This window comes from Spea bombifrons, chromosome 1 (assembly GCF_027358695.1).
Source record: "Spea bombifrons isolate aSpeBom1 chromosome 1, aSpeBom1.2.pri, whole genome shotgun sequence".
Lineage (NCBI taxonomy): Eukaryota > Metazoa > Chordata > Amphibia > Anura > Pelobatidae > Spea > Spea bombifrons.
The window spans coordinates 83504222-83576310 of NC_071087.1; the positions used below are offsets into that span (position 1 = coordinate 83504222).

At 41.2% G+C, this 72089-nt stretch overlaps 2 protein-coding genes across 6 annotated transcripts; both read left to right on the forward strand.

Annotated features, from left to right (window-relative positions):
• Positions 1 to 2121: 2121 nt before the first annotated feature.
• On the forward strand, positions 2122 to 16547 carry MAU2 (MAU2 sister chromatid cohesion factor). The gene is made up of 19 exons (XM_053465746.1): positions 2122 to 2407; positions 3775 to 3792; positions 4480 to 4545; positions 4919 to 5014; positions 5230 to 5324; positions 6681 to 6708; positions 7495 to 7650; positions 7893 to 8039; positions 8757 to 8847; positions 8969 to 9072; positions 9154 to 9231; positions 9474 to 9539; positions 10304 to 10387; positions 12120 to 12169; positions 12674 to 12751; positions 12898 to 13009; positions 13752 to 13842; positions 14439 to 14566; positions 15443 to 16547. The coding sequence occupies exons 1-19, from the start codon at positions 2156 to 2158 to the stop codon at positions 15515 to 15517; spliced, it is 1815 nt and encodes a 604-aa protein (XP_053321721.1). The 5' UTR covers positions 2122 to 2155; the 3' UTR covers positions 15518 to 16547.
• A 10437-nt stretch (positions 16548 to 26984) lies between these two features.
• On the forward strand, positions 26985 to 54946 carry GATAD2A (GATA zinc finger domain containing 2A). 5 transcript variants are annotated; one of them, XM_053465743.1, is made up of 10 exons: positions 26985 to 27262; positions 46109 to 46374; positions 50498 to 50624; positions 50834 to 50974; positions 51068 to 51184; positions 52053 to 52241; positions 52545 to 52797; positions 53043 to 53332; positions 53577 to 53760; positions 54468 to 54946. In XM_053465743.1, exons 2-10 carry the CDS (start codon positions 46118 to 46120, stop codon positions 54593 to 54595), a joined length of 1686 nt encoding a protein of 561 aa, XP_053321718.1. In that variant the 5' UTR covers positions 26985 to 27262; positions 46109 to 46117; the 3' UTR covers positions 54596 to 54946. The 5 variants fall into 5 exon arrangements, with proteins under 5 accessions (XP_053321718.1, XP_053321716.1, XP_053321717.1 ...); XM_053465741.1 differs by lacking the exon at positions 26985 to 27262 and adding an exon at positions 31453 to 31665; XM_053465742.1 differs by lacking the exon at positions 26985 to 27262 and adding an exon at positions 31455 to 31665 and having other exon boundaries at positions 52077 to 52241.
• The last annotated feature ends 17143 nt before the right edge of the window (positions 54947 to 72089 follow it).

Genomic DNA, 72089 nt, shown 5'->3' on the forward strand with positions numbered 1-72089 from the left:
ATACAATGCAGAGAAGATGTTTACATGGAAACCTAAATAATAAAAAGGCAACGTAAAGTAAGTCTCATGATTTCATGTGAACATAATTAATACTTAAAATACTTTAAATCAGAATGGCTGTAAACTCGCTTGATACGCACTTAGGATCAGAATAGATTTATCGTGTAACGACTCCATTCCATTTATTGTGGCGGAATAAAATGCTCTCTCCCACTGTAGCACATACTCAGGATCTGTAGACAGTGATCACAATGATTTGGTAGCTTTATTGCAGATTAAACCATTTTGTGTTGATATAAATTGTCTACACATACATATAAAATGTTTACTGCCATCAAAAAGTTATAACGGGATAGATTCCCCCAAAAAAACAAAACCTAAAGACGAAATCCGACATCTTTGGGAGTCTCCTAACCAAGCAATGCATATAAAAAAAATACTTTTTGGGTATTTTCATATGTATTGTTCAAAGATTCAAAAATTCTGCAGCATCCCATCCTCTCTGCAGAATTGATTGAGATAAATGGAAATACATTCCGTGCATGCACAAGGGAGTCTCGTTAGATGTGTGATGATGTGTGTGCGGCTGAATACATCTGAACATAACATAGCCATTCATCCAGGCCCTCCTGGTCATCAAACATACCAGGCAAATGGGCCTCTGACAACAGTGCCCGATACTTACCCGATCTGCTGCTCCAGCGTGCTGCCACTGGCTTGATATGCCCAGCAGCACACTACGTGAGCATAAAAACATAATGTGCGCCCGGCACATCCAGCCAATGGCCAGTTCCAGGGCCGCCTAATATCGCCAATCCAGCCATGATTTCACCCATTTACTCTTTATTATCCAAAGAGCCATTGTCAAGGCCCCATATGTCTATGGAATGTTCCCGTTGATTACTCCACGTCAAGACTTCTAGAATCGCTGGTTATTAACCCGTCAAAACCTTCATAATGTTCAATGCGTCATTAAAAAAGTCCAAAAACCTACATGCTGGCATGAACCGTCAGGAAGAAAATAGTGGTGTGCGCTCCTGTGCAACCGCTACCCGACGGTTCCTGGTCCCTGATCAGCAACCACAGAAAATTAAAAAAATTAATAATAAAAGGGGAAAAAAATAAAAAAAAAGTTATCCAGGAGCAGACACTCTCCGACATTTCAAGTTTGGAAAAGGGTATGTTGTGCCCCGTAACTTCCAAAACAATCCTAAAAAAAACAAAACATGCAGAACCTGGTGAAAAAAGCAAAGGAAATTAAGTTATGGCTCCCTTTGCCAGGGATTGGCGACCAACTGTTTGAGGGGAACTCTACAGGTTTCTTCCGGAGAATTCGGGAGAATTCCTCGCCCATTTCCCCCTTTAATGGGGATGTGTCCCTCGATGTCCGCTGGTAGTCATGGCAACCCAAATACCCATACCTGGGAACTTCTCGGCTCCGGCTACCCAGAGCCTTCCCTTGCAGGACACAACCAGGACACCCCCATTTAAAGGAAAAAATGGGTGGGGAGCGGTCCGTGTCAAGACCCCGCTCCTGTGACCCGGAGGATTTGGGTCTTGACCCGGGGAACCGATGGAGCAGCGCTCGCCTGGCAATCTCTGGGTCAAACCCGGAGAGTTCCCAGGTATGCAAATAACCCGGCGCCAAAAAGTTCCCAGGTATGACAAAAAGTGTCCGAATGCCCCTAATCAAATACCCTGGCTTGCCTGCTCTCCAAAAATGAATACTTTTATGGGGGTATTTTGAGCTTGGGGCTGCTGAACAGTCCCAAATGTCCATTTTGTGCCTCGTAATTTTTTTTTTTTTTTAAACCCAAAACTAAAAACAAAAATATTTTGTGGTATTCTAATCAGATGAACTGATTTGGGGGCCATTTTCATAGTAAAATATTTAAAAATAATTGATTATTAAGGTATTATTCATACTAAATGTTGGACTATACATCTAAAATGGTATCAAAAGAATCTGTCCCTGAAAAAGTATCACCCTCAGTGAAAAAGGGGTTAAACGCGCATCACACCTGAGTGTATGTGCGTCAGTGTAATCCTGTGCTGGGTCACATCTGAGAACTACAACTCCCAGGCTCCCCTGCGCGGAGGTCTCGCAGGGTTTGTTGCGGGAGGAGGGCATGGGGCCTTGTTGTTGGTGTCAGTGATGGCGGCTGCGGCAGTGGTTGCTCCTCAGGCTGAGGCCTCGGAGTCGTGGTACTTAGCCTTGCTTGGATTCGCCGAGCATTTCCGTACCTCCAGCCCGCCTAAGATCAGGTTGTGTGTGCACTGCTTGCAGGCCGTCTTCCAGTTCAAACCGTCGCAGCGTATCGAGGCCCGCACTCACCTGCAGCTGGGCTCGGTGCTTTACCACCACACCAAGAACAGCGAGCTGGCCCGGCAGCACCTCGAGAAGGCGGTAAGGCCGTGGACAAGGGGGCTCTGTCGGGAGGGGAGAGTGCGAGTTGGCGCCATTGCTGCGAGCAAGTTTGAGGAGAGAAGCGAGGACTTAGGGGAGGAAGTGCACCAAGGAGGGATGGAGAGCAGATATCTGGAATGTTGGGGAGGGCGATAAAATGGTGAGGTGGCATCCAACCCACCACCTGAAATGGCAGAAAGCTGTTTCTGGTTATCTGTGCTAAATATAAGAGTAAGTGAGCTATTTCGGGGTTTGTATGTGGGTGGCAGATAGTGGCTAAATGTCACCCCCCCCCCATTCTGTGACATAGGAGCCATGGCAAAGATGTCCACTTAAGTGCATTGGACATGTAGAGATCATGCCTTGGGTTGGTTTCTGCCAGCTGTGCCCACATGTAAGGAAACTGGCCATTTTTTGTGTCTGAGAAGTGTTTTATGTAGTAGACACTTTCAGTTTCTCCGTAGGACAGGATCTCAGCATCATTTTGTTTTCTTTCTTCTGATCACGAAGCGAGAGTTTAATAAACGTCTTGGATTGAGAAATTTGTCAACCATCACCAGACTTCATAAAAAAAAAAACCCTGTTGTCTTTAGGGGTCTATTCACTAAATGGAGAGTTGTATTTTGGGTCCCTGGCTTCATAATACGTTGTGGAGGTCCTCTAGAGAGCTTCTGGCCCTGGCCCTGTACTAGGTGTATCAGTGAAAGTTCTTGCTCATTGAATTATGCATTATGCAGGGCCAGCTCAGTCCTTCTTGTTAATGATGGTCCCTCATAATCAAAAGTGAATGAGTGAGTTAAAACGTAACTATATGACGAACTTGCCTGACAACACTTCATTTAGTGAATATACCCCTTTCAGGTTAAATGCCTTAGAGAGCACAGGTGTCCAGTTCATATCATGGAGGTCACATACGTTATAGTTGTAAGGATTGTTATCATGAAGCGTTCTCTACACACACACACACACACACACAAAGTGTGTGTGCGTCAGTCAGTCAGTGTGTGTGTGTGTGTCAGTGACAGCTGTCTATACCGGTCACTAATGGACAGTGAAATGTCTATATAGTGTGAAAAAATCTCTTTGATCACACGAAGGTTGCATACCTTACAATGATTAATCCCAGCGTCTAAATGTAATGTCGTGTCAAATTCTGCTTTGTGGTAACACCGCAAACCTACTGAGGATTATTTAATGTGTGAACCCCGGGACATCCAGTCTTTTATATAGAATGTGTATTTTATCCTCTTTGAGACTGACACATTTTGCTCTCTGTTCGAAGTAAATGACGTTTTATTATAATGTAAATATTTCTAATGTTTAACGTAACTGTTTTGTCCTCCCTTTTTTTTTTTGTTTTCTTTCAGTGGATGATATCGCAGCAAGTATCCTTTTCAATGTCCAATGATAACCCCTCCATGACCAATGATGTACCTGGTACTTCATACAAAGATGCCCATAGAAGACCAATGACGTACCTGGCACGTCTTCTGTAAAAACCGGTCTCACATCACTGTGATCCTGCGGTTACCCTTGTAGTTGACCACTTTGTGTCAGCCTACAGCGGATCCCCTGCTCTTCCATGCATGTGATCACTGCTACAGCCAATCACAAGTGCACACATACAATTAAATAATGGCAGAACCTTTGTCTCTGTTCTGTCGCCTTCTTGCGGTGATCGTGAGCTGGAGTGACAGAACAGTGTTTCCAAAATGGAACCAAGTGCATTTAATTCTCTGCAGGATTAAGGCTCAGGTGCCATTTTTGTCCCCTTTTTATGCGTTCTACATTTTTCTTCTTCAGGCCACATCTTGTGGTTGATCTTCGTGTATGTTTTACCCTAGCAAAATCTGTCCCTGGGATTCTTGGTATTGCGTTCCTTAAAGATGCTAGTGTACCATCCTACCATATTATTGGTAGGACATTTTATACTATTCACTACGACTGCATTACGACGTTTTAGTAATGTAGTTGTAGTGAAATGTGGCAGGCTCTTCTTCTTACTCCATGCTCAGGAAGTCTTCTCATCGCGACACTTTGGAGAGTTTGCCTCTTAACACCTTTGTCTCCAGATACCGCAATTTGAGGATGTAAAGTTTGAAGCAGCAAGTCTTCTGTCAGAGTTGTATTGTCAAGAGGTACGTTAGCCGATGCGGTTCTAGATACCAATAATTAGGAAATTCTAACGTTTACATTAGTTGACTCGTATTTCTGAAAGGTGAAGTCCTACCATTTTCTAAAAATATTAGGAACAAGGAAATGTATTGGAACAATAATTATAACAATAATTATATATATATATATATATATATATATATTATTTTTTTGGAAGGAGGGAAAACCAATCATTAAATCTTAAAAGATGTATTATTTGGGTCTGGGGATTAGCGAAACAATTATGTAATTCATAAAAGTCCTAGGGTAGGCATGCCTTTAAGTCGATGACCTATTCTGATATTGTTGAATCATTTTACTTGTGTGTGACATCTTTGTCCCCTCGTTGTGTTGCAGAACTCCGTGGATGCTGCGAAGCCACTTCTCCGTAAAGCTATTCAGATCTCTCAGCAGACTCCGTACTGGCATTGCCGGCTGCTCTTCCAGCTTGCAGTAAGTGTCGTGATTGGGGTCTCCCCACACTGGCAACAGGATGCTTTGTGTCTCTATGTAGTTCTCAACTGTATTCCCATCCTCTGTTATTTAATGGGCCAAATTACATTTCTCTTTGGTGACCCATCATATTTTTATTCATTTTTAATTTGATTATTTTGTCATTTATAGCTCTATAATCCATCCCTGTGTATATACTGTTTTTTGTCTTGCAGCAATTGCACACCCTTGAGAAAGACTTGGTGTCAGCATGTGACCTGCTGGGAGTTGGGGCTGAATATGCAAGAGTGGTGGGCTCAGAATATACAAGGTATGAATGAGCTTTGGCGTTATGTGTAAACTGCCATTAATAATTCTCTTACCTGCTTTCTCGCTTTGGAAACGGAGACTTCTTACTTCACGGCTTCTCACCCTGTAATTTCCGATTGTCCTTTAGTTGTAACACTTCTGTTCCTTTGTAATAAATCTCCCCGCTGTACTATATTAAACCCCTTTGTATATTATGTATGTCTCTCTTCTCTCCTCCAAGCAAGTTGCTTTAGTCTTCCTTGATAAGTTCTATACTTTCTGCCCTGAAGACAGCTGTCCCACTTATGCCATGTGAATTATAGGTTGTATGTATTTGAGCTTCTGGGTTTTTCCATCCAGTTTAAATCAATTTAATCAAAATGTGTGGTCATCGTGTGCTTTTTTATTGCATTAATTGTCTTGTTTATCAGTAGTGAGTTTGTGACGAGCACAGGGTCTAAATACCTCTATGTAACATGTCAGAAGCTGGCCATATCTAGCTATGGGCATGATAGTTACAAGTGAAATGTCTTGTTCTGTAACTTCTGCCTGCTCTTTCATCAGATGTGTGTTCAAATTTCATGAGAATATGCACTTTTCCCAGGGGATCGTTTCCGCTGGAGGCTTTGTTACATAAGAAACTTAGCGTAACCTGCTGTTCATTGTTTGGGAATAACGGCAACTGCCATTCAATGCAATGGTAGAGCTATAAACAGGCAGGAGCACTGAGCTGCAATTCAGTTCAACTATTTCAAAGAAAAATCGTGCCCCCGGGTATGTGTGGAGGTCACCATGGTTCCGTAATTCAGTATATTCCCTGTGTTCGTTGTGCCACTGTTAGTGAAGGTGTCACTGAATGAAAGAAAAGGGGATGATTTTAAACAGTGCTGCTGTTACTACACATTTTAGATCCATTTTCACAGCACTGGAAATACTGTGTCATCGGTCATGCCTCCACGATGCAGTAATTAGATTCCAGTCTTCCACGTGGCTTTGGACTGCGCCTCTTTGAAATGGGGAAATATTTTTATAGCCTTTTAAATTATTAGTATCATATTAAAAAATATACTGCTTACGTATTTAAAACTCTGCTAGTCTTTGCGTAATATTTCACAGCTGCATGTATGTTTTAACTATAGCGCAAGGTTTTTTTTCATGTTTTCATAAAATCATCATCGCACAATGGTGTTTGAACAGGTATAGTCACCCAAACCATCACATGGCTGACAATAGCATCCTCCGGCTGGAATAAAATACAGTATATTTTATTCCACACTACTGTCTACACCACTGTATTTAATGCTCAAGGAGAGAATGTTTTTTTCCCTCTTTCATAGGACTTCAACTTTGAAAACATTTTCTGTTTTGTGTCTTTCAGAGCATTGTTCCTGCTCAGCAAAGGAATGGTAAGTGTGATGGCGGACTGTTTCATAGATTTTGTGTTTTAGTTTACATCCATTTTAATAAACGTGGTTGACTGTTCCTGTACGCCAGGCGTTGTGGGTCATATGTCGTTAAAGAGCTATATGTTGTAACATTATTTGTCTCTGGTTAAAGGTACACCCCAGCCATCATATGCAGGTTGATGCTTAAGATAATAGTGTCAACTTTATTCATATGTTATATTCATATTATGTTTTCTTGTGCACCCAAGTGTATTGATGGATTCATCAGGATTCTTTCTATACATTTGGTACAGATGTGTTTGGTTGGGCGCATCTCCTACTCAGCATCACGTAAGGTAGTGCTGTCCCGAAACATGTGCATGGGGCAGTAGACTATCTCTATATTACAAAGGTTAACTGTTCACGCCGTATGATCTGGTTATGGTTCTACAGTGAACCAGCCCCGTCCTTTTGGCCTGGTAGAAGTGGCAAGTGTTTTCCATGCCTTGAGCGGGGCAGATCTGTCTTAATGCAAAGCTGTTGGGTGACCTGCTACTGCATGATGACATAATCTGTCTCATTTTTAATGCTACAACAGAATTGCGTAATGTATCAAGATGGGACTTCTGTGGTCTCTCTAAGATGGGATAAACTGTAAAAAAGGGGGGGTGAGATCTTCAGCTGTCCCTATGTGTGTAGTGGTTACTTTTTTGTAAGACCGTACAAATAACTGGGCTCTTGATCTGACTTGTGTCTGTGTGTGTGTGTAACCTCAAACATTTCCATGTGAACCACTGTCTATTTTAGCTTTTGCTGATGGAGCGGAAGCTGCAAGAAGTGCATCCTTTACTTACGCTTTGCGGGCAGATTGTGGAGAACTGGCAAGGTAACCCTATTCAGAAGGAGTCCTTACGAGTGTTCTTTCTGGTTCTGCAAGTGACACATTACCTGGATGCTGGACAGGTATGTTGTATGTAACATACAGTGCTTTGTATCAAAATTTCACTGCAACCGTGTGTATGGTTTTAGAAGTTCTCCCGTGACTGCCCCTTTATATCTCTGCTACACAAATGTTTTTCTTTGAAATATAAGCTTTGAGCAAGGGAAATAACACCTAGATTTTTTTCTTTCTGTCAGATGTGTATTATTCCTCTACCCACAAACTTGATCTGTTAAATGTGAATGTCTTCTTGTACATGATGCAGGTGAAGAGTGTAAAGCCATGCCTCAAGCAGCTTCAGCAGTGCATCCAGACCATTTCAACTCTCCATGATGATGAGATTTTGCCGAGCAATCCAGCTGATCTGTTCCATTGGCTGCCCAAGGAACACATGTGTGTTCTCGTGTACCTGGTGAGAATGTGCATCTAACTGATGACATTTGCTTTTTCTCACTAGCAGGGGACTGACCGGCCATTCCTTTGTCAGCCTTGTTCCTTCACTGAAATGCAAAGCTATTACCTGTTTCTGTGTGGCTGCTACTATTATATTTCTCTCTGGCATAACTATGGTTTAGTCTGCTCATTGCTATAATGTCTATATCTGTTATGCAGTGTTTGCAAAAAATACTATATAAATATAGTCTTGCAATGGTTACCTCTGTGCCCACTGCCAAGTCCTTCTGAATGCAACTTTTAGAGCAAGTGATAGAACGCTCCACGGCTCTTGGACCTTTCTGCCTACTATCTGCAGACCCGGAGACTGCCATTATTGACAGTCACATGCGAATTCAGGTGACTGTCTTGCTGAAACGCCACACTGAGCTGTTGGTGCCAACGGAGCTTTTATAAGCCCTCTGGCTGATGAAGACAGCTATTCTGTTTACCACAAGACTGTACGATAAGGACTCGTGATTTTTGTCTAGAAGATTGGACCAAGATACAAGCTCTGCATTAAGTTATGTTGTCTGTCTCACAATAACAGTATTTAGATTTGTTTTTCTTATCCCAGTTTGCAGTATGTTAAATGCACCAAATCTAACCTATCCTTAACAGTACATTTTTCTCTTAATTGATATTCTCTAAATGAAATGCTTTAGCCACAAATATTTTTGTCCTCCCTCCCTGGCAGGTAACAGTCATGCACTCCATGCAGGCAGGGTATCTGGAGAAGGCCCAGAAATACACAGACAAAGCTCTCATGCAGCTGGAGAAGCTCAAGAGTGAGTACCTTACTACCTCGTGATTATTGGGACATAGGCCGCTTTAGTCATTTTATAGGCGACTGACCTGGTGGATGCAGAATCCCGTATGTTTCGTGTGTAATTTGTGTTTCTTGTTTAGTGCTGGACAGCAGCCCGATCCTGTCATCCTTCCAAGTCATCTTGCTGGAGCACATTATTATGTGCCGTCTGGTCACAGGGCACAAAGCCACAGCATTGCAAGAGGTTAGCTCTTTTATTTGTATGTACCCGAGCTGTACCGTGGCCACGAGAGCTTTTACCAGCATCGTTCCTTTACTTTTCTAGATATACCAAGTCTGCCAGCTGTGTCAGCAGTCCCCACGATTGTTTTCTAACCACGCTGCCCAGCTCCATACATTACTGGTAAGGCCTGAAAACGATGCCACCTTCATAAAGGCGGTCTATTAATAGCATGAATACAAAAAAAAACCTTAAGTCTTAAAGTAAATGCCAATAAATTAAGTTCCAGGCTCATTTTCTCTAGTAGTTAAAAGCGCTTTACGTTGAGAGAAGCTGTTTTTTTGTTACTATCTGAATGTTTGTATCCCAGTTAAAGCGGTGACAGCGTTTTTGTTTTTGTTTTTTTATTTTCTTTCTATCCAAAGGGTTTATACTGCATCTCTGTGAACTGCATGGATAATGCAGAGGCTCAGTTCACAACGGCTCTCAGGGTAAGTATCTTATTTGGCTGGTGTTAGAAATGTACCTGCTCCTACGTCTGGCTTTAACAATGCCCAGTGCTTTGGCAAGTGGATTTGGACGTGCACCTTGTTTTAATGTTAGACTGTACTTTAATTGTTTTCTTCTTCTTTATAATCTGCCTGTCTCCTTGTTACAATTGTTTCTTTTACTGGGTCTGAGGTCATGCTGCACTCCATGAGCCCTTGCAGAGTTTGAAGGCATGCGTCGTATTAAAATGATTTCTTTTGTGCAGAATAGAGAGCGCCCATGCACATTTTACAGTGCTCCATGTTTTACTATAAGGCTTGAGTCTTTCCATCTGGAATAGGTAGTATGGATGGACCCAGTTCTTCCCATCTGCTCTCAGATTCTAAGTTGTTATTGAGCTTACTTTATCAAAGTGACAACTGGCCACATATGTTGGTATTGTAGGTACAAATTATATCCTGCATCCAAAAATAACAGGCACACTGCAAAATGTGCTCAGAATGAACATACTATGTGTAATTTAAAGGTACAGCGGTGCCCACATCTTATCTTTCTCTAGTGGTTGCTTCCTGGCACATCATGTATAGGCTGGGAATGGGTAATAGTGTCTGAGAACAGGAAAAGTCACATCAAAAAAGGAGTCTATAGTTATTGGCGTTCTCTCAATCATCAGTAATGGAACAGGAGAGTTTGCACAATGCTAACAATCCACAGGAAACTACATTGTTTGGACATCCAAAAACAAACTATTTTCACCTCTTTCCAGCTAACCACACACCAAGAGCTATGGACGTTTATAGTGACAAATCTGGCAAGCGTTTACATTCGTGAAGGCAACAGACATCAGGAGGTAGGCATGACTTATTTTAGGTATATACAATAAGCTTTGGCCACAATCGTCATTTTCCTTGTTTAAAGCAGGGGTTGATTCGGTGGACGTGAGTTGCGGTGAGATAAACGTCATGCGTGTATGAACCTTTTCTACAGATGAACGACAGAGGCTCGCTGCCGTGTATAATAGATAACTGGATTCAAAATATCCTAGTTTCTAATCTTCCTAATTTACCCCTGATTATGACACTGTTTTCTCCTTGTGTGAAGCCTGTTCCTCCATATCCTTTCTTTAGCCAGAACGTCCAGCTGGGTGATAGAGCCCTTCTTTGATTTACCCTAAAGCTATGATAAGGGGTCAAGGTGTCTGTCTATTAGAGTGGGCTAAGATAACGGAGCTGGAGCACATGGAAATGGCTAATATGCAGCTGACTGAGAACATCAAATCCAAACTCCTTTAAAAAAAAAAAAAAAAAAAAAAAAAAAAAAAAAGTTATAGTGTTTTTAATCTGACTAATAATAAATACCAGTTTGTATTTTGTCCCCTTCAATCCCTGGGGTTTTTGGTACCTCAAGTCCCGGAGCAATTTTGCCATTTTTGCGTTATGTCGGTTTAGCGATGATTCTCTTTTCCTGTGAATAGTGTACCCATGTAAACTATATATTGTTTTTTCAAGGAGAGATAGAGCTTTCGTTTGATACCATAGTTGGATGATTAGCTGAAAATTTAGAATGAGAAATTTAGTAAAATCTAGAGAAAATTAGAACAAAAAAAAGATTTATTTTTTTTTTTACATTTTCCCTCTGAATCCTCACAAAATTAGGTAAAGTGATGGAAAATCCCCTCCAAGTTTATCAATTCAGGTGTCCTGATTTCAGAAATACCTAATTTATATAGATTTTCCATACTTTCCCAGCACCATATACTATAGTATACTATAAGGTGTACATTTTTTGTATAATTTTTATGCCTATGGCTTAACGGGTTTGGGGGTTGTGAACGGGGGCAGGAGGGTTATACTGGCTAGATGTTATGCTAGGGCAATGGGATGTAAGGTTTTATAATAATTTTATTTTTTTTATTGTATATTTTTACATTTTTTTTTATATTTATTTTTTTTTTAATTTTTTATACACAATAATGGTTAGAGGTCCTCTAAGGGACCTCCTGAACATGCCAGTGATGTCACAATGACATCACAGCTCACATTATAATTTTTTTTGTATTATTTATATTTTAATTATTTTTTTACTATTTTTAAATGAATTAACTTGGATTTTTTTTCTGCTGTCAGTGGGGAGTCCAGTCTGTCAAACGACAGCCTGGTCTCCCGTGCAGCGGCAGGGATGTGTCCCTGGAGCTGCAAGAAGGGCTGGACGTACCGGGACGTCCATAGGGGTTTCTTAATAGGTGTTTTTTGGACGTCCCAGTACGTCTATAGGGGATTGAAGGGGTTAAAAAAGAAAATGTTATAGTATTTTTAAAAACATGTTTTTAATCTGACTAATAATAATAAATACCAATTTGTATGTTGTCACTCTCAATAAAGCAACATCTACTGCAAATAAGCCAAGAATCTAATAGGGTGTGACACTTCTATGGTATAAAATCCAATCATAATGGGTTAGTTATATTGGTATGCTATATATATATATATATATTATATATATATTATATATTATATATATATTTATATTTATTTGTTTTTTCTCACTTTTAACTTGTTTTCTGGTTTGACTTTTTATTACAGCTTTATAGTTTACTGGAAAGAATAAACCCCGATCACAATTTCCCCGTCAGGTAAGAGCCATTTCAACTTATTAACCATAATAAGGAACATTACTAAACATATGTCCTGTTCAAGTGTTTGCGCATCTGTTGTCTTAAAGGAACACTGCAGTGTAACTTTAAATATTTTAATACACCTTTACTAAAGCTAAATAAAATACTTGGCTTTAGTGGAAGCCACTGCATGAAGCTGAGAGTGGCAGAAAATTTGTTGAAATCGGTGGGAACACCTTCTGCGCATGCTTGCGGGGGGCTACCATCGAATTCCATTATTGGGGGGTGGGTAACTAGCTGGCAGTAAGTATATCACATGCAGGTTCTGCACAGAAAACAGCTGGGTTGGGGTAGCAAATGCAAATGGGGGGATTCTACGCTTTTACGAGGAGGACTGCTTGGCTATAATGAATTACAATGCATTTGATGGCTGGAGTGACTAAAGTGACTGCATTAGCATGTCAAAACAAAAGGAAAACATTGCTTTAATGTCTTAATCATATATACCTTTTCTTCATACAGTTCTCACTGTCTACGTGCAGCTGCTTTCTATATCCGTGGACTCTTTTCCTTCTTCCAAGGCAGATATAACGAAGCAAAGTGAGTAATTAAAGAAGACTGCATTGAAACTATAAAGCAGATAAATAAAGCCATTTCCTGACTGCTTGGGAACGGTCACATACGATATGGTTATAACTAAGATCTTGCAACTGAAATAACTGATTTCACTGTTCTTTTTCCTGTAGGCGTTTTTTACGTGAAACTTTAAAAATGTCTAATGCAGAGGATTTGAACCGGTTGACGGCCTGCTCCTTGGTGCTTCTAGGCCATATTTTCTACGTTCTGGGAAATCACAGGGTATGAATAAACAAAGTGTGACACATGTATGCTATATAATATGTAAGATGATTTCAGCAGGGTCTTCCTGTAAGTCCATATACTTGTTGCAGTGCATTGTACTCCCGCCATGTAATTTTAGGCAGGCTCTGAGGTTGAGATCACGGCTCTGTGGGGCCATGCCATCACTTCCAGGACTCGTTCTTCGTGACGTTGGCTGTATTTTGGGTCTTGTTTACCCCTTCTGTGGATAAACTGCCTTCTCCTGCAGCCAGGTCACCTGTCTATTAAGTATTTTATATTTTCAATATTAACATATCTATAATTGAAAGCATTTCAGAATTTCCGCATAACAGCATCACCAGTTGCAATAACTGAGCAGCCAGCAGGGGGAGCAATGCGAGGCCTCTCCTGTCCTCATGTGAACTTCCAATGGGCATCAGCAGTGACACCTACCTGAAGGGCATTCCTTGAATAACAGTGTAGAGGTGCCTGCGGTGGGTGCCATTACACAACGATTAGTCTGCAGGAAGGCAGCAATGATGGCTTCTGCCGGCGGCGAGAGCCCAGGCTGCCTTTCGACCGCCTGATCTCCTGTGTAGCAGCAAAGGGAATGAAAGGGGCTTTCCAAGTTGTAGACCATGTGTACAGCTCTAAAAGGTTGCGAATAGTATTATTTAGACAATCACCCATTTGCGAAAGTTTTTTGCTTTATATTTTTAAGACACTAAGGTGGTGACAAATTTGTTTAATCTTTTATCAGGAGAGCAACAATATGGTCGTCCCAGCTATGCAGTTGGCCAGCAAGATTCCAGATATGTCTGTGCAGCTGTGGTCCTCTGCTCTTCTAAGAGGTAAAGCTAGTCCCGCTTATGCCGTCTCTGCATTTTTTTTCATTAGCAGATCTCCAGCTATCCGGTTTTCGTAGCTTTTGCATGTGCTGCCTATGTTGTCATTTTAAAGCACTGCCTTTTGTGAAGATACCGCGTTCATTTTCTGGGGTAGCTGATCTTTCCCCCTCATTGATGCATATATATTCATATGTTTTGTGTATCATCCTTTACACACTTGTGGTCAGTGTGTTGGTTCTGCAGCACCAAGGTATTTTACTTGTTTAAGTTGTCATTACACAAGATATCTGGCATTTTCATTTTAAGCGCTGAGTATCACTCTTTCCTTTTCACACAGCATATATATTCATATACACATTTTTTGGTGTTTCTGACATGGTGTAAGTTTCCCCTTGTGAAGCTTGCTGTCTGTCAGCCTGATGTTGTTGCAGCCAAGTAGTCAATGACCTATTTATGTGAAGGGAGTCGAATGGTAATGGCTACCAACTGAGCAATCGTATTCCCTTTATATTTTTTGTCGGCAAAGGTGTGATTGTGCTTTTTGTCTGCAATACTGTGTGTGTTTGGTTTTTAAACACCTGCTCCGTCTTTATGTGCAGATCTAAACAAGGCCTGTGGGAATACGATTGATGCCCATGAGGCAGCCCAGATGCATCAGAACTTCTCGCAGCAGTTGCTCCAGGATCACATCGAGGCATGCAGTCTTCCTGAACACAATCTAATAACGGTCCGTGTCTGACATTCTCCTCATACTTAACTACGTGTCCTTCCTTTTGATTCTTTGTTTAGTGTTCTATGTAGACACCCAAAATCTGAGCGTTGGTACTTTTCATTCATGAACACATGGACTGAGTTGATTTTGTCAAGTTTTTGCTAATTAGCTTAAATGCTACAAAATCTATTTGACACAACTCGGGTTTGTGATTTCATAGAATTGTATAAAGACCCTCTTGTGCTTCAGGCATAAGTCTAAGCTGTGCCCGGCCTCCATAAGCTCTAGAGTGTGTGGTCAGGGACTTCTCACAGGTCGTGAAATCGCAGCACAATAACAAACTGTTTTGGTAAATATAGCCGCTTGCGACATAAAGTTACAAGGTTGCTGACTTTGCGCTCACATGCTTTTGGAAGCGGTCTCTTAGTTCATTGTAATGATTCCAGAACCTGCTGCATCTATCCTGTTTGTAGAGCCATACAGTATTTCTGTAATTACCAGCTGGAGAGAATTTACCAGTTTTGAGAGAAAGAAAATGAGATCCTTTTTAAAATATAAGACTTTGTAGAGTGTAATACTGTCTAGATCGGTGGTTCTTACCGTCGGACAAAACCTGCAATCGATGGTTTGAAATGTTTCCAGATGCAGGGGAAAATAAAATGGGAAGTACAAAAGAAGAAGAATTTTGTCACAACAGCGGATGGGTACCGTGGGAAGATAAGGAAACGACTAATTGACCGCATCTAATTCTGTTTAATGAATGCATTTATTCAGTACAAAAACAGCATAGGCCTAGGAAGCGACAGGGTACATAGTTGGCAGATTTAGGTAAATAGTTGCTTAGTTTTTGGGTATATCGTGCAAAATATGTAATTTTGTTCTTTCTTGCAGTGGACGGACGGCTCCCCTCCTGTACAGTTTCAAGCTCAGAACGGACCCACTACAAGCTTGGCCAGCCTTTTGTGAAACCCTTGCTAATATCCTAATGGACAGATCCAGCCCTGAAATGTCTGCACCCCGTTAAGCATCCAGAAGTACAGGGAGAGCCTAAAACTGCTCCAGTCCTCTGTGTTTTCCACCATTGGTGTGATTGGGTTAATGCAAGCCTTGGAGGAAGGGATACTGTACTCGGGATAATGAGCTGCAGACTGCGTTCCGTACATGCGGCTAAGGAGGCATTTCTGCTCTAAACACTGACGTTGGGAACCGAGACGCGTAATTCCAGTACTCTCCCACCCAAACATGGCACCATGTCCCTCTTTAAGTTTGTGGTGCGTTTTCAAAAGCTTGCACCTCCGCATTAACACGGACAAGGATTTAAGGAAATTGGAAGGAGGAAATACCGGATTAGAACGTCGCGCCATATTTAATATCTGCCTTTAACATTCTGTCTCCCCTCCCCGATAGATTTGTGAGAAGGGCATTTTTTTAGATTTTATATCCATAAAATATAAATATATATATATAAAATACTTAAATTTTATCAACGTTTAGCCTTTTCTGTGCACACATGCGGTTTTTATAAAGGGCGGGGGGTTGAAATTGTCCTGGCCCCCCCTGCTCTCTTCTCTGGTGTGGATTCAAATGGAATATTCGCAGGGGGTAGAAACTTTTTTGCAGTTTGGATATAGTTTTGTAGTTTGGAGAAATGACTCTTCAGACGGGATTCATTATATGCAGAAGTATCGCTTAGCTGCCAGAGCAGCTGGTGGCAGAGAAAGGGTTAATTAGTTGTCCCGAAAACACTGGGATACTCGGTAGCGTAAATAGATTAAGGGTCTGTCTTTTTTTAAATTATTAGGAAATATTTTTTAAAAAAACCTTTTCTATTTATCATGAAAATACACATGTACTTATTGTAACCTGAATCATTTTTAAAGTCATTTTTGAAGCCCTTATATGTTCGCAATTCTTGTTGGTTTCCTTTTAACTCTTAAGTTGTTCTGTAAATCCTTTGAGCTTCAGTTCCTTGTGATTCTCCACTTGGTACGTGCGAATTCACAGGGCGACATCTACCATTAACTCATTGTTGGGGGGGAGGGGGTCATTTTTGTTTTTGTAGACATTAGGGAAATATCTAATCTATTCAGCCAATGCATTGGGTAATACGTTATGACTTCCTATTTTAAAAGCAGCGTTGAAGCTGGTGGTGGTTGGATACGTCTCTAAAATTCATAAATTGTTTTGTCTTTGGCCATGCAAAAGAAAAAATGAAAGCCGCAGGTCTGAGTGATAATGTTTTAAAGGAATACCGGTGTTTATGTAAAAAAAAAAAAAATCCTACAAAACAAAAACTTGAACTGAACCCTCCCACGTTTCAAAGTGAGAAAACGTAAAATGTATTCAGATGCTCTCATTGGGGTTGCCAGTAATATCATCCAGGTAAAGTTAAATCCCTTTAGCTTTAGGGCTTCCATGTCTCATTGTGACCACAGAACAAGTATCTCCTAAACACTAGGCCACCTCCGCCAGGAAGCGGCTTTCCTATACAAAAATGGAAATATTTCTATATAAACATTAGTATTCCTTTAATTATATTGCAGCAATAAGGCAGTGAAGACTTCCACAAAGCCTTTGACTATAACTTATAGAGGGAGCTTATAAAGTACGGGTGGGTATAAACAGGTGAGCAAAGAAATAATGCTGTCTTATTACCCATTACATCTGTTTCTGGTACTCTGCATCCTTCCTATGGATTTTGTTATTCAGTGTTAATAAAATATTAAATAAGGGAATTTTTTGGATTGGGTACGATGTATTATATGTCGGGCTTAATTTATGGCTGTAGGACCATAAAAAAAAAAAAATGCACCTTTGTCCTTAATACTCTCAGTAGGCTTTAGTTGCCTACTAGTAAATGGTAATGAAACGGTTAAAAGTGCATCAAATCTTGATAAGTTTTGCATTTTGTGTCTCACCCGTTCTATGTTTTTACTTAAGCTCGTAAATGAATTATGGGCTATTGCAAGGTGTAACAGATACACTTTCTGACTCTAGCCCTGTGGCTGCTCAATGCGGTCTATTAAGTTAATGGGAAGAATAATCAAGCAAATACTGTGGCAAGTAAAGACAGCCGCTTTTACTGGCACAGATATAATCAGATATAATCCATTGGTTTACGAGTATCCCTTTAATAGCAATTAGATTTTAACAAATTGGATACGTATTAGTTACATGTAACAGCAATGGTTTGTTCCAAACCTACCGTTTTAGTAATTGTTACTTTTTCATGTTCACAAAAGACTATTTTACAGGATTTTTCTTTACTCAGAACACACTCGGCTTTAGAGAGAGATCTTAATATTTCTCTTGCATGGGACAGGAACCTGACCCAGGTCAGGTATTGTCTCTGGCATCAACCAGACCTCCTCTACTCTTCTACATAGGGCAGGAAAGAAACCTCTATCTATCTAAAAATACCCCCTCGCCATATATTGTTTCCCATGTGTTTTTCCTGATGTATGTAGAAAGAATATGTATGGTTTTATGTAGCCCTCTTCCCTGGGGAGTGAATTCTGGTAATTCCAAGGTGCCCTGGGATGGGCCAATGTTACCTAGCTGAGGTACATAAGATGCTTGCCCTTGGGACCGAAAGGATCCTCCAGTTATGGAGTCAGGGGCAGCAGCGGCCCCCATTTGAAACAAGTGTCTGCACAGCTAACCTAAAGTGGTTCTGCCAAAAAAAAAGGTTAAAGGGCGCTCTGCTTCTGCGGAAGAGCTGAGGTTGCTTTGCTGCTGGCATTGAAGGTGTTTTTTGGAAACGTATATAACGCCTGTCTTGCTATAGCAACATGCTAGCGGCTGCGCTGTTTTCAAGTGGCCCCAGATATAAAAGTTTTACATTGAGTGTTAACTTATATGGTTAAAGCTTTATACATACCACCAGTAGGTTGATTTTGTTGCTATTCTTGCATGTTCTTTTCCCACTTTAATGCTGCCAAGGTAAGCTATTTTTTGGGGGGGGTTGCCTCCGATCAAGACCGGGGAGGTTGACGAAAATTTACCCCATTGCCCCAAGTTGCCCCATTGATTTTTTTTTTTTGTGCTATTGTAGAAGATTACAGGAAAAGATCCATCTCAAGACTGAGTCCCTGTCAACGAGATCTGTCAGAAAGGGCATAGGCCTGAAATGCAAGGCGGCCATGCAGAAGACTTTTCACGTTGTTTTGAAGCAGCAGCTTGGGCAAAGGTTTGTAATGTGAGCGAATAATGTAAACGCGTAACGAAGATTATTCTAAGAAACAAGGCTTTTGGAAGCCAAAAATATCATTAAGGGTTTCAATGACTAGCAAATTGACCACCACCAGCAGTACACCTTCCGCATCCTCGTATATTTACATCAGTCAAGCAGGTAAGGTTAACTTTTATTATCCCACCAACTGCAAGTCCAAGTGTGGCCTACAATTACCGTGATAGAGAGCCAACAAAGCCTTTGGCATGTATGTGAAAGAGAAGTACATTTGGCTAGATAGAGCAGGAATCCGGCTGTTCTTGCTGCTGCCACCTAGTGTTCAAACATAATCATTACAAATATGAATACCCATTAAACACCTAACCTCTACATAACACAAATATAGACAAGAGCGCCAAACGGAATCGCTATAGAAAAACTATATAGTACAAGGCTGTATAAAAACATTACCGCCATGAATAATGCGTATTTCACAAGCAGCAGTGTTCAGAGAAGCCATTAGGTCATCCAAAAAGCTTTAGTAAATAGCACAGATTGTTGAATTTCTGGTCAGTTTATGTATATTTGTGCCTCTGATATGTGGTTTAATATTCAATGCTTTAGATCAATTGTTTAAAGGAGGTATTTAAAATAAATGGCTAAGCGGGCTGTTGGGATTTTATATTGACTCTGACTGTTAACTTTTTTTTATTATTAAAAGCATCCTTATTTATATTTTAAACGTATTTTGCCTTTGGGCTTCGACATGCTAGGACATATATTAATCCACAGTTTGTTCCTATTGTAAACTATGTAGCAATTTCTATTTTAAAATTGCCATTACACAGATGGAGAGCTTTTCTTTTTCTCTCCAATGCATGAGAGACCTCTGTGCTTCACTATCATATACAGTACACAGGAAGCAGGGCTTGGTAAATATCAAAATGTTTATGTATGTTTTTTTTTGGTTGCAAAACCAAATAAAGGAGACATTTGAGAAAGTCAACCAAGAAAATAGCCATGTATCGGTGGCAGGGTTTGGGATATCTTTGGTGTTTGGAGGGTCCATAAGCAGAAAAGGTTTATTCTAGCTCCAATTTACGCAAGAAAAAATAATAATTGTGCATTAACTAAGGAGTACGATATTTATGGTCGCAAAATAAAATAAAGAAAATAATTTTGGTATAAGTTTATGAGAGATTAATGTCAGTTTTTATGAGCCCCTGCAAACATTAAAAGGGCATCTATGACCAAAGGGGGGCCTGAACAGACTATTTATCTACTTCTGTCAGTGCTACTCCTGATAAGCTCTATAAAACCACTCCTAGCCTAGTACTGCTAAATGACAAATATTTTTTTAATTTCATCTCCTTTGTAATTTTTGCCGCTAATAATGTTATAATGTGACACAAAAGCAGGCACTGATAGATTGCTGCCATGAAAACGGATATATATGTATATATTTTTTTTTCATTGTAAGCTTGCAAGAGTGCGGCCCTCTTTTCATTCTATACCAGTATGTCTTACAGTATGTTAAAATTATTGTATATTTTGTATATTGATTTTTAATGTAATTTTGACCTCTTTTATTACTGCTTTGAAATCAGCTGTAGCTCTCTAAATAAAATACAATAATGTAAAATGTTGCTTTCCATGTGATTAAGCCTAGAGAGTACTAGAGAGTGCAAGTAATAGTCTAAGTGGAACGACATGTTTAAATTCTCCAGGCTCAAAAAAAAAGAGTAAAAAATAGTATATTGTTTTTTTTGTTTTAAGTTTCAAACGCATATAAATCAGATAACAGTCCCAAAACGTTTTATCTGTCCTTTTTTCAATATTGGTTCAGGCAGGTGACCAATGGCCTGTGGTAAGTAGACCACTCACCAGAGAATCTTTGGGTCTTCAGACCTCAGATCTCAGAACTATTGGTTTTGTATCATTTAAATTATTTTCTGAAATGTGGTCAATTGATGATTTTTTGTTACCTAGACTCAAGCACCGATGCTTATTGGTGCTTAGCACAATGAACCCAATGGACTGTCCACCCTCGACCAGCAGGTGTCACTACTCAGTATGGCGTTGTCTTCACCGAGAAGGTGTGGACACTCACACAACGGCATTCTTTAACAGGAAATGGTCTTCTAATGTTGCTAACTTTTTAAAACCTATAGCACTGACGCATAAACCGTGCTTAATAGACAATTATATAATAGTTACCTTCACGAAATAAAAATTAACTGATGAGACTTGAAATTTTAGCTCATTATCCAAGATAGGATATCGTGCTAATGGAAATGCTAATTTTCAAAAACCCTTAAAACAGTTTAAACATAAGGTTTAGTTTGTTCAAGTAGATGCTAGATAGGACCTGTAGGTGGGAAGCCTGTGACAATATCATTTTGGTAATTATTCTACTAACTTGCAAATACTTAAAAACATAAACATGGGTTTGTTCCAACTGTATTCATGGTTTTACTTGAGGGTTTCATGCGACCCTGTCTAGGTTTAGTTGGAGATCCTAGTTTTCTGTTGACCTTGCTCATTGTATCTGTCCTCTACCCTGTGACCTCTCCAGAGATACCTACGACTTCAGATGGTTTCTCTAGAGCTTGTTAAGTTAACAAAAACATTTCCTCTGGACTCCACTGACTATGGGTCATAGATGGTGGCCATTATTTTGAGTTTGAACAAAAAGTTCTTAAATATGCTCTAGAATATCACAATACGATTTGTAACTGTCCTGACTTCAATCATGATGAATTTTACTTTGTTAATGTGAATATGTTCTACTAATATTGCTAAACTAAAAAAAAAAAAAGATTGTCGGTTTCACAGAACCAGAGAGGGTGCAACAATATTGTCATGATAAAAGGCAATGAATAATTTTTGAAACAATATTCTATACTTTAGTGCATTAATGATATTTAGAAACAAAAGAAGGCACGATTGGAAGGCTATGGCCTGTTATGTAATGTATTGATCTTCCACTGCCCGACTTGTGTACTTTGTCACTCTGATGCTCCTAAGCCCAGGACCTGTTCTACTGCATTAGTTGTGTTGTCCTTTCTAATGCTGCTACTGGGTGATGTAATAAGCAGATAATGAGCAGCGCAGAGTCATTTGTTCCTTAAATGTATTGTGCTGATGACATCAACCAAAGTACAACATAATACTCAGCAGGAATCCTGCACAGTAGTGTATAGTGAAGAGAAGTCAGTGTGTGTGGTTCTGATGACCAAATTCCTCATTCATTGGGTTAACACCTAACACAGGAGTTCTCCAATACATAGCTCAACAACGGCTACTTAGTAGATCATTGTCCCTGTTTGGAACCCAAATGCTTCTTTGCCTCTTTCCTCCCTTGATGTTCATCTTTTCTAAGAGCACATAACGTTTGCAGTCTATCAGTTTATCCCAGTGTTCTACAGCACTGAAAGTCACAATAATCTGTGTATATGCAGTGGAAAATGTGTTGAAAAAGAAAGTATTCTTCTTCTAGGACCTTAATGGGTTATATACATAGCTAACAATGTCGTAAAATTCACATGTAACCCAGTAAAGCCCTTCCCTCTAGCCACAACTGTAGCAAACAAAAGAAGAAAAAAAAAAGTGTTCCTTATTGGCCATTTCGAATGTAGGCAGGCATGCCACAGAACCAGAAACAGGAAAGTATGAATCTATCCTAATACATCTACCCTTGGGAACAAATCAAACAAAAATAACAAACGAAATGGGAGTTCTAATTGTTAAAAACCTTTCTTACATATTTTGTTGTAGAACTCTACTCATGCTAACACAAAAACACAAGCAGGCAGACACACACTTACACTCTGTCACATAAATCACACCATCATCATCACATCCTCACTTAGATTAGAGCCTTTTGAACTGCTTGAACATGTGTCTCCAGCCCTAGCAAATTGTAGCTGGAGCTGTGGCGTTTCCGCGGCTCCTTTCTGCATATTTGTTAGCAAATAAAGATTATTGGATTTTGTCACAAATACATTCACCCCTTTCCAATTTCGCTGAATCACCTACACCGTTCGCAACAGAGTTCTTTCTCTTACATCTAAACACAATTCCATTTGCCCCATACAAGAAGTCTGTGATTTGTCACCTCCTCTATGCGGCTAAGGCTCTGATCCACTTCTACTTGGGTGCCCCCCCCACTCATTCAGGGATTGGATCCAAAGGGTGGAGCAGATCCGGGTAATGGAAGAGCAGCCCCTTACAGCAGACCGGCAGGTGGAGTGTTATCAAAAGACATGGTATCACTGGCTTGAATTTGTTGCCAGTCTGCAGGCCTCCTTTTTTTGGGAGGTAAAGAGTGTGGGTGCGCTCCCCCTTTTTTATTCTGTCTACTACTCTCTACTTCTACTCCTATCCTTACTCACCACTCCACCTGCCATCGCTGCTGGTATACAGGTGGAATCGTTCTATAGGGTTATCACTGAATGTCTGTTAGCACCAATGTCATAAAGCATTTTTCTTTCTGTTGCCCTCTCTTCCCAATTACTTTCCAGTAATAAGTCTTTTGAAAATAATAAACATTGGTTTGTATTTGCAGCTGGGTGCTGTTTCAGTTGGGGCCTAAGGAGATGCCACTCAAGGGGCTCCCCAGATGAGGCGTAGCAGGGGTATAATATTCTAGCAACATGAGAACCCTGAACAACAATTTTATGGACAGCTGCCTTTCATATAACCCTTTATCTTCTTACATTCCGTGCTCCTTGAAAAGAGAGACATCAGGAGAGGAAATTGGCCTGGAGAGCTTCGAGTCCAAAAGAGGTACTGTCCTCCTAAAAAGCAACACTCTCAGGTATGGGGCACTAATGTGGATCTTGGAAGCTGTGATGTGTGACAAAGGCTGGGCAAACTAGTATAACTAATGAATTCCCTGTCCTGAAGTTCTCAGTCTTCTCCTCACTTATCCTTAGAAAGACAGTCTGAACTAATTAACAACTATTAGCAAAATTAACACAACTCTAGTTCTCAAACATCACAACATTTTTGGGATATCCCAGCTTCAGCATAAGCATCTCAACTATAAACTACTTTTTGGGACATTGAAGATATGCGGAATCCTTCCCTGTTTGAAGCCCTCCAGGGCTGGAGTTGCTTCTAGGCACATTCCAATTGTTCTTGTTCAGGAGGAACAATTTCTTTTTCCTTTCCTGACAGGACCGCCATCAGGCCTGGAACTGGGGAATCCAGGCACGCACGCTTATGTACCCGGACACACACTAGCACATTCACGTACAGACAGTCATATTTAAATAGACTAACACATATACTCAAGCACTCACACTTACATACTCACACATGCTTATGTTCACAGACTCATATAAAAACATGCCCAGAGACAAACACACATGCAAATACCTGTCCACATACACACACATTCAGGATTGCCTTTATACACTTTCTCTGTATCTCTTTATCTCCTTTATCTTTTTCGCTCCCATTTCTCCTTCCTTTCTCTATCTCTCCTTCTCGTTATCTCTCTGCTTTCTCCTTATTATCTTTCTCCACATCTCTTACACTTCCTCTTCTGTTCCTCTTCTTTTCTGTCTTAATTCCTGTGGTAGGAGTGCTAGGTCTGTTTCGGTGCTCCATTGTCGTGTGCACGGCTTTAGTGCTGAGCTCTGAGATATGACCTCATACATCGTGATCAGCATCAACTACCAGTACACATCGCAGGGGAGCTGTGAAACAGAGCTAGGAACAGACCTCACACTCCCTTCGATTTGGGCCGCTTAGGTGGGTGATCTATAATTTCCCCAACTCCAGTGGCAGGCAGTCCAGTCGACCTCTGGAGAAAGAGAGATGGATCCCTTGCTGTTCACTTGAGGTGGCAGTATGCCGTACTGTGGTGTACCATCACAAAAGAAGCCTCGTAGGTGCACGTTTAAACACACAAAGTGTTTAAATTCCCAATCATGCTAAAGAAATAGACTGTAGGTAGAAAATACAAGTCTACATGCATACCAATATTTAGTTACTGATGGTGCACCTTCTTTTGAGGGCTACAGCTCACATCACTCGCATCATAATTATGGGGTGCGGATTATGGGAGTTGTAGTTCACAATTTTTTTTTTTTAAATTAAAATAAGCAATGTATATTTATTATATACACTTACATTCCTTGGAACATTTCAAATGGCCAGAGGGACACCTTTCTAGTGGCTGAGACAAGGCTTTATGAGGTTGGCACACTTGTAGATGTGTGTTTTGTACATACAATGTATTTCTTTGAGCATGATTAAATAATGAAACCTCTTCTTATGTGTGCTTACCAGGGTTTTTTTTGTGACGGTACGCCGCGGTACAGCATACCGCCACCTCCAGTAGTCGACAAGGTGCACTGCCATCTTGCGTGCCGTGCATATGTCAATTACCAAGTGAGGGACAAAGGGCCGGGGGCCATTTGGCTTTACCTGCCCCTCGGGCCAGAAGGCGCCATCCCTACCTCGTGCACAAGGTACGAGGTTGCCATTTTAGTCCCATCATTCAAGCCATGTACTATGTAAATGGTTGGCACTGTAAGGGTTAAAGGTCACAATAATATGCATATAAAAATACATTAGTAAGCTCGATTGAGCAGGACCTACCTTACCTTTATAGTCAAATTGTAATGTTATACACCACAAAGATATACAAAGATGTGGAATATAATGGCGCTATATAAAACATACAATAATAACAAGAACACTTATAACTATCTTAGTCATTTACATAAGTAGCTAATGACATGGCAAAAAGTCCCTATTGTCATTCAAAAAGGCTGGGAGGTATGTAAGGTGAGCGATAATACATATGCATTGCATACTTAAACATGGACTGTACTGAGCTGCAAAGCTTATGAAATGCTCAAGACATCAAATAAGCACTTGGAATTTTAAAAATCTAGCCCAGCTAAACACCTTTGACAAACACTCCAGCATAGAAAGTCCATAAAAGGAGCATAGAAATGATACATTTAGGGAGTAAATGCTCTCTAAAACCATTCTTACTCTAGATACCCCAGTGGACAAATGTGATAATGCAAGTATATGCCAAAAATACATAAAAAATATTTTATTTATATAGCGCCAACAATTTACGCAGCGCTTAATACAATACATATATTCAAGGGGTATGGCAAGACGAGAACGGACAGATTAAGAGAAATTAGGTGAAGAAGGCCCCGTTCAAAAATTTACAATCCCGAGATTAGGAGGATCTGGGGGATAATTGCCTCTGCTTTCCAGCCCTCGTCTTATTCCTCATCATGGGCTCAACAACCTGTGAACCATTCCCCGTCTCCCACCAGTAAGATCCAGGTTTCTCGCTACACCTAACCCCACAAAATAGTCTTTAATGCCACGTATGCATGGGTCTTTACGTATTGGAGCCAGCCCGCCATTAACAAGGTCATGTTAGTCATTCTTCATAATCAATGCCAACGGATATAAGATCTAACACAAATGGGTGAAGACAAATGGACACTATTGGGCAGCTATCTAGACAATTTTCTGACGAGGGGCAAATTGTTAGCCCCGTCCATAAACGGGTGGTCCAGGGCGGAGGGAGGGGGCAACTATCCCACCTTAAGGACGTCCATGGCTGTTGGGTTAATGCTTTATTAATCATGTTTGGGTTAGCGCACATTTTTTAGAGGGAATGTAATTTTTTTCATCATATGGATCAAATCTCTGCTTTCAAAAACACTGTACACTGTACAGCTGCGCTGAATTCCTAATGACAGCTGGAGGCAAACACAGCCTGCTCATAGGGTGTTATTAATAAAGTGTTACAATTTAAAAAAAAAAAGAAGCTGTCCTAAGAATAGCCAGAACTGAGCAACAAATTGTTATTTTTTATTAAACTTCATGGCCGCAGTGGCACGCCAAGGGTTAAATCACCGTCTACACAATCAAAATGTCTGAGTTTTGGACTCTGTCCAAATTAGCATCACCCATGTTACGTCATAACACCCTCAGGGTGCATTATGGGACAGCCCCTGATCGCCACTTTAAGAACCCCTCTTGATCCCCCAGATAGTCTCCGCCTCGGTTCCGACGTCACCAAAGAGGGCGCAGCATTCGCTCATGATTGACATCCCTCTCTGTGGACCGCCTACCGCGTTGAACAGCTTTGAAACCCCGCCTATTTACAATTTTGATTGGAACAGAGCCCTAGCTTTGAATTTTCTCATTGGTTCATGAATCATTACAGTTGGAAAAAACCATCGTGCTCCCTTCATTGCGCTGGTTCTTTGGTTGATCGGTGTGTTTGTCAATCAAAGAGCGGTTACACGGAAGCGTGGAGCCGGTGCTAGAGTCTGCCTAGCAACCACGAAGCCGGCTTTAAAGCGGTAATATCAGGGCCACCGAATCCCGCTTCCCGCTCGCTGGGCGAAGTTCAGCCCACCGCACCCGAGCTGTGAGCGGCACCGTAGGCGCCGGCACTCAAGGCCTTATTAGTTGGATAGGCCTCGGACTTCACGACGGAGTCCTTACGGTCAGACCCGGGGGAGGAGCCGATTCCTCCGGCAGAGGTGAGGATCAGGGCCCGGACTTGTGTTTGTAAATGTGTGTGTGTGTGAGTGAAAATGTTGTAAGGCCGTCTTATAAAGGTATGTCTACTGAGTTTTGTGCTTTAACACAAACACGTGTGTAACACTTTGTTCCAGCGCTGTGTACTTGACCGTATCATGTAATTTAATTGTACAAGTGTACGTGTCCAGGCAAGGTTATCACGGGCACGCATATATATATATATATATATATATATATATATATATATATATATATATATTCTAGTGTGTATATACGTCTATATAGCACACACGCTGGTTGCTGATGGGTGTTTTTGTGTGCTGATCCCCTCCCCCACTCTTGTTATTTCTAGGTAATTATCGCCCCTGTCATTGTTTGTAGGGTATGGCATTAAATATGGCCCCAGCATAGTCCCAGCCTTATCTGCCCCTCTCCTGATGGTCTGTGAGGGCACAGAACCGCGTTTCCTGAAAGCGGCAATAACTGTAAATAACGAAAATTAAATTAAAAGCCACAGTGTGAAAGCAATTTAAAAATTGTGATTATGGGGTAACTGCTGCCGGGCGCCTCGCTGACTGCCGTACCGTTTAACTTGCCTTTATGTTCCTGTGTTTTTGTTATTGTGTGGTAACTACACAATATTGTTGTCGTTATATAAATATAAAATATTTTATGTGTGTGTGTATATATATATATATATATTTTGAAAATGCGGTTCCCAGATTGATTATAGTTTTGACGCTTGTGGTTTATCGGTACGATTGTAGGGTTTAAGCGTAAAACATACACGGGACCCCCTCGTTAGTGAGGGTCTCCAAGACCTTGTCTCATCTACGCTGGGATGTGCCAAAAATGGCTACGCGGTGGCTAGCTTTGCTACTTGTCTGAGAGTTGGTTTGAGGTGTCCGCAGTCCCTTTTTGGGGGAGGCGAGGCTGCGTTGTAATAAATATGCTCTGGTATGAAGACCCCTGTCATAAAGGGTTTAATGTTAGTCTTAATAAACTTAAAGTATTTCCAATTGTTGTTTTTTTAGATGTGGACCAGATTGTCACTATATTCTTATTGCGATGAGCAGTGCAATCAATGTTTTGTCTAAGTGGGACTGCACCTTTAACAGTGCTATTCCCCTATACACCGAGCTAAGCAAAAAAATCTTTGCAAAACTTTCTTTTTAATCCTTTACAGTGAAAATTCTAAGAAGCCCATTGGTCCATGTTTGTGCATCATATGACAATTAAACTTTCCCCTAAAAAAAAAAAGTTATATGTAATGGAAGACTTCCCCGTAGTTATTTTTGGAAGATATTGACTTGTTTAGTAATAGTGGAAATTCCATTTATTTATATAGCACCAGCAGATTCCGTAGCGCTGTTACGACAGTCGATAAAGAAGTTAGAGAAGTCTCGCACAATTTAACAAATTGGTACAGAAGGAGAAGAGGGCCCTGATCTTGGGAGCTTACAATCTAGAAGCCCCCCCCCCCTTCCCTATGCATCCATAGGTTGGGATCCCTAAACATGACTGCAGACATTGCTCAGGAGTCTTGCTATGTGTGTTTTGGTGACAGGGCTGGTTGTCTTATCTCATATGAAGTTACTCTTCCAGATCATAAGCAGGAAGTGATGCCATTAGATCGGATTGTGTGGGATTTGGGCTTTTCCTCGTGTGCGTGCTGGTGTAAATCATACACGATGTGTTGTATGTGTGCGTTCGCGCTCACCAGTAACTCAGTACTATTACTTCAGTAGATGGGACTTAACTATGACCGCCAAACCCGAGGCTGGGGAGACGCGTCCAAAAGTAGGTCGTCGGACCCATTTTCAAGGCGTTATTGTGGTAGCCGGTGTATTAGAGTGGAGTAGTCATGCGCTTCTCTTCTGAGGGTATGACTGCTGGATCGGGGCAAATCACGAGCTTTTTTTCTCCCCAGTGTTTTAACATCGTCTGGCAATGAATGGGTTAAAGGTTGTTTGGCATTGCCGGATGCTCACAAAATGGCCGCAGCCAGTGACGTCTGTCAGAAGGGTTAATGTGCTTATAGTACAGCTAGGTGGCTTCTGCACAAATAGTCACAGAGGATGTTCCCTGCCAGCTGACTGTGCGAGGCAAAGTGGGAGACGTACTTCCTGCAAGGCCCAGCCCTAAACAGCCTCTTACTTTACTCTGTCCCACCCACCTATGCCATGAGCCATATGTAAGCGCCGGGGAAGCGCTCCCCTTTTGTGTGCCACTGAACACCATTCCTTTTAACCCTTCTTCACCTGAGAGAGAGAGAGTTGTACGCCACTTTGGAATAGCCTCTCTGGTCTCGAAAGGGTTAAAGCCGCTTTAATGGACACTGTGATTCGTGTGTAGTCAGTTTGAACTTTCCTCTTCCTGTGGGTCATTGAGGAAATGTGTAAAGTTTTATATGGGGTTGGGCTTTGTGAATTCTTGGAACATGTTATAGGATGCTTCTCAAACTTCTTTGATAATTAAAAATTTTTTTTTTTTTCATGATATCAGAACCCTCATCTCCGTCATGTGTCTTGCATCCCATCTTTAAAGTGGCGTGTAAGGGGGCCGTTCCCCAGTGTTTGTCTCCTTTTACGTATTCTATCATGTAATGTGTTAGGGATGCACAGCATCAGGACCAGAGACACATGGAGAGCGCTGCTATGTTAGCCATGGAATCACAGGACTACTTTATTCTCCAATGGAGACAATGTTCAAATTCAAGCTTTCAAGACAACTTGGGACTCCCCCGGCACGTTCTGAAGAAGAGCCTTAAGTTGCCCTGAAAGCTTGCAATCTAATTCTGCTCTGTTGCACAGTAAAGGCATCGCCTTGACTCTCCTTGGTACAACAACCAAGATGCCTTCACCGTGGACTATTCCATTTGGCCACTTTCTGAATCTCCAAAATACCATTTAATGTTTCAAGATGGGCCGCTTCAAAGTATTTGTTCTGATCTGTCCTCTAGAATGTGTCGTAGGTAGAGAATCCTTTCTTAATATGCTGCGTATAAGTGAGTGATGCGTGTTACAAGTCCTCCTTGTAGCCTGTATGCTGGGGTTAATCTTTTTTCAGATCTGATTGTTTCTGTCTTTTTTTTTTTTCTTCACATTATTTCTATTAGACGTTATTTCTATGACATCATGTAAGCACATGGCAGTGTTTGCTGTGAAATGTGATGTATCAGGCAGCTTGTGTTACATTGGGTTCTGTATCTGTGTCGGGGGGGGGGTAACTGTTTTGTCATAGCTACAGCATTGTCGTTTGGGAAGCTAAAATGACTTTCCAATGTCACAATAAGATTTGGTCACAAAGAATTTTGCATTTTAAAATGTATCTAGTCGGCATCACCACTTTTATTATTATTTTAAACTTGTCTTTGACCTTGAAACTCAGTGTAATGCAAGTTAAGGTGTTGGAAACAAAGTTCAAGACATTGTTTGATCTATATGAAAGCCATGACATGTTGTAGCCTGGCTTACACCCACTTTGCCTAATGCTACCGGTTGTTACCAGTTGGTTCTCTTTTGGATGGTTGGAAGCAATATTGGCAGTTTAGTTGCCCTCTTCTTGAACATGAAGAACGGCTCAAGCAATCTGCGGCGGTGGGCCCAGTCTCGTCTAATGATTGACACAGACGTTAGTTTGGCTAGTGTAAGCTGAGCTTGGCAGATCTGATGGCTTGGTGTGATGAGATGTTTCAGCCACCTTGGGGACAGGTGCTGTGGGGGGGGGGACTTGTGGGCTAGGTGATCTGCTTTGGCGTCTGGGACCTTCCAGTATGGAAACTGAGAGAAGGATTATTGTTTAAAGTTCTTTTGGAAACATAAGCGTCCAACTGAAATCTGTGAGTGAGCTTGTAGGAAGGAGGATTGTGTTGTAGACCATATCAGTGTTAAGATGAATGAACTGCAGGCACACCAAGCAGCGAACCATTCATGCTCACCTATGTATTTCATAATGTCTGTAATATATGTAAATTGGAAGTGGGCCATGCAAACATGACTGGGGTGATTCTTTTTTTCACGAATCGTTCTTGTGTGGCTTTCTGATCTTCTCATGGTACAGTGTAACTATGCCCCCTTCCCACAGAGCCGCGATGATCTTTCCCGGTTGGGTGGGAGGAGTGAGGCTCTGCCCACATGATTTCCCTGGCACACTCACACTCTGCTTACACACTCAAACTGCTGTCTCCTTTAAGACCCTTTTAGTCCTGTTAGGGGGTATACGGAGGATTAAAGAGCCGGCTGCGCATGCGCTGCAGGAGGCGGCTGGAGCCTCCATGTGTAAGAGGCGCATTATTTGGCAACGTGAGCAGAGGCCAGGACTACCGGGGATCAGTGTGTGCTGGGACCCGGCGAAAGAGGCCTCAACCCGGCCAGGCCCAGGCTGCCTCCCCAATCCCATCGTAAGTCCGGGACACTTGAAAAGGGGCGCAAACTTTGAGATTCCGGGTCTGCTTTGCGCGTCAATCAAAAAAAGTTGTAGTATTATTATTTTATTTAATGAGTCAGATGCTCCTCCTCGTAGGTGGGGGAAGGGAAGTGGAGGATGAGGTATGAGACCCCTAATTGTTTGTCTACCGCACGTTATTTGCGTTCGGTGTTTTACTTTAGAATTTCAGGTGTTTTGTACGGGATCCCGGTTGGTATAAATGTAACCTTTTGTGTAGGATTTTCGTTAAGTCGGTGGCGTTTGCCTGATAGCCCCCAGTTGTACATTTATGCTGTCTTCCTGTTGCCCTGTTACGGGTCTTTGAAGGGGGAGGGGGGTTACAGTGAATCTTCGTTGATCCGGACCAATAACACCCGGGGGTGAGAGAGGGGAGTACGTTGCAGATGCCCGTTGCAGCCCGGGAAGGGTTAAAGTGGGTGGGTGGGTGATGGGATATTGTGTGTAGGTGGGGGTGTTGTGGAAGGAGCAGATGCCTCTAGGGGAGGTGGGAAGTGCCCAGGGAGTTTTGAAGCGTCTCCTCTTATTTCCCACCAGCCCTCCCTGCCTGACCTCCATGAAATAAGTTTTATTATCCAGGAGGGGGTTAAAATGGCTCCGGCTTCAGACATCATCGCCATTAGCCGAGGGGCAGAGGCCAGCCTGTGTTGTTTCACATTAACCCTTTCATGACACCAGAGCGCAATGCTTCCTAAGATCAGTTCATTAGAAACTGTAAGGGCAAAATAGTAAAGGTTACATGGGGTCTCCCTCGCCCGCATTCCCTTTCCCATCTCCCAGCAAAGCTCATGGCATGGTGAACGATGCCGAGAGCGATGTAACAGTGGGTTAACGAGAGGCTTCCAGGGCATGAGACATCCGGGTCACTTGCTACTCCTATTGCAATAAATGGGGTTAGTATGAGAAGTATTCTGTTGGATCACAATATATGTAGGGGTTAATTTTGCTTGCTCCCTCCTTTGCCTGTTAACCCTGTATGCCGAATCCTCTGCCTCTGTCTTTCTACGCCCCCTCCTTTTTTTTTTTTTTTTTTTGTTCTTCCTGCTGTTAGGTGTTTCAGGCCCAAGGGTAGCCGCAGCCGGTTCCACTGTGACATGCGCGTCCTGACTGTCTACCGTCACACAGCTCTTCCTTCTTCCACTGACAGTTGTTAGAAGTTTAGCCATATTGTTTTGTGCGCTTTATGGTTAATTTTCTTGACCTAAATGCTCTAACCTGATTTTGCTGTCAGATCCAACTTTGCAGATCTGTCTGACAGCAGCTCTTAATAACATTCTTGTTCCTGGTAGATGCCATAAAGCCGGCATTGTTTTAAAGCACCAAAGTGAATTTTGCCCACGGTTCCATGAGTTAATTGTCGAAGTTAACTTTGCAGGACGGCTGTGTGTATGTATGTGTGTATGTTTGTGTATATAGAGTACATTGTGTCACTGCAGAGTGAGCATTCAAAGGGACATAGATTTAAAAACTTTCAGTACTAAGTAATGAATTTGTATAATATGTGCTGCATTATTAGCCTTTGGCTAAGAAGCATGTTGACAAGCGAACCATCTAAAGCTATACTACAAAAATATCTTGAGATACAGGTTATGCTTAGAAACAGTATTTTGATGACCTAGGCTGTTGAAAGGTAAATTTACCCCCCCCCTGCAAATAAAGACGTTTTAAGGTAATTTCTGTGTTAAAGTATTTCTAACTGGTAAGTTCTGCATGCTGAGAACGATCGGTTTTCGGGTGGATTTGCACATTCTGACCTCCGCTTACACCCGATTTAAGGATTAGTGGCTCTGAAGGGCTGCATCTTCCTACGTTTGATGTATCGTTGTGCAGTGCTGTCAGTCAGAGGTTCACAACACCGTCACCTTTTCATTCAGGTTTCCTTACAACAGTTGAGGCATCTGTAACCACGAAGAGGTTTTGAATTGATAACAATACTTAGCAGGTTTTGTATCTCGGTGGTGAACGCTCCCTTTATTTAAAAAGCAATGTCGGGGCTTGCGTCAAAACTGCTTAATGTGGCTGCTGTGGGATAAGCCTTATGTGAACTAGTTAAGAACAATGTGCATGATGCAGAAAGTACTGGATATAGAAGAAAGTTGCAGCAGGAATTCCCATAATTCGTCCCATAATACTTCTTGCTTCGACTTTTTTGGATATTTTATTTTTGCTGGATAAATGTCTCATTCGGTTTTTGTCTTTTGTCTCCTTTGGAATCTCCGCTGCCAGTTACTTTGTAAATGATCCCTTATACCGGTTATTTACTTATTTTTGGAGCACCATAGCTGTTCTCGTATCATAACTCTTCCCGTTTCATTGCCAGTCAATGCCTTTTGTGCTTTTCACTAAGCACGGTCCCGTAGAGTTTAGTGTTGTTAGGCAGCTTCTTACTCTTAAAACTGAGTAGGGTTGCTCTTTCAAGGATGACTTCTGTGTTGTGATTCAGGAAAGAGTGAGTGGAGTGGGACTTTAGACACTTAAATGTGACCTATATAAGGGCCACATGTCGGGCATCACTAGCGTGGTGCACACCATTTTGCTTGCTAGGTCCCTTTCAGGTAGTTGCTTAGTAACAATGAGGGGGGGTTCTTGGTTGACTCTCTCCTGAGATATTAGGAGTCATAAAGCTGGGGGGGTGAGCCAGACTGGGTGGTGATGGTGGCCGCTTGGGGATTAGCCTCAACTTCCAACAAAGCGATGTCTGTTTAACCCATTGCATGGATGAGCACACCTGCAGCAGAACAGGAAAGTGTAGTGGGTTCAAATGGTGGGGGAGGGGCATTTGCACGTTAAACCATCTGCCTTCTGGTTTACATGTATATGTTCCCTTTTATATGTTAATGATGTTTCCCAAAACAAACCTGCATTGGTAGTGCTTCTAAAAGCTTCCCAAGTTCAAAAGTGTGTGAACCCAGATTACACATTTTTGCATAATACACTAGTAGTAATGCGTCTATGAACCACGATGGATGTCGCCCTGCAAATGCCAGCATCTCTAGGAAGCAGACAGCTGATGTGTGTTGGATTAATGTTGGTTTAACGTATTCTGTAATATGGTGCCTACACATTGTCCTGCTTTTATAAATGTGCATTGCAAACCTGCGAGGTCTCTACAAATGCACATTTTGTGTCCATGCCTTATTGCCATATTATGGTGCAAGGCTTGCGATGTCTTGGCATTTAGTTTGGGTTTCCCATGTTGGATAACACTTGATGGTTGGTGGGTTGAACTAATAAAAAAACAAAACAAAAAAATGCAAAACTATTCAAAGTAATATGCCTACCAATGCATCTCAGACACCAGCTGTTATTGCTTATGGATACGTTTAGCTGACTCCCACTGTCACCAGTAACAAAGATGATGTCATGTACATGATGTCATGTAATCAAAGAAATGCATACAGAACAATGTAGGTTTCAGTCTACACTCATTCCTAGTGTGTTGGAATGATGGTCACAGAAAGCATGCGGGGTTGTGATGTCGGGAACATGCAGTCATTTGCCTCTGCTCCTAGTCTGTGGATTGTCTTGTTTGGGGAAGCTGACCTCCTCCATGAACGAGGTAACATCTTTAAATGGCTTTGTAAATCTGTAATTACACCCTTGGTGGCTGCAGTAAGTCACAGGAAACATTGCTACGAGCTGTTAACTCTTTCACTGCCAGAGCCGGTTATGATAATTTTGTGTAGCTAACGTCACTGTCATCCATATTGCAGACTCCTCCCCTCCCCTTAAATCCAGCTGCTGCCGGGTACTTTCTGTACCCCACCCCCATTCTTCTGCCCATCCCCCTCACCTACTCTTGTCTGGCTGTACTGTGTCACTTCCTGGACACGCTGGGTCTGGCCTGTGCGAGGGCAAGGGATGCTGGGTAATCTTAACTATAATAGTATCTTGTATACTCTGTTAACCCTTCAAGAAGAAATAGGTTAGATGTCTTCCATTCATAGCAATATGAAGTGTCTGTCGATGAATGGGTTAAATGCTTCACCGAGACAGGGTTGGGATGACATGATATAGCGTCTAATTAGAGGCGTGTTTCTTGTAGTCTTAAAGATTGTGTCCAAATACGCTGTCCGTACTAGAAACGTACGATGCTAGGGAGTTTTTACTTGCATGGTAGGGTTTCCTCTTTTGGAGCCTGAGTGTAACCGCTTTGGAGTTAGTGTTGGTAAAGTTTTCAGGAACCGTGACACCCAAGCATCGCCGAGGTCTGCTGTGAAGGCCGGTTAATCGCGGTGACATGAATGCGAAAGATGCACGTTCCAGTTTGGGGAGGCTTATGCTCATCACTCATGTCTTTTAATGTCCTGGACGATGAATCTTTGCATTACATGTCAGCCATGGGGTAGAAAGTCTTCCGTTACTCTCGGATATTGGTCTATGTAACAAAATGTACCTTATACAGTGTGACCCACAGTTTGCGTATTGCTTATGCACCCTGTGTACTAGACTGTCATATATTCTCCTGTATATTAGATGATGAATGGGAGGCATATTCTCCTGTGTCTTTTTACAGGTTTTAAACTAGATTTGTCAATTATGTAAGAAGCTGTCTTAAAGCGTTTAGAAGCCAACCATTTTCATGAATGCATGGGAAGGGGTTAAAGGAGCTATCCATCCTACTCTGCTTAATGAAGCAGTTTTACAACTAAATGCAGCGTTCAAAACCTCATTTCTGGTACTGTTCAATAACCTCCATGCAAAGTCATTCTTTAATGACCTAAAAGCTTTTGCCGGGAACACCTAATAGCCATGTGACACAAAAGCAGACACGGATAGGCTATTACAACAGACTGAAAAATCTTCTTAAAAGTTCTGTGTGGTTAAGTCTTTGGAATGTTATTTGGTTAAGATACCTGAGCACGCAGCATGTTTCCTCCAAACAGAACAGGACCTCTTTAAAAGAACCCTGAATAGTGTATCAGAAAATGTAGTTGGAGTTGAGAATGCGGCGTCCCTTGTAAATGCATTTGCCCCTTTGTTGGTACCAAGCATCAGCCACGTACTTAGAGTACTTTTCAGACTCCCGATTCTAATCAATCTCATCTTGTGTTGCGCTGTATGATCCTTTGCGGGGTGATACGCGTAACCCAAATATTTGAGAATTTTGTCCCAGCACTGGTGGTGATTGGCATTTGGAGGTCTCATTTTAATAATTGCTAGAATGTAGCTCTAAATCAAATGTCTGGTATAAATATTATGTTAGCCTGAGCAGGTAACTAGGTCAAAGTCTACTCGGTGATTTTATATGGCGGATGGACAGGCTAGATTAGCCAATTTGCTTTTATCTGCTAGCAAATTATGTTTGAGCTCTTAAGCATGTAACATACTTGTCCCGGCGCCATTGTGCCTCTTCTTTTGGCGAAAGCAGCCGCTGACTATTTATGTGGCAAAATAAATTGTTCTAGAAATACAGCTGTCGAGTCGCATTTACCTGGTGGCCCATATCTTCTGTATCAAGTGATTGATATGACATCTTATTTCATCTGCCCAGCACCTTCTTCCTTTTTCTTCTTGTAAAGGTGCTGTTCTGTTGGACAAAACATTCATTGTACAATTGTACGTAAAGCATCCCGGCAAAAAAGGTGTGAGACGGTTTGAAGTGAATTTCTGTGGAGGGCATAAAAGAGTACTAGGAATTGGGTTTTGAATGTTTTTATTTAGTTGTAAACGTGCTTAATTCCACAGAGTAGGTTGAATAGCTCGGTTAACCCCTATAGCCCTTCATGCTGGACCATGCAGTCATGTAAGTGGTTTAAACTCTTTATGGCTGCCTCTTGCATCATGTGAGAATAAAATTCCTGGTTCAGATGACTGATCGCCAGCTTCTTCTACTATCTATACAAAGTTAATAAGAAAATGCTGGCTGATATCAGTGTGTGTGTGTGTATATATCACGCCTTTTTTGCTGGGAACCCCAATTGTCATGTGACACAGAAGCAGACACAGCCTATTGTAACAGACTGAAAAAACTTCTTAAAAACGTATTTGATCACACATACATACTCGCACTAACATTTTTTTTGACTACAGGCTGGGAGTTGTGGTCCACAAACTGTTTGTATGCTGACACTGCAGACTTGGGAGACTTTTAGGAAGACTATCAGCTCCTCTATCAGGCTACAGTGTCATTGTGCCAGATGGGAGCTGCTAGGATTTAACCCCGAGTCCTGTCTCCAGGGAAGCAATCCTTGTGCTTGGCATTAATTAGTTTGCCCCACTGATGGCGGTATAAGAGCAAGCATCACTATATCATATTACTTTTAAGGATGAAAGCATTAATTCACCTTTTGTGGAATGGGTGACCAGCCTTTGATGCAAAGTTGGACAACTGTATCTGTTGTGCCTATCCAGTGGTGTATGCTACTTACAGATTGGGATGTACCCGGATGTCTAAACTAGGAATGGATTATCAAGGTGGGGAAAGGATTATTTACCCCTTGCCCTATGGGGCCCCGACTTGCTTACTTATTGGTAATTGTCATATGGGGGACACCTCTTTATACATGGAATCATTGTCAATTTCTTACATCTTACTTGTCATGTGGCAGCATCAGGCCATTAGGAGCTCTTTTTGTATAGTCTCATGTTAGAGTGGAAGCTTCACGGTTTCCACTTGGAGCAGAGACTGCAGGAAGGCACTTGGGTCCATGTGTATGGAAATCATTGCGGATGTATGTAAGTCTCTGTAAGAACACAGGTTGTGTTTCTCTGTGGCTGCATATCTGTACATTCAGGCAACTTTCTGGTCCCCTTCATGTTCCCCTAAATATTCCTGGGACTTTCTGTTCCTAGACTCTAGTACGCTGCGTATTGTCTCGGTGCCTAATCATTCCAGCAAAATTAACGATCACTGAGGATATCCGAGTTTGTGGACAAAAAATGTTTTAAATATATACAAATACGTTTTAAAGAGTGGGCACCCCTTCCTCAGTTATGGAATATTGTTGACCTCTCGAGTGAAACAATGTTTTCTATATATACCGTATTGGCCCGAATACAGGCCGCACTTTTTTCCCCCACTTTAAGTCTTTAAAGTAGGGGTGCGGCCTATATTCGGGGTCTAGCGCCCGACGCCCGGGACATGCAGTCCCGGGCGCCGGGCAGGCAGCGGGGTTAGGATACAGATCCCCCGCAGCGGTGCAGGGGACCTGCATCCTACTGTCTGATACGCTCAGACAGCCTCCCCTGCTAGCACTTCCCACGGGGGGGAGTACCGGCACAGGAGGTTGTCTAAGCGCATCGCACGGACGTTCACCGGCAGCGGCGATGCGCCGTTGCCGGTGAACATCCGCACGATGCATTTTAACCCCCCCGACTTACCAGAGCAGACTCCCGGGTGTCTTGCAGGGCCGGCAGAAGACATCTACGCAATACGCGTCCGGGAGTTGTATACACGATGTGCATAGATGTCCCCCTCCGGCCCCGTAAGACACCCGGGAGTCTACTCTGGTAAATCGGGGGGGGGGGGACAGAGTGGCAGCATATCGAGGGGGAGGACAGAGTGGCAGCATATCGAGGGGGGGGGGACAGAGTGGCAGCATATCGAGGGGGAGGGGAGGACAGAGTGGCAGCATATGGAGGGGGGGGACAGAGTGGCAGCATATCGAGGGGAGGACAGAGTGGCAGCATATCGAGGGGGGGGAGGACAGAGTGGCAGCATATCGAGGGGGGGGGAGGACAGAGTGGCAGCATATCGAGGGGGAGGACAGAGTGGCAGCATATCGAGGGGGGGGGAGGACAGAGTGGCAACATGTTTTTTGGTGCTTTTTTAAAGAAAAAAACTTTTTCTTTAAAAAAGCACCAAACTTTTAGGGTGCGGCCTATATACGGGGGCGGCCTATATCCGAGCCAATACGGTACGTTGTAGCCTCTATACAGCGCTTTATACTATGGATAAACCCAAGAGCTGGGTCCTACTGAGACCTTTTTTTTGTGAGTTAAAAACCACGGGCAGGGTGTGTTGGGTTGTATGCTGATTCATAACTTTATGACAATACTTGACTATTTTGTGTGTTTTTATTTATATTTGAGGAAGGTGTAAACCATAGCATGAATCTCTCTCTGTAAGTACACAAATAATGTACGCACTCCCTCACTATTAAACTAGTAATGTCTGTAGTACATGGGGCGGGGGGCTCTAGATGTTGTGTGCATTGAACCTGTCTATCTTTATATATGGGGTATTGGTCCCTCAAAACCTCCTCAAGACCTTCTTTAAGGGACAGCTGCGGACTTGAGTGTTAACATACTTCCCCGCATCTTTATTTATCTCCCCTTTTCCTAGCCCCTCTCCTGCCTTTGGACAATACTTGGTCCGTGCAAGAAAGTGGCACTTTTACCGCTAGTGTTATACACAGGATTGTAGATAGTAAGAGTAAGCCCTCACCTGTCAAATTTATGTTTATATACTACTTGCTTAGTCCTTTCTACCCATTGTGCAGTGCTACGGAATATGAGTATACTTTGACTCTTTCAGTTGTGTTATTACTTATAGTTGGGTATGATGTAGCTAATTAAGCAGATGAACTCGCGCTTCTTTCAAAGGCCATAGTGATGGCGATTGATGGGGCTGTGGGGGATGGGCCAAAGGTCTGTATGGCCATTGATGACTTTAAGGAATGCCGTTGGGGAAAAAAGGGTTAAACTATTCTTCTGGCTAGGAGAGCCAGATGTCTTGGTACAAAGCTGTTGGTATGCTTTAGCACCCCCTGTTGTGATCTACCACCAACATTTTATACTGCTGCTTGTTGGCTTTTGCTGTGTATAGAGCGTAATCAAGTTAAACTCTAATTTCTTGGAGTGATGCGGATAGATGATTGGGGTTTATAATGCAAAAGGGTGAATGTGCCGGAGATGCCCAGGAACCCCTCAGCCTTGCTCTGTGCGGACATTTACTGTGTGTGTGTGTGTGTGTGTGTATATAAGCGTCTGTCATTATTGAGAACATAGATAAAATCCACAATCTGTAGTAGCCTTTAAACCGTCCTTGTTTTATTTTAAGTTAATGAAATACTTCTTTCTATTCAAATGATTCTGTTAAACACTAGGCCACGGACTGCACAATATCCAGTAGGCTGCTTATAATCCATATACATCATTAGATTGAATACGTGTATTGGTCGATGCTGCCCATCACTCCGAGCCAGTGTATTACTGAAGGTAAATGGCAATTACAGCCCATCTGATGAGTGAAGTTCAAGGGCTGTATGCTGATATTTGGGGGGGGGGGTGCACTGAATGATCAGGATACATAGTTGGTGCCGATGAATTGTCTCTTCTATAGATGAAAGCAGGCTAGTTTAGCCATTGTCAGGGAGCCACTTTGCACAATAAATGTGTGGTGACAGACCTATAGACCTTTATATGGAACTCGCGACTTGATCCTTGGATTCTCTTACTTTGTGTGGAATATGCATTGCAGGCACAGCTTTAAATGGCTTCATTCTTGTGCATCAGGCAAGGTAGGTGAAAGTCGATAGTCAACAGCCTAAATACTTCTCACGATGTAATATTACTGTACCAATCGATGAAAACCCACATAGAGTTGGCACAGTTGCCATTTAATGTGCTTCTCTAACTTCCTTGGGGTAAAGCTTTCTGATGTATACACGCTCCCTTCCCCCATCACCACCACCCTGTTAGGGCATTGAAATTCTTTTTGGGTTGGTGTGTGGATCCATCTGCATCCTGGCATAAACAGCATCCGCTTCCATCACGTACCTGAAGTTTCTCTTCCTCTCGGCAGCTGGACTTATAAAACTGTGTCTGGGACTACCCACTTCTTAGATCCACAAGCCGCACCTGCAAATCTTGTTTTGGAAGGAATCCTTACACTTGGAAGGTGTTTTTAATACATGTGGAGTATAATTGTGTTGATTTATGTTTTTCTTTGTCAGTCACCAAACCCAAGATTACTGTACATAACTTGTTCATCTACAGATTTATTTGGTCAAAAACCTCAGGGGTTTTTGGAAGAGATTAGGGTGGAAATTCTGAATATAATGGTCCGATTTATATTCGTTGCTATGGTGACCATTTTATTAGACTTTAGGCATTGGCTGTACTCTCCAAAACCCAGTGGACAGACCTATAGAAAGTTTTCCCCTTTTATGTTTCTACTGTTCATGTTTTGGAGGATTTGTTTTTAGTTTATTGGGTAAATAAAAAAAAAAATGTATAGGATTTTCTACTGAATATATTGCCGGAGGTGAAGTTGAGACCATTTTGCTAGAATGTGATTGCTGTTTGTTACTGTACCATTGTGTGATCATCTGTCTTAATTCACCCCCCCCCCACACAAGATATGTGTATTTAAACCTAACAAAACCACTGTGCAATCCTGTTAAAATAGCTACGATTATTAGGGGTCTGTTCAGAGTCCCATTCATAGTCTTGGCTGTTTGCTTACAAAAGATGCTTTTAAAAGGCTAATGGTCACGCTGGCTATTGGTTTGTGGATCCTGTGCAACCCTGGTCCCATCGGCCGTTATGCACAGGTTTTCTTTGTATTGAGCAGGATTGGGAATTTTAAGTTCTGTAAACTCTGGCGATTTGATCCAAAAGTAGAGAACTTGGAGAATACCCCGGTGATAATTGGCATGTGGCATCTGGGCAGTTATGGTATTGTTGGGATACACCGACAATTTATCACTAATACACAATAATTTGTGTGTAGTCGTAACGTAGCGCAGAAATACACCTCTCTGCAATAAATGAACACGGATTAAATGGCACAGGCAGGTTTGAGGGCATAAGAGTATTTGCAGCTATGAATATATTTCCGTTCAGTAGCAAAATAAATCCTAATAAATAGCGCATTTGTTGTAGCTGTAACTTTACATACACCGTGATTTTCTGCTACTTTTAACTAACTTTTATTCTGGATCCGGTAATGTTTTTTGCCGCAGACTGTGCAGGTTTATGCTTTTGTTTTGTAAACTTTTGTTTGCAGTTAACAGTCTATTCTCTTAATCATCCCTCTTTGGGAATTGCTTTAAAAATAGTACATGTGGTTGAACAATACATTAACTTTTACAGTATCAAAGCAATCCACTTCCTCTTTCACTTGGCTGCTGCAGGGAATGGTTAACGACTGCCATTTTGCTCTGTAACACCCTTAACGGACATATCGGTGAATGACACCAAAATGGCAGAGCTTAACCCCTCGTGTTCCTGCAGATCTTGTAAGCAGCTTGATCTTCAGGAGCGAGTGTGTGTGTTGCTGGATCGCTCCTCCTTGCGCTGCTCCCGCTGCTGGCTACACTCAGCACATTCCTCTTACAACGTGGGTTATGTGTGAAGCTTTTCTCCTCATTCTGTATCTTTCACTAATTCATTATTTTAATTCCTCCTGCTGCTTCCTTCCTGATATTCTCAGTCATTTTTTTTTTCTATTAGTTTATGTAGGTATCTGTACTGCCTTTCTAGTCTCCCATAATTTGAATATACAAAATGTGGCTTAGCGTCAGTTTTTATTAAATAAGTATCATGTATTTCCCTTGCCCACTTTACACGTCATAAAGCTATGTACCTACACACAGAGCTATCTCTACGTTTTTAGCTTTTTTTTTTTTTGTGTGTATATATAATATATACTCGCTTATGGATGCTGTGCCACTATGCCCCCCCCACCACACACACTCTGCTTGGCTATTCTCTTGCTTAATGTTTGGGAGAGCCCAAGTTGTGGGGGTGGGGTTCAGAATCGGTTAGAGGTGATTGTCTAGTTATAAGTGAGCCCTGCAGCCAATAACCCTTTTTCAAAATGCCTATGGATGGTCCGATATCTTTAGGAAGTATATACTGGTCCCTGTGAAGGAATTCAGTGGCATCCCTTAAACTGTCACTCGTGTTTCTGTGTACATGGTTATTGATGGAATCCGTGTACACATTGGTGTTCAGGTATTCAATCGAGGTATCCGATATGCCAGTAGTCCTCGTGGTGTGCTTGAGCTAGGAATCTCTAAATTCATCGGCGTCGAGCTGGCACAAGCATTATAATAGACTTCTGGATGTGTCTTTGGCTCTTTAGAGCAACCACTTATCGCTTTGAAACCTTCTTGCTTTACTGAGATTCAGGTATTCTGAAAGCACACGTGTACACTAAAATGCCCAGGAAAATCGCCTTGGACTTTGCAAAGTTTCTTCCTGTGGATTGGAATGTGTAGCATCCACAAACACGATACTTTAGAGGGGATCTGCTTGACAATTGTTTTTGGTTATGGTTATGTTGTGTGAAAATCTGAGTTTGTTGACATGTTTATTATTGGTTGGCAACACTACTGCTTGTTCATTTTTGCTTTACCCAGGAAGTTGTAGATAAATGGGACAGTTTCCCATCAGAAGTGGTAGAAGTTAAACTGTAGGGGAGCTTAAACATACTTGGGAAAGCTATTGTGGACCTACATGTAGACAGAGGACTGATTAAGATCTATCATCAGCAACAACGTGATAGTCCTAATGGTTATCTGCTTTCAAATTATATGTAGAAGCCAGATCTAGTCTAGAGGATGTATTTGGTAATGTGGACAGATATATAGATATATATAGATATATAATTTAATGATGACCAGTGACCTAAGGTATTTGGTTAAATCCCTTCTAAGTTGTCGCACTGACCATTGTCAAGCCCCTCCGAGCTGTAATGTAGGATGAATTAATGCTCGTAGCAGCTTTTCATATAGCTCTCTGATTTTGCTCATGAAGCTCTTCAGGATCAGTACACCTCTGCTGGTGTTTTATCTATTTAATATGATTTAGTCCTTTCTGTACAGAATGCATTTGGTGCCCCCTCAGTGTGAGTCACTAATATTGCTTGTTGTAAGACAACATAATGGCGTTGGACTGTGCCAAGATGCGCCCCTCTCCCCGGGGAGGGGTGTGGTAACCATCATTAATACAATTCAATGCACAGTTGCATGATGCAAGGAAATTAACTCCTTACCGGACCAATATGAAGCTATTTTAGTAACCAAACTGCAGTTCTGATGCTTTCTATAAAAGTGGTGTATCACCTCATATGGAGCATCTAGAACCTTTTGTCAGGTTCTAGGTCACCATATTCAAAATACCCCACAGGAAATTTATGTCCAGTATGGGGTGTATTTGCAGACAGGTGGTCTCTACACCCCAATATATTCATGGATGTAAAAGATATTAACTTGGTTAAGGGAAAGTAAAGGCTACTCTATGTGAAGTACCTATTTTTTGAAAAGCAAGGTCTTCCCTCAGACCGGTTAAGCACCAATTACACCCAAGTCAACGATCTTCCAATTCAAGGGGTCTTCCCTTTTGACTTGTGGTGGGGAAATCCTGTTCCATTTGCTCTTTTTAAACAAGGAGATCTCTTAAGGTTTCTAAATGAATGCTCCTTTTAATCTTTGCTAATAGCTGCTCATTGCGGAGTTACTTTGTGTGTAGAGTGAGTTGGTCTCTACCTTGTATTAATATATGGCTTATAACACAAGAAGTTGTGGCATTTATACTGCTCTACTGTATGCATGCAGTGCACTTGGTGAAATGGATTTTTTTTGTTTACCATTTAATTCTTCGTCAAGCACACTTTTAATGTGCATTTTGAGATTTGAAAGTCCGAGGGTCTTTTGCATTACAGAAAGCCTTGATGAGGTAGATCTCTTACCCATTTTACATAGCATTCACCTGAATGATGGCTGCTGTACAACATCCCTGTTACGTGACGGTAGTTCATGGTTGTCCGTCTTTTATACATTTTAGCCTTTGACTGCTGCTGTCAAAAGTATTCTTCCACTGCCTGTGCTTTGCAGAAACGTGTTACTGTCCCTTTAAGGGTGATGCTCCCTTGGACTCTGTACAGGAATGCCAGAAGCAGCAGGCTGGCCCTGGGGGAAGGGGGGGTTCTGTGGGGGAGAGCAGGAGCAGGCGGGTGTTGGTGTCGCTGCAAGGGGTTAACGCCACTCACAGCTCGTTGTCTAGAACCAGTTCAGGCCGGTTTTCCAGAAAGTGCTTTTGTGTCTCCAACAGCATCCTGGGAAATAAAGAGTAGGGTCACGTGGGGACTTGTGATGTCAGGACGCAATACCACCTGGGGTCCGCTCTTTGCTTTCAAAACTGCAGTAAATGCTCATATTTTGGAGTGAGTGTAGTAAAACTGTCATACATTTTTTGTATAGGGTTAACAGCCTGTGTAATTTTTTGTTGTTGTTGAAACTATAGGATAAATCCTACACAGTGAGTGTAGAATTGTAGCCTGACAATGGTAACATCTTCTGCTTAGCCTACAAAGTATACATTTGTAGTGTCTTCATAAATCAACTTTTTATCTTTTACAGAAGGAAATTGAATGATTTCACTTTTATTTTGGGTATGTAACTATCCACTGTTGTCCACGTTAACGCATATGTTTTCCTTCCCGATAGATTGGCACAATGACAGACGAAGCATGTCGGACGCGGAGTCAAAAGCGAGCACTGGAGAGAGAGGTGACCCAGAATGATGTAGACAGTAAAAAGCTGAAACTAGAAAAAGGACTGTTGGATATGAGAGGAGATGGGGAACTCCTTGTGAAGGCAGACCCTGGACCTGGCAAAGTACCTGGATTACTGAAAGGGGGAGAAGTGAAGGCCACGATCAAAGTGGAGGTACAGACTGGAGATGAGCCGATGGACATGAGCACCTCAAAAAGGTGAATTTTGTAAAAGTCTCATGCATACGTGGCTTTGTTTAGGGAGAGTTAAAGTGATGCTGGGCCAGAGTTTGACTTGATAACCCAGTCTTTCTTTATTGTTTTGTGTGGGTAAAATACGAGGTTTGATACAGAAAGCGAAAAAGGGAGGTGAGTTATTCACATCTGATGCACCAGACTCCCAACACGGAATGCAGTGTCAACAAACCATATATATCACACACTGAATTGTGCCAAATTCTAAGAATCTCCTCAAATATGCAGGTGTAAGTACAGTATAGGCAAAATTTACGCAGCACTTAATACAATACATAAACAAAACTTGATGACTTGTTTTTTTGTTTGTTTTGTATATAAAATATATTGGTCTCCCTTTGGAGGGGTTAATACATTAAATATTTTACCCCTTAACAGAAAGTAGATAAGAGCTCTTGGTGTCCAATGTCCCTTTTCTGTTACCACACTGCCACCCTGTGGCTGTTTTGTTGAGTGTCCTTAATGTTTGTGTACAAGTAGTGATCCACTTCGTCTCTTCTTGAGTTTTACAAAGTTAGACCAATCACATAAAATCCAACCTGTATTTATTTAAAAATATTAAAAACTGCACATATCCCATAAGCATCAAAATCCTGTATACTCTGCTTTTATGGGACTAGTTTAGTGTTCCCTGTGAGGCCAGACTATTTTACATACTAGTGAGCAGCCTATTGTCGACTTGTCTGTTCTGAACTGTTGATGACCGTATGTATGGCACTAAAGGGCTATAAATAAAATGAAGACGTTGTCCAGGTAAATGGATTTAATTGTTCAATGTTGATTATATAAAAGTATTTTAAGATAACTGGCGTGGTATTAATTTTCCTGCTAGACCCAGAATGAGATTATAAAAGTGCTACGGTAATATGGACGTTTCTTGGAGTTTTTACATTTGCCCCATGGTGTGTGTGAAGGCTTGTAGGCTTCTGATGTTTCCGTAGGCAAAATTCCCTATAGTATTGTTCATCATGATGGATTTAGCGGTAATTTAAATAAACTGACGTGCGTATGCCTCTTAGTTTACTAGTTGTGCCTAACCCTTTTGGTGAGCCAAACCCAATGCTTGGCCTTAAATAGAGTATTTTGGGCTGATTTACCTCTAACTTAACGGATAATGGCCTATAATCCCGATAAGACTTAAAATACTAAAAGGCAAGCACGCATATACCTATATATTTTATGTATACTGTATATATAATATATCCTGTCACTCATATTTTGTACTTCACATTTTATTACATGTCATGATCTAATGCATCTTAAAATGTCAGCATGTAAGATTTTGTGTTGATCTGAAAATGAAATGTTTCAGCTTTTTTTTTTTTTTTTAATGGACATCGCTGGGTCAGGAAAGGGCCTTCCCCAAACTAACGTTGCATAGTGGGAAGCATACTGTTTTCTAAAATGACTTTGTATGCTGTAGCATTGTCGCCCTTCACTAGAACTGAGGGGCTTGCGTCCAGTGACGGCGTGCTCTGCCCCACTCCAGCCAGCGCTTGTCATTGCACATGTTGCATGCTTTAGCACTCGATGGCCCGCTCTGTCGTTGCGCATAGTCTGCTGCTTTACTCCTGGAAGCTTCCACCTCCCAGTTATGGCGCAGACAAAGGACCTGTTGGTGACAGGAAAGTTCTCCTATTGAAATAAATGGTTACACGTGTACATGGACCTGTGTGCAGTGTTTGTCGAGCCAGTGCTGGAGCTGAATGGATGCCTGTGTATCTTATGGAAGGCAATGTGTTGGCCTGAGCACCTCACCTGCATGGCGCAGTGCTGGGTGGTATGGAAAGGGGCAAATGCGCGTGGGAACACTGCAGCCAGATCAAAAGATGCACAGCAGTTTTAATCTGCTCTTCCAGCTTTCTTTTGTTAAGCGCCTGCTGCCCTAGTAACTAGAGTATCCAGGTAGCTAAGGCTGCAGAATTTCATCTGGATTTTGTCACCTGAGAAATGTTTCATCGTGCTAGAAACCGACCTTGGATAAGTCATGTAATTCTAGTTGGTACTGTACAGGCACCCGCCATGTATAAAACCAGACGCTTCCAGTTTACAAAGGGCGTAAAGGAAGAGGGGAACCCTGTTTTACAGTTTCTGTTTTGGGGTGATTTGCAGGGTTTGACATTTTGTCCTCCAGCAGGGCCAGTTCCCCGCTCTCTAACTTTGTATAGGATTGTCACCTAAATGTGAATACATAGCAGCTAGCCAATCGGTGGCAGCAAATGACTCCAGTTGAACTCAACAGGAGCATTTTCTGTGTATGCGAGTGTGGGTCTTAACACCAGCTTAGCAACGTCCAGGGCACTACACTAAGGTGAGTATCGGTAAGGTGTATATCACATGTGCTGAGGTTTGTTTGACAGGCAACGAACTGCATATGATGCTGATGGATCCCTGTCTAGATGTACAGTATCTCACAAAAGTGAGTACACCACTCACAGTTTTGTAAATATTATCTTTTCATGTGACATCACAGAAGAAATGACACTCTGCTACAATGTAAAGTAGTGAGTGTACAGCCTGTGTAAATTTGCTGTCCCCTCAAACCTTGGCAAAAAAGTGAGTGCACCCCTTTTGAGTGCTGCTGTTCATGTTGCAACGTGCAGGTTTACACACATTTGCTCTGTCACTGTGGCAGCTGCTGGCAATGCTAGGAATGTGAGATTTACTGGCTTTGTGCGCCATCTAGTGGCAGCATCATAGTTGGCATCATTGTTCTTGCACCTTTTTCATCTATTAGCTGGCTGATTGTTTTTGATCCGAAAATAAAATGTAAATTTTTCATTTATTTAAGATAACTTAAAGAACAAACTGGATGTTAAAAACAAATAGAATAAAAAAAAAACTTCGAGAAAAATGCATTTGTTTTTATTTCCCAACCTGCCCAAGCTATGCACATATGAGCGCAGGCTTGCCACACTGCCTCCCGCATATGCCTTATATACCCTATATGCCTTATATACCCTATATGCCTTATATACCCTATATGCCACATACCCCCAGATATGCCACCCTGTCCTCCCCACATATGCCTTATACTCCCAGATATGTGACTGTGCCTTCTGATATGCCTTATACTCCCAGATATACCATACTGCCCTCTGATATGCCTTATACCCGATTATAAAACGAAGGGTATTTTTTGGCGCATTTGCTATGGAAAAACACATCTTATATTTGATAAAATCGAATTGTTGGCAACGATTTTCATTATTTGTTGTTGCAGCCCTAGTTAACTAAGTTTGCTGTTAGTTTTGGTTTCTAGTCACTAGATGAGTTTTTGGTAACTGTTGTATCCTTACCTGCCGTACGTGTTATTGCTGGTGACAAGGTTCACATGTAAGTACAATGTATGAAAGGAGTCTCCTAGGTCCTGATTTCCAAACACATGCAGTCTGCAGTGGGGTAGATTCTTCCTATGCCAGACTGCCCCTTTTGCTAGGTGTTACAGTATGCCAACAAAGCAGCAGTATGAGCAAGTGCTTTTCTGGCCATCTGTCTATGCAAATTCCCCCTGTTAAGTGCGCCTCATTTCATGCGGACCACCAGACAGGAACAAATCACAGTACTCAAATACTTTAAAACTTCTGTCACTTTTCCAAATACATTTTACTGTTCTGTACATGAAACAAACTTTTCTGTCCTGCTGTTGAGCAGTACATACAATAAGCAATACCATGTGCCAAACCTGTAAGCAAAATACATCCGCTTAAAGCAAACTGACAAAGCGATACAAGCGGCAGGTAATCAAAATGAATGAACAGCTCAAAGCTTTGTTTGACTTTAAGGTTTCCTGCGTCATGTTGGTTAGTAGCAGTACCCACAGCCTCCAAACTGTTGAGAGCACAGATCAAATGCGTAAAATGTTTGGGCGATTTTCATGGAGCCTGCTAAATGTACTATGAGTATAGACGTGGTAGCAGTGGCAGCTATACATTATGCTCCCGTTATGATTTCCGCGGCATGTGAAAGCTGGGAATACCAAGATCTGCACTGAAAGGCAAATGGAAGGCCTGGCTTGATTTCATTCTCACATTTTAGTAGTCACTTTTTTTTCTGTGGTTTAGAGTGTTCAATTTTTTTTCTTTAGTGAGATTAAGAGAGAAAAAAGGGTCCCATCTCCAGATGTCATTGTATTATCTGATAACGAGCCCTCCAGTCCTCGGATGAACGGTTTGACCAAGTCAGCCAAAGAGCCCAAATCAGAGACTTTCTTGGTAAGTTTGTTAAACGGTATTTGGCAAGTGTTCTGTTTTTAGATTTAGTCGATGTGGCTGCTAATGTACTGATTACTGTGTAACGTATACTAGAAAGAAGATTAGGAGACCTACTAGCAACTTGGCATATTGGATGTAGAGCTATTGTCGGCTACATTACCAGCCTTCTGTTTATGATTTTACATTTAATTTTTTATCCCCTCTCCTAGTTATTGCAGAGGAGCAGTCCAGAGGAGCGGGACAGAATAATTAAGCAACTTAAGGAGGAGTTACGGTTAGAGGAAGCGAAGCTGGTTCTGCTGAAGAAACTTCGACAAAGCCAGATCCAGAAGGAGACTGCCCCTCAGAAGGTAAGCAGTAACTGTTTCTTTTGCACAAAGGGAAATCATGTAGGTGTTTTGTTTGTATTATAGGTCTTATATATTTTTCTGTCCTGTATCAAGGTAACCTCACGGATTTCAGGCACAGTTATTCCTCCCCCCTTGGTCCGAGGAGTACAGCAGGCACCTTCCAAGCAGTCAACGCAGATTGTAATGCCAACTCTTGTTAGAGGAGCACAGGTAAACTTCTTATCCCTTTCCTCCTTATATGTCATGGTGGCAAAATAAGTCATGCATATACTAGATATATCCGATGCATTACATTTAAAATGAACACCGTACGTGCTACGGGTCAGACTTTTCAGAAAGCTTAAGAACTTTTGACGAGGGTAGAGAATTTAAACCTGAGTTTAATTTAAATGAGTTTATAGGCACTGCAAGGCTTTACTCTTAAAACATGGGGCTTGCAGCAATTTGCAGTTAATAAAGCTACAGTTTTGTTAGGCAACCCTGTGCATAGCCTATGAAAATTGGACAAATTATCGTTGCACAGAAGTATTTGATCTGCTGTTACATAGGTACTGTGTGTGTGTGTATATATACACACACACATACACATATACACACACACACATACACAGTACCTATGTAATTATATTGTTTGGCTATGAAACTGTGTCCTTTCCTATATTGGCAGCAGACAAGCAGTTCTTCAGTGCTAATGAGCAAGGACAACCTGAATATAGCAGGAATGTTGAATTGTATGTGGCACACAGATTCAGCTTGGTCTGCACAAGACATTTTGTCCCCATTGTTTGAGGGCAGTCACACTTATGTGGGTGATCATTTCACCCTCCACCTCCATAGTGTGACTTGCGGTTTCTGTCATGCCTTTTCTGTTTGGAGACCTCATAATATTGTTTATACGGGCTTTGATATTTCATTACACAAGATTTTAAAATTTAGTGTTAGTCCTCTCTTGTCTGCAGCATGATGTGTTTAACAATATAGACAAAGAAACTGAAGCTGGCACTACCCTCATTCTGATTACTCCTTTTCCCATTCATGATTTCCTCTCTTTCCACTGCACCCTCCCTCCTACCATCAGCCCATCTCTGTATCTCCCCACCAGATTCACAATATCAGACAACACACAAGCACTGGACCTCCTCCACTACTGCTGGCCCCTCGGGCGTCTGTACCCAGTGTCCAGATGCAAGGTCAAAGAATAATCCAGCAAGGTTTAATCCGTGTGGCCAATGTACCAAACACAAGCCTTTTAGTCAACATACCGCAGGTGAGTGAAAATAGTGCCTGTAAGGGTTAGAAAATGGCTGGTAACGTCTAATGAAACTGCTACTGTTACACTGCGTTAAAGCACACTGTTCTCCCTAATTCGAAGTCTTTCGAGTTGTCTTGCGTGCACAACAGGATGTGTGTATACTGCCCCTTTCCTTGATGTCCAAATCCAGTCTTGTCTATCTGAAAGGTGTGCTGCTGGAGTCATTGCTGATGCCAGTCTCATGTGTTAATGCATTTCTTATACCTAACAGATGTTCTATACCAATACCTTACCTGAGTTAATGCATTCCTTACATAGGCATCCCCAACGTCTTTGAAAGGGTCAACAGGCAACAGCATCTCTGCTAGCGTTTCATCAAATGATTCCCCTGCCAGCCGGCAAGCTGCTGCTAAGCTAGCCCTTCGCAAGCAGCTGGAAAAGACCTTGCTTGAAATCCCTCCCCCGAAGCCTCCGGCGCCTGAACTAAACTTTCTGCCAAGTGCGGCTAACAATGAATTCATCTACCTGGTGGGGCTGGAAGAGGTGGTGCAGAATCTGCTGGAGACCCAAGGTGACCTTGAACAGAGGACATGAAATGCACAATGGCATTTAGGAGTAACAGAGGGAGGGTGCATCTTAAATAGTTAAAATCTTTATTAGGCACTTTTAAAGTCTTTCTGCTAATAGGTCTTGTATTTCCATCACACCTTTAGCTCATGAAGGCTGTAAAGATATGTAATTACTACCATAGACTTGTTTTGTTTAGTAGAACCTGTGTTATTCAACCTGTGCTTAATGAAAGCCTCACCCTGACAGGTAAAACGATGCCGGCACCTTCCTCCCATGAGCCTTACAGCTGTGCCCAGTGCAAGACTGACTTCACTAGCCGCTGGAGGCAGGAGAAGAACGGGACCATCATGTGTGAGGTGTGCATGACCTCCAACCAGAAGAAGGCATTGAAAGCAGAACACACAAACCGACTGAAGGCGGCCTTTGTCAAGGCTCTACAGCAGGAGCAGGAGATCGAGCAGCGGATATTGCAGCAGAGCTCATCCCCTGCACAAAGCAAGGCGGAGCACACTGTGCAGCACCACTCTTTGAAACAGGTGAGCAGAGCGGCAGCTAAAACTGTTCTGAGAATAAGCTGTAGCTAGATGTTTGCAGATGAATTTGTATTGTGTAGAGAAAGGACTATAGACCAGTGTACTTTTTGTACATCTCTGATGTATTTCCCCCACATCTTTGTCCCCCCCCCACTCTCCTATGTGGTAAACAAGCATTTTTCTCTTGCTATGATCTTTGGTATCTAAAGCACACACAAAATATTTATTTTAAACCCTTCTCTCCTAGAGTACAACACCAATCTCACGTGGATTATCAGGGACCACCCGAGGTGTTTTGCACACTTTCCCCCCTACGACCAAGGTGCCGAATGCTGCCACCCATGCCAATCGGTCGGTTAAACCTGGAGAACGTTCTCTGAACAAGGGCAACATGGCATCAGGAAACTGGAAAAAGACCCAGATTAACGCAGGTAATGAATCCTCCTGTCCTCAAAAATACCAAAAAACTTTGGTCTTTTGTGTGAATTGAAACATGTAACCACTGCTTTTACTGATTAAGCACATCAGAGCCACCTGTCCCTGGACAACCAAGTGCCTGAGATCAATACCTCCCCCCATTTGTCTCCTCTCTGCTAGCTCTTAGTATTTTTCTACATGACACTGCAACAACGAGGGTTAGTTATAAAGAACAGTATAAGTGCAGCATCTGAAAAGCGGCCTGGTCACACTTGGAACTAGTGTATGTTCCAGCATCGTTTCAATACATAGCTTGTGTGAGGATTCATAAGAATTACAAAGTTCCCATTCACGAGACATTTTTGCAACAAATATTATATAGAGGCTTTTAATTTTCCGATGTACTCATTTTTCCTTCTTTTAGGCTCAGACCTTGATAGTTCCTTGCTCTTTTACTAGATTCCTGTCTATAAGCTTGTCCCATTGCCGTTTAAACTGAAATAAACATTCTTCCAATCGTTTCTTAAATGGTTATTTTATATAGTGCCATTGTATTTCTTAGCGCTGTACAATGGATAGACGGCACATAATGCTTTTATGTACTCAAATGTCTGTTGTATTGGATATAGTTTGGTTCCCCCCTTTGCAGGTAACATTTACAGCTTGTTTACGTACTAATTTTGAAAGCTATCACTAACAAGTATTACCCTCCATTTCCTAGGAGGAACTTTAACCTTTGTGAATCCTGGCCTCACCGTGCACAAGTCGTCGGCTGTGGACCGTCAACGGGAATACCTCCTAGATATGATTCCTTCTCGTTCTATTACTCAGTCATCAACGTGGAAATAATGAATGCAGGACCCAGAAATGACAGAATAATCAGACACACGAATAACCTAAGCAGACCTATAGAACGTGAGAGTAACAAATGGGCCACCTCAATGCACTGTCCTCCATCTATAACTGTGCAATGAAGGATGGTCCTATTCTACCACTCTCCCAGTCCTGCTTCTTTTTTCTACCACCAGTTTGTCGCAAGATGGGTATCTGGGCAGCAGATTTACTGGTGTGGCGTTTCAGAGGAAAAAGTGTGCAGGAAGAAGGCAGGCGGCTGTTTATCCTCCTCTCCTATGGTTTAAAAGATGTGTTCTTCACATCTATAAACATGCATTTTTTTCCTGCTTCATAATGTTATGCCCCTTTAAAAAGACAAAGTGCTTTGCCCCCTTTCAGTTCCATTGGAAGTATCTCCAAGCTCTCCCATTTCACAGCACAGTTTTGATGGTGTAACAGGATTGAGTGTTGATGGGTTTGTTTGGGTTTTTTTTTTTTACCTCCCCTGCATGGTTAAACAAATCAGGTCCACACCCGGCCTTGTTGGCACAAGCCTGGTCGGAAAAAGCATTTGTTGGAAGTAACAGTTATAGATGCAGATATATAAATATATAAATATATACATACAAAGTTTATTACCCATCCTGGCCTTTTCTAAGGACTTGAGACATGAAGAAGGATATTGCAATCAAGAATATATAAGTTCAGTATCTCTTCTAAAACGTGTTATGCATAATTTTCATTGGACATATTTGTGAACGTTTAACCAACATGGTGGTGGGGAGAGTTGCTACATTAAACCTCCTCTTTAGATAAAATGCTGCATTATTACAGAATTTGGTTTTCAAAGTCTCTTGTGCAGCTCCCCCAATTTCTCTGTTCAGTGTGCATTGAATCATTGCATAGTAAAAGAATAGGTAAATCGGGGATACTCTTAAGTTTTCCTCCTATCCCTTGCATCATTGTATTCTGCTGTTCCATTTTCTGACAATTCACCTTTCTTTCTCTTTGCAAAATCACGTTGCTATTTAAGGCAGTGGGAGATGGAGGATTGAAAAATTAAAGTTAATAAACTATGAAATCCTCGCCTCCCTTAAAAATGTTCGTTTTAATCTTTTTTTTTTTTTTTAATTTTCTTTCCTACATGTTTGTGGATATAAATGTTAGATATGTTTGATATGCCGTTGTATAGGTCTAAGGCTTATTTTTATTTGTGGGTGGGCAGGGTTTTTTCTTTCTGTTGCATTAAAGCCCTTGAATTTAAACCCCCCCCCCTTTGTGTGGAAGAAAACATTGTGTGAGAAAAAGCTGTTTTTTTTTTTGTTTTTATTTTCCCATTCCATCAATGTAGGGGCTGCATTCAGTAGTAGAAAAATCAATATGATTTGCCCCTCCCAACTCAAATATGCCACTTTTTCTTCCTTTGTTTATTTTGTATATTCAGTATAGTCCCCAGGTATTTGTGTCTATGTAGGCAACATCCAATATTTTATAGGTAATCAATTTTTCTGTGCAAGTTTGCATTCCTGTGGCTGCTCAGAGATTGATACGTGTACCTATAGATGTAATCTGTACACTTCGATATATATATTTTTATTTTATTTTTTACGTTGCAAGAAACCATGCCACTTTTTTTCTGTTCTTTCCTTTTTGTAAAAAAACAAACAAACACAAAACCCTCACCTTTTAATTATGGGAATCGGCCCATTTGGCCAAACCAGAGCTTCCTTTTAGATCCGAGTTTCATAGCCTAAAAATAATAAAATCAATCTGGGGGGCATTTTGTCTTGGCTGACATTCTCTGTACTTTACATTGGGGAGGTCCTGTTCAGGAAGGAAGAATTATATACACGTTATTACACCCTCAACAGTACTCTTCCTTACTTTTTGCAAGAGGACTAATCCTAGAGTGCATTTTTTGATTGCACATCTATCTTTTAGGGGTGCCGTATTTTGACTTTGTGGGAAAAGAATAGTGTGTGCCTGCCAGAGTGTGTAGGAGATCTGGGATGCCCCATCTTTGATAGACCTAGCCGTTTCTATTTAATCACACTGGCCAGAACGCATCTGAATAATATTAATAAATAACTAAGCCTACCTGACTGTTGTCTTTATTTTCCTGCTGTTTTGTGTATGATGATTCTCTTGCCCCTTAAACCCACACTCCACGTAAACAATAAATAGCGTTGTATGAAGGTACTCGGGCTCAGATCTTCAGCCGGGATTTTGTGATATCTACGCTTAAAGACGGCCAACTTGGTCAAACTGGTTAAAAATTGATTTAAATGATTTGTGATCGAAGGAAGGAAGATAGAGAGGGGGAAATCTTTGCTGTTCTGGAGATTGGGACTTAAACGGGTAAAGGGTGGTACTTTCCTGGGAAATAGCTTGGCTTGTAATTTTGAATGTTTTTGTAATATTATGTATCCTCCTTCAGTGCCAAAGGAATTGAAAAGATTTTAAGAGAAATGCTTGATTATTTCTAGTCATTAGTGCGAGCCATACTAGTGTCTCCCAATACATCCTTTCTGAATGCTTAGACTAATGCTCCCGGAACTCCTATTATAAACCAATGCGTATTAACCTAACATAGAAATTACTACTTCCGTGATCCAATTTTAACGCAGTCGGTCGTAGGGAAGCCCTCCCACTGAAATAGGAAGCAATGGAGGAGAGTACATCACGTGTGGCACGATATGTTCCCCGGCAGGGTATTTAGCTGGCGGTTGGAAGAAGACATTCTGCAGGATCCCCCCCATGCACAAAACGGACCTCATGAAACCCAGCTAGCATATGTCATACCCCTTGAATATATGTATTTTATTAAGTGTTGTGTAAATTGTTGGTGCTATATAAATAAAAGATATGTTAAAGAAGCAGTGAAAGAAAATATGATCTAGCCAGTCTGTTCTAAGTGCCTGAAGATCCCATCTATTATAAAATGGGACCAAAAAACCCCCACAAATAATACTCTGATGAAGCAAATTCATCAACAAAAGATAATTATCAAACTTACAATTTTGAAAATAATGAAGATGCCTTTTGTGGAGAAATTTGCTCCTAGAGTGTAAGCTTGCAGTCAGGGTCCTCTCTACCTAATGTATGTCATAGCCCTTAAGTATATAGTGTAGGAAGTGCTGTGTAAATTAAATATAAACAGCCTTATTTTTTTGGTGTTTTTTTTTTTGGGGGGGGGGTCCTTCTACAATACATGATATGTTCAAACAATTACAACAGACATGCTATGTAATTTTAGTATTTTTCTTGATTTTATTACACTTTCACTTTTTCAAATAGTTTTTCCTGCTTACTTCTATACATTAAACTGCAGACGATGGTTATGTTAAATGGACAGGCTTTCAAAATATTTTTTTTTTTTTTTTTTTAAATGTATATTCTGTCACTGGCATTGGACTTTCCTGCTTTTCTCCTGTCCTGAAAACAGCATACATATTTACTCTTAATGCAAATGATCTATAGCATTCCGTTGATGTTAGTGGGAGCAGAGTGTCCATTGCAATAATGAAAATAGTTACTTATAATGTATACTATCTGAGGGTACATGTAGGTGCCTGCCACCACTCTTTTTTCATGTCATCCCCCGCAAGAAGAGACCATAGCTCTTGGGAGATCAGGTCGATAAAAGGAGCTTGTATCTAATCCTTGGGTGTTTCGTGAGGTGTTTTTTTTTAAAAAAAATTATTAAAATAGCAGCCCTTAAGCGAGCTTTCATGTACCTTGGCTTGCTAGCTCCCACTTGGGTGGAAGACCTGCTCCCGAATGCATATAATGACTATACATGAGGATATGCATTATGGTTTCTAAGTAGACTTGGCCGGTGACAGAAGGCACTAGTCCTTGAAGACCTCTGAATTGCAGAGAATTACCAGGCTGACGTTACCACCACCTGTGTAGGGAATGCATATAGGGCAAAGTGTTTCTGGACGAATTTCTAGTCTTGCTGATGAACTTGTGAGTTTTTCCATGTGCTCTCTGTTGTAATGTGCCCTGCCAAAGTAGGTTCCTAGTTTCTTCTTTCTCTCCTGTATATCGCGTTGCTGGTCTACACTTATTTGTCATGTTTTGTTGACTTTCCTCAGACATACCTTCATTTTCCTGGCTTTCTGAAACTGCAAAGCTACATTATCCAACTCTGAGTGATACAAGAAACATACACTGATATAAAAGAATGGAAATGTTTGTCTACTTAAGCCCTAACTTCTTTTTTTGGAGCAAAGCTTGCAGGCCCCTACTTTAGTAATCCTTTGTGAAAATATTCTTGTTAATCAGCTTTGGAACTAGTTTCCATCTGAAGAGCAAGGAGAATTGAAGGAAGCCACCACCTTCCAGGTGCTAGAAGCAAGTTGTTGGATCATTCCAGCGATGAAATACAGATACATTGCAGTTACCGACTGTGAACTTATTTATACAGGACTCTGTCAGGATATGGAGCTCTTTGTACACTAAGGAGCAGTGATGTACTCCAGAGGTTTGCAACCGCTAGGAGGGTGAACTTTTTGAATTATGTAGCACACCCAGGATCAGTGCTCCGGTGGCCAGGGCTAACAGGAGATTGGCCACTCACCCTTAAGATTCATCTTACTTATTGTGTCTTATGGACAATAAAGCTAAAGGAGCACCAAAGATAATTGATGGAGCAGTTGCTATGTTTAAGCTGTGTATTGTAGCATGCCCTGGTTTCCCAATCAGTTAAGAATTTGGCTTCTTGAGAAGGCTACAGAGGTGTTGACAATTTTTGACCCCAACAAAGCTGCTCCTGCACAATCGGTTCATTCAATTTAGGGCCACTAAGTCTCAAGATGCATCCGCTTCTTCACTCTGGGTATGGGACAAGCCTTATTCCATGTTTCAGAAAACCAGGGTTAAGGTAAACACTACTCCCTGGAGGACCTAATGCTGGGGGCATCGTTTAGGGGGCTAGGGGCTTCCTGCACGATTATGCCATTGTCACCTCAGATGGATGGGTTCTTGAGGTCATTTCCAGGGGAAAGAATGTGGAGCTTGCATGTCTTCCCACAAATCGTGTGGGTTTTAAAGGTACTAATGAAACTTTCTAGAAAAGTATGCCCCATAAAAGGCTATATATATAGAATGTGAAATTGGTTCCTGTACCATCCTCTCAGAAGCAAAATAGCATCTGTTCTCTGGTCTTTGCCATTCTATAAGCCTCAAACTAATAGATGACCTGAGATTCCTAATTCAATTCCTTTGTTATTACAGGTTCAAGACAGTCCATAAAGTCCGCTCAAACTTTTTCCAATCTGGCCACCTTGGATTTGCTTACCACCTAAGAAGAGAATCTCAGAGGTTTTGTGCATAGTGGTTCCTTCAATCATAAGGATACATCTGCAATTCCAGGCTTACTCCATTTGGCTTCATATCAGCCCAGCATCTATTCACTAAGTTACTCTAAGAAGCCACATGCAGGGGACTTTTTCAGGATCTAGCTCTCAGGTTTAATAATAGAACTTTCATTATAGAATCCCCCTCGAGAACAAAATGCAGAATCCCAGTGATGACATTATGAGCTCTGACACTCTGACAGATATGCAATGCCCTGTGTTCTTTTTCACGTTTTGCATTTCCAAGCCTTTGGGTTGAAGGCATGCCATTAATTGGTTTCTCACTGGATGCACCTTTAATTTTCAAAGTAAATAACTCAAAGCAGCTACTTATAAAACTGATTCTCCATTCAGCGCTGGAAGAGTGCATTTGACCATAGTCCCTTCCTAATGGCAGCCTTTGGAAGCCGATGGGACCAGGTTTGGTAGGGTGATGTCTGGAATCATTGTTCCAAGATTTCCAAGAATGGGCCTGTAAGCTTTCCAGTCTATCAGCTTATAGTCAGCCGTCAACAAAAACGGGAGAAAAGGCTGTCATGTACAATGTATTCTTGGTGACCTCCAATTTTGACAAGTAAAGGTGGTATTGAGGTACGTCTGGTAAAACGACTGGTCGCTACAGGTTTTAGCAATGAAGTATGAAAGACCTGATGGACTTTTAGGGATGATGGCAAGGCAAAACAATGTTACAAGATTGATAATGTGAGTAATTGGAAAAGGATCTATATAGAGTTCCTAACGTTAGGGAAGGTATCACTAAACGCATACATTGTGTGGACAGCCACACTGGATGATAGACGGGATTTGCACGTCTTTGTTTATCTGCTTGTTCAGTCAGTAATATATTGGCTCTGGCTGATCGTAGAGCTTTTTGCAGGGAACATATTTTCTTTGGCTCAGGTACAGCTACAGGTGGGATACGTGTTGGCAAATGGGGGTGGGGTGGTACCAACATAATAAAAAGAATGGCGTTTCTTTTGTAAAAGCATTCATTATATTGAGCACCAGTCTGACTGTAGATGGATAGTAAAAGATCATAGGTATTGTAATAATTTACAGAAGGATCTCCAGAATTTGGAGGAAAATTGCGAAGCGTGGTCAGTAAGCAGCTGGAGTGGGACGCCCTGTAACCAATCCTGCGGCAGAAGGAAGCTGAGGAAGAGGTATAAAATATGCCATTTTGGTCACCTGTTGATGTCTACTATATGATTATCGGTAATCCCGGGTATTGACGGGAGAGGGTGTCTGCTTTCCCATTCTTACTTCCTGGTCTGTAGCTAATATGACAAGGACCTTATCTTTTGGCTCTTTGTAAATACTCAGGGTTACAGTGGTTGGTTAAACAAAGAAAAAAGATGTGCCAACTCCAGATGGTGTCTCCATTCCTCCAATGTTCATTTAATTGCCAATAACTGACAACCTCCCACATCGTAGTTCTTTTCAGGTAGCATCAATTTACAGGCATAAACAGCCACAAGATGAAGCAAATCTTAATCAGAGGGTAGCACCTGGGAAAAAGTTTCTAAGGCTACTAGAAGTGATCAGGCAGGTCCAAATGACATGTCACTTATGGGACTTATGACCTCGGCACGGTTTACTATTCCCTGGGCTCTAGCTCACAAGGGGCTTTCCTCTTGCATCATTGGGACAGATCTCCTCTCTCTCTTGGGAAGAAGGTCCATCTGAGCACATTGGTGCTCCACTCTAGGTGGTGGACTCGGGAGGAGGATGTCCTACGGGGATTACCATGGAGAGTTCCTCTATGGACTTTACAGATGCCAGTCTTCGTGGTTGTGAGGCCTCTGCGGGAAATAAGTTTGTGTAGGGAGTAAGTTTCTCCTCTGAAGAAAGTCTCCTTCATATCAACTCATATCTGGAGCTTCTGGCAGTCTTGAGGGCCTTGAGGGCTCTGGCTCCCTTTGTTCAATACAAAGCCATCCGCAGTCTATTGAACAACACGACTGTGGTGGCCTTTCTGAACAAACAAGGTGGAACAAGAAGCAAGCATTTGAAATCCCTCATGCTGTGGATCTGCACATGGGCAGAAGTTCACTTGTTGCGCCTGTCGGCTGTCCATGTTTGGGGATCCTCCAATGTCCAAGCCCATTACCTTAGTTGACAGTTGGTCTTTCGCGGGAAGTAGAGTCGTCATTAGGAAGTTTTTTGATCTACCGCAGACAGATGGGATTGGCTTGACATAGACCAGCCTCCAATCAGAACAAGATAGTGGAGAAGTTCTCTCTCTCCCCTACCAGTCAGCCACTGGGGCTCGGTGCTTTTTCTCAACCTTGGAGCTTGCGATAGATGGCCCTCTTCATCTGCCAGACAGGGAGGATCTTCTGTCTCAGGGTCCCCTCCTGCATCTAAATCCGGCCTCATGGAAACTGACAGCTTGGATATTGAGAGGCACTTCCTGACAAGGTCTTTCATCCCCTGTTATCCAAACTTTGTTTTCTAGCAGGAAACCTTTCACCTTAATCAAACAAAACAAAGGTTTTCTCCCCTTGGTGCCATTCCCATCAGACTGTACGGCCCACTGTCCGCCTCATCTTGTACTTTCTCCAGCAGGGCTTTCGCTTGGGCCGAAAGCCTGCTACTTTGAAAGTCCAGATCTCAGCCATTAGGACGAATACGTAACAAAAACCTAAAATTGAAAAACATTTTGTAATTTCGTGTAGGATTTCTTCTATGAAGTAGGCGGCAGCACTGAGCAGTAGCACCATTTATGTTCTGCGACATTTCCTCATTACACAAATACTTACATCCCTTACATGTGCTTTATAAATGATATATATATGGCAATTTTTATCTTTTTTTTAACCATTATTTCCTTCTTTCTCATTTAGTCTACCTACACAAATTATATATTTTTTTCAACTAAGTCTTGTTTGTCTTTTAAACCATATTCATACGTAAGACATTTAAAAAAACATTCAGGTATATAAATTATCTCCATCTAGTAGAAATGGGAAAAATGCCAAGAATATTTTCATTACTTGTACTGATTTTAAAAACACCCTATATTTGTACATAATTAATTTTTTTTTATGTTTTCAATTTTTTTCCTTTTATTATTTTTTTAATTATTTCTTTTTTTAACCCCTACCATACCCTAATTCCTCACTAACCAACCCCCACCATAGAACATAGAAACAGAATGTGACGGCATATAAGATCCTGTCTCATTCTAACCCTTGCTTCCTGCTATAGATACTAAGTACAGTCTTGTCTAAGATTCAGGATAGCTTTATGCCGATCACATGCATGTTTAAATTGCCTTACTGTATTAACCTCTACCACTTCTAATCTGATGCTATTTCATTTCTATACCAGTCTCTCAATAAAATAAAACTTTGAGTCAGGTAAAATAATAATAATAATTTTTAAAAATTCAGCTCATAATCCAATGTTCAGGTTACGATCACGGTCATCTGACTGTATCTTTGCACGTGATTGGCTGTAGAAGCAATGACATGTATGTAGATGGATGTGCTGTAGACTGTCACTCCCTTCCCTATTGACCCCTCATACCACCCCAGCACTCATTATGTAGTGGCACCTTTTTATTTACTTTTTAACTATCTACCCTTTCATCTCAACTGGCACCGGAAAACCCCATGTGATATCACAGATTACATCACCAATAGGGTTCTACTGTACAGCGGTCAGAATTTTTTGTTTATTATTTTACTGATTGCAATCCCATGACATTGGGATGACTCTGGAGAATTGATTTTCTTTAACATGATCAGTCATATTTGCAAAATCAATGCCAACATTTCACAATTTCTGCCAGTTTATGCAAACTTTTGAGCACAACTGTACATTGACTAACTCCACATTATAATATGATCCTAATCAAGGATTCCTTGGCAACCTCTGAAATTACATCAACATTTGATTGTAAAGGCGCATTGTTTTGAGCATTGTTACATTCAATCTGACAGCTCAGGACTACAAATTGTGACCGTAGCTGTCAGAGTTGGCTGCCAACCTGGCACTCTGATCTCAATAGCCGGGAATAATCCTTGTTGGTGTAAAAAGGGGGTAGTCAAACCAGAGGCGGTGGCAAGACGGAAGCCTTTTTTTTCCAAAGAGAAACATCTAAGTCCAGCTGAAGTTTACAAAAACAAACAAGTTATGAAGAGGACGTTCACCTTTCAGCACAACATCCAAATCCACAAAATCATGGCTTCACCAGAAGAAGATTAACGTTTTGGAATGGCCCAGCCAGAGCCCAGACCTGAATCCAATTGTACATCTGTGGGGTGATCTGATGAGGGCTGTGCACAGGAGATGTCCTCGCAATCTGACAGATTTGGCACGCTTTTGCACAGATGTGCTCCTACTAATAGACTGATTGCTGTAATAAAATCAAAAGGTGCTTCAACAAAGTATTAGTTTAAGAGTGTGCACACTTATGCAACCAGATTATTGTGAGGTTTTTTTTACCCCCCCCAAAGATTTCAGTTTAATTGTTCACGTTATAGGGCACATTAAAGGTGGAAAAAGTTCTGACATGATTTATCTTTGTCTCATTCTTTAACATCACAAGAACCTGGCATTTTAACAGGAGTGTGTAGACTTTTTACATCCACTGTGTGTGTATATATATATATATATATATATATATATATATATATATATATATATATATATATATATATATATATATATTTAACCATCCTGTCCCTTTAAGCAGGGAAAACTAATGTAATTATTGTTTTATTCATAGTATTTTCATGTTAGATTTCTGTTAAGCACTATTTCATAGTAGCCCATGAATACACTTTACTTCTTCTCTAGAAGCTAATGTGCAGCTCATTAAACTAAAGCAAATTAAATGTTTCCATTTCCTCTCTTCCGTTAAGGGGCTACACTGAGATTACCTCACTTTGTTTGCGTCTGCATTTATATTTTGTTGATACTTGAATGGTTAGTTGTTAATACAATGGATTATTATTATCATCCATTATTCCCGTACGTCACAGCAACATATCAGTATACATAATATATAACAGGGGTGTCCAACCTGCGGCAGTCCAGCTGCTCCAGAACTACATCTCCCATACTCCTCAGCCAGCACCTCTGTGCCTTGTAAATATAATTATCCATTTAGTCCATATTTTTGTTTCTTCGATGAAAAGTACCATTAAAGTAGATTACAATTAATTTTCCTTTAAATCTGGAGTGACCAGAGTTTGCTTCAGGCAATTGAAACACGTTTGGGATAGGGAGACGGCTCACCTTGTAGCAATGTTATACAGGCAACCTGCAGAGGGTGCTATAGAGTTCAGCGTGAGCCTCAGCCATTAGACATAGAGCTAAGGAGCATGGTGGTCATGTGTTTTGAAGCTCTGCCTAATAAATAAGTCTGTTTAACCTTAAAACGGAGAATGCATCAATCTATGCATAGGAGGAACCCATACATGGTGGCAGCAGTACATGAATAATGCTGAATTTCCAAACTGCAAAAGAAAACCTGGAGTTTTTCAGCAATACACAGCTTGACACAAAGAGGCCTCCAGAACACTGTGAAGCCTAAGTAGCAGAGAAATAGACACTACGCCTCCCAAGTGATACAGAGACCATTGCACGGAGAGGCATTTAACAAGCATTTGATATATACCTTGACCCAAAAAAGGATGAAACTGTGGAAAGATAAGGCATCCGGAACCAGAGGAGAAAATTGACTCATACGTCACTGATTTGAAAAGGTTAGCAACAACCGGTGAGTTTGGAGATGTAAGAGACTCTTTAATCAGGGACAGAATAGTCTGTGGTATAAGAGATTCCCAATTAAGAAAGAGACTCTTAAGGGAAGATGAGCTGAATCTGGGGTCCTTCTCATTTCATGGTACATGCTAGGACTTCAAAAGTAAGAAAGGTACACATTAATGCAAGTTAGAGTCCAGGATATCTACTGCTGTGTAAAAACTGTGGGAAAGGGCATGAGAGAAATGCCCAGTTTATGGACAGACATGCAAGGGTTGTGGCAAATCAATCATTTTTCTACACAGTGTAAGCTGAAAACATTAAATGCATGAAAGTACATGCAGTCGCAGAGGACACAGAATAAGAGTTGTGACGATGTAATGTGGATTCAACAACCAGTTGCAAACAGAGCAACCCAGCTCTTTGCCGCTATGATGCTGTATAAAAAGCCCATTCATTTTCAACTGGACTGTGGAGCAAACTGCAAGGTTATTCCATCACATCTGCTCAATAAGACCATAGACATGCAATCTACAGATCAAGTCCTAATAATGTACAAAAAAAGAATTCTTAAGCCTGCGTGTAAGCGTGGAATTAAACTGAAAAATCCACGTAACAACAAAAGTTTTAGGATTGAATTTACAGTGGTAATATAGGGTGATCATGTTCCTCTGCTCGGAAGAAAAGCTGTCCAGGCAATGACTTTAATACAAGTGCAGTTTCTCAACATTATGGCAATGGATTGTCACACAGGGCCAATTGCTTTTCATACCTTACAAGCAAGATTCTCAGATGTGTTTGAGGGAGATGAACATGTGGAAGGTAGATATACAACTGAAAATTAATAATAGCATTGAACATACAAAATTAACAATTGGATAAACACAGCTGTCTACAATTGAAGATATTTCAAAGGCTAAAAAAAATTCTATCTGTGACGTCAAAAATGGATTGTTATCATATAGAGTTACATTAGTTGTACCATTTGGGCAATATAGGTGGCTTTAAATGTCCATGGGAATAAGTTCAGCTCCTGAAGTGTTTCAGTAAAAGCTCAACCAAGCTCTGGAGAGACTTCCATGAATCAAAACAGTAGATTATATACTGGTGATAGAAGGTGAAAATATGGAGTCTGCAATATAGGATCATGATGGAAATTGACAATTTTTAGAAATATGTAGGAAACGCAACATCAAACTACATTTTTCAGAAAACTGAGATTTAAGTTTACGGAAGTACCATACATTGGACATTTCTCAGCATTTCAGGGATTAAAAGAGGATCCAGAAAAAAGTCAAGGCAAACAAAATGCCCTCACCTATAGATGTGCGTAGGGTCCAGCACTTCCTGGGCACGGTAAAGTACCTGTCTACATTTTGCAGTCATTTGTAACATGTGTGAACCTCTACAACAGCTGACAAACAAAGATGCACTATGGGAATGGACGGAAACAACATTGGCAAACAACATTGGAGTCCATAAAGCAGTCAAAGGCAGAAACCACAATTCTGAAATACTATAAACCAGGACAGGACCAGGTTTCACAATTTGATTAATCCTAGAAAGGCCTGGGTGCAACACACATGCAGGAGATGATTTGTGTTGCATTTGCAAACCAAGAATTGACTATATGGATATGCTCAAATTGAAAAAGAATTGTTAGCTGTGTTGTAAACGTTTCATCAGTATACTTATGAGCGACCTGTAGAGCATTCTGATCCCAAGCTTTTAGAATGTATAACAAGGAAATCATTACTAAACGGTCCAAAGAGGTTGCAACATATGTTGCCCAAACTGCAGAAATATGACTTCACTTATTGCTGAGAGCTTATTTGCCAATAACAATAGATGGTTGCTGTTGTCACAAGAACAGCTACAAGCAATACAAACATGCACAGAAAATGACAAGGCACTGAAACTTAAAAAAAAAAGTAATTCTAAAAGGCTGGCCTAAATCTAAACATGTCTCAGTGGATGTTTTCCCTTTTATGCCATATAAGAGATGAGTTGTCAATACAGCATTGAATAATGCTGGACATGCTGTTACATCCTGCATATCCTTTCCGTTGAGGACATATGATGTAATAGTACTTCCTGCTTTTAAATTACCTTGTTTCCTACTTCTCTTCTGAGATCTGCTACGGAAATGCGGTTGCTGGTTTGTCTGCATCTGGGAAGACCAGCTATGGCAAATCAGCTCTGCTTCCGTGCACGTGATCATGTTTTTAACCAATGAAATTCATGGCAATTTCAAATGTTTTGAAACATTGTCTTTGTCAGTGTTCTCTGCCCCTCTCCATCTCATTTCCACCTTGAGCTGGATCAAGAATAGAGAACATATTATGATGTTGCATCAAGCACCTGCACACTCCCCCCACCCATCTTATTGTAATATATACTGTCATTACATATACTACATATTTTTTTTTAACCTTTAAGGGTAAATTTTTGCTCTTAAGGATCACATTTTAACCCTTTGCGGTCCTATGTCGGAATATATCCGTCAAAATATTTTCACAGTTTGTGGTCCAATGTCGGATTTACTAGTTGACCGCTAGGTGTCGCTATTATAGAAAAAATATTTTTCAGATTGTGGTTCAATGTTGATTTTTCTAGTGACCACTAGATGTCGCTATTATAAGGAAGAATTAATCATTATTAGTACAAAGTGATTCTGACTGATTTTAGTGATGAAGATGATTATAAAAAGTTTCATATAATGAAAAAATATAGAGACTAACATAATATATGGTGTTATAATAGTATTTATTAATTTCTTTGTAGTTATAAGAAAATATAACTGTTTTGCAGAAAAATTATGGATGAGCTCTTTTCCAAAAATTAAATTCTCAAGGCACTTGCGAACACTTGACTTAATAAGGTGGAATCGGAAGCACTTTGCCAACAAGAACTATTGGCAGTTAAGTATCCAGTGAAGGAAAAAATTTCCTTCACCTATGATTTTGTACCTTTGCCCACTGACAAAGACACGATCAGTCTAGTTTTAATGGTAGGTTTATTTGAACAGTGAGACAAAATAACAACAAAAAAATCCAGAATAACGCATTTCAAATAAATTATAACTTGATTTGCATTTTACTCAGTGAAATAAGTATTTGACCCCTTTGCAAAACATGACTTAGTACTTGATGGCAAAACTCTTGTTGGCAAGCAGAGGTCAGACATTTCTTGTAGTCGGCCACGAGGTTTTGTCCCATTCCTCTTTGCAGATCCTCTCCAAGTCATTGGCTAGGCAACTCCAGGACCTTAGTGTGCTTCTTCTTGAGCCACTCAAGAAGTCATTGTCATGCTGGTGAAGTCATTGTCATGCTGGAATACCCATCCACGACCCATTTTCAACGCCCTGGCTAAGGGAAGGAGGTTCTCACCCAAGATATGATGGTACATGGCTCCATCCATCGTCTCTTTGATGTGGTGAAGTTGTCCAGTCCCCTTAGCAGAAAAACACCATTAAAGCATAAAGTTTCCATCTCCATGTTTGACGGTGGGGATGGTGTTCTTGGGGTTATAGGCAGCATTCCTCCTCCTCCAAACACGGTGAGTTGAGTTGATGCCAAATAACTAAATTTTGGTCTCATCTGACCCAGTTCTCCTCTGAATCATTCAGATGTTCAATTGGCAAACTTGAAACGGGCCTGTACATGTGCTTTCTTGAGCTGGGGGAAGATTTTCAGTCCTTCACAGCAATTGTTTTCTTGGTGACTATGGTTCCAACTGCCTTGAAATCATTGACACGATCCTCCCGTGTAGTTCTGGGCTGATTCCTCACCATTCTCATGATCATTGAAACTCCACGAGGGAAGATCTTGCATGGAACCCCAGACTGAGGGAGATTGACAGTTATTTTGTGTTTCTTCTATTTGCACCAACTGTTGTCACCTTCTCACCAAGCTGCTTGGCGATGGTCTTGTAGCCCATTCCAGCCTTGTGTAGGTCTACAATCTTGTCCCCGACATACTTGGACAGCTCTTTGAAATTAGTTATTCTGGATTTTTTGGTTGATATTCTGTCTATCACTGTTCAAATAAACCTACCATTACAATTATAGACTGATCATGTCTTTGTCAGTGGGCAAACATACAACATCAGCAGGGGATCAAATAATTTTTTCCTTCACTTTAGGTCCAAAAAAGATGTCTGTCTACTATCTGTGATTCATGAAGACAACACTGCCAGCTCAAGGTAGAGCCAGTGTCGTCAGGCATCCTGCATGTATAAAAGGTTATAAAGACACATGAGAAGGGTTGATCTTGAAGATCAATTAATGCTGCCATATCTCATAATGAGAAAAAGTAAGAAATGGCACTCATAAACCGGGTGTACAAGTCCGAAATTGCCATTAAAAATGCAGGGGTTTTTTTGCAAAAAAATATATTTTTTAAGTTTTTAGTTGCAGTTAATTTTATTTCAAGGTGGTCCAATGACAATAACAGGCGCACATTTTTTTTAAAGTTTCCCAAATTTCCAGAAAGCAACAACCCCAGAAAAAAATGTTGGGTATGGCACAGAATTTGAAAGCAAACAGACAACAGGTATTTTCCTGATTGTCACACTCATCCTGGCCTTTTTTTGGGTATTTTTACCACCCACATTGGAAGATAATGATCCAAAAACAATTGCACCAAGCATGCCTATATGCCCCTAGATAATTACCCTTGTCCAGTTTTTTTTTTATATGTGTTTTCACATTTTTCATGCTGTCTCATATGGGACTTGGGTCCAATAAAATCAATCTGTTAAATTTTGAAATTATACAACTGAAATGTACATGTTCTAATCGCACAATTTTGAAAAAAAATACTATTTTTTTTTTTTTTAACCACCAACTTTGGGAGATATTGGTGTGAAATAACTGCACGAAACATGTCAATATGCCACTAACTAAATACCCTGGGTTTTCTAGTTTCCAAAAATATATGGTTTTCCAGGGTTAAGTTAAAATATGGGACCGCCATGCTACCTCAAATGAGATTTGGGCCAAATAAATCAATCTGTGAAAATTTTAGATTTGAAAACTGTCGTTTGCTTGTTCTTATTTGGACCCCATAGCGCCCTGTAAGCATGACAAACCTAAGCATGTGGGGTATCTCTGAACTCGGGGAATTTTGCGGATTGCAAAGTGTGATTTATTTGCACATGCACATATCCAGCTATAAAAATAAACAGTGATATTGTATTTTTTTGGGAAAAATGCATATATTTTTTTTTACCAACAATTTTGTAAGATGTTGGTTTGAAAACAGCTGCATGAAACATGGCAATATGCCACTAAATATATATACACTGGATTGTCTAGTTTCCAAAAATATATGGTTCTTTCTGGGACCACCTTGCTAGCTTTTTTTGTTTTTCTTCACAGTGGAGCCACTGACCTCTGGCTTCAATAAAAGCAAAAACAGAATCCATGTCTCACCTATTGGCATAGAGGGCCGGTTACGAAGAACACAACAGCGTGCTTATTAGTCTTGAATGAACAGTTAAGAACGTTTATAAAGAAGTGTACTTATGGAAAAGCAGAGTTTGCTGTCAAAACGGTGTAACAACACAAACATTATTATAACAAAGATGCCAGAGATCTGAGAGTGCTCTGAAGAAATGATTGCGAATAAATACAGCCTGTAGATAATTACAACAAATATAGTCTGTCAGCAGGTAGGACCCTGCTCGTATTTGGTACAAGCAAAAGATGGTCGATTGCTCTCAAGAAATCGCAAGAGAACTAGCCAATGTGGAACCAGGTGATGATCTTGAAGTTACTGTACCGGATATGTTACCAACACAAAACCAGGCGAACCCCAACGCGAAATGTGCAGGAACCAAGAACACCAGGAGCATTGATCAGTGGAGTACAACTGCCCGTCAATGCCAATATTTCACTAAGTAGTGAAGTCTCTAACACTAAGTAATTATGAATCTGCTACATTCAGCAGACTGTATGATCTTCTGTGGAACTGCATGACCATACATTTAGGAACATTGGCTTACAAGGGAAGGCTGAGATAGATGATGAACAAAATACAGTAGACTTAAGGAATATATAGCCGGGTCTTCTATGCACAGGAAGGTCATGTGATGCCGGCGCTCAGTAATAGAAGCCGGCAGAAGAATTCTACAAGAAAACCAAAGAGGTATACAGAGTAACAAGTGTATAACCTGTACCCACAAGTCTCCAAAAATATGTCTTCAGAGTCTCTGCAAACACTATCTTCTAGTCATGCCCATCAAAGCCTTTATCCACTAGACTACAAGGCATTGTTCAGTCAATGACCCCAACTCTGATGACCTCTGAGCCTACATATTGTTCATACAGCACCCACTATTATACATGTTTTCATTCTCTACACTAACAAACTTCATTTCTATTTATAGCTCCAGAACTTGAGACTTCAGCTTCGGGGTAAGTGCAGTCA

Bases quoted from the DNA above. Each gene is read 5' to 3' on its own strand.
- MAU2 (XM_053465746.1), top strand. From the start codon at position 2,156: ATGGCGGCTGCGGCAGTGGTTGCTCCTCAGGCTGAGGCCTCGGAGTCG. The intron at 7,651-7,892 runs GTATGTTGTATG...TACATGATGCAG, and splicing joins ATTACCTGGATGCTGGACAG to GTGAAGAGTGTAAAGCCATG. The intron at 14,567-15,442 runs GTCCGTGTCTGA...TCTTTCTTGCAG, and splicing joins CTGAACACAATCTAATAACG to TGGACGGACGGCTCCCCTCC.
- GATAD2A (XM_053465741.1), top strand. From the start codon at position 31,540: ATGTGTAAGAGGCGCATTATTTGGCAACGTGAGCAGAGGCCAGGACTA. The intron at 50,625-50,833 runs GTAAGTTTGTTA...CCCCTCTCCTAG, and splicing joins CCAAATCAGAGACTTTCTTG to TTATTGCAGAGGAGCAGTCC. The intron at 51,185-52,052 runs GTAAACTTCTTA...TCCTACCATCAG, and splicing joins CTCTTGTTAGAGGAGCACAG to CCCATCTCTGTATCTCCCCA.